This window comes from Peromyscus leucopus, chromosome 12 (genome assembly GCF_004664715.2).
Source record: "Peromyscus leucopus breed LL Stock chromosome 12, UCI_PerLeu_2.1, whole genome shotgun sequence".
Lineage (NCBI taxonomy): Eukaryota > Metazoa > Chordata > Mammalia > Rodentia > Cricetidae > Peromyscus > Peromyscus leucopus.
In genome coordinates this window covers 51443540-51515175 of record NC_051073.1, presented here as the reverse complement: position 1 = coordinate 51515175, position 71636 = coordinate 51443540, and the positions used below count along the sequence as shown (strand labels likewise).

General features: G+C 42.1%; 3 protein-coding genes across 4 annotated transcripts; 2 read left to right on the top strand and 1 right to left on the bottom strand.

Moving 5' to 3' along the window:
• Window positions 1–22137: 22137 nt before the first annotated feature.
• LOC114694996 (serine/arginine repetitive matrix protein 2-like) lies at window positions 22138–22571 on the top strand. Its single transcript, XM_037210020.1, has one exon. It carries the CDS (start codon window positions 22174–22176, stop codon window positions 22546–22548), a length of 375 nt encoding a protein of 124 aa, XP_037065915.1. The 5' UTR covers window positions 22138–22173; the 3' UTR covers window positions 22549–22571.
• Window positions 22572–27972: 5401 nt separating this feature from the next.
• Window positions 27973–42615, top strand: Nepro (nucleolus and neural progenitor protein). 2 transcript variants are annotated; one of them, XM_028872076.2, is made up of 9 exons: window positions 27973–28136; window positions 31113–31267; window positions 33337–33416; window positions 33712–33843; window positions 34084–34161; window positions 35635–35999; window positions 36355–36416; window positions 39629–39879; window positions 41452–42615. In XM_028872076.2, exons 1-9 carry the CDS (start codon window positions 28031–28033, stop codon window positions 41906–41908), a joined length of 1686 nt encoding a protein of 561 aa, XP_028727909.1. In that variant the 5' UTR covers window positions 27973–28030; the 3' UTR covers window positions 41909–42615. The 2 variants fall into 2 exon arrangements, with proteins under 2 accessions (XP_028727909.1, XP_037065638.1); XM_037209743.1 differs by lacking the exon at window positions 33337–33416 and having other exon boundaries at window positions 28046–28136.
• A 2168-nt stretch (window positions 42616–44783) lies between these two features.
• Gtpbp8 (GTP binding protein 8 (putative)) lies at window positions 44784–55270 on the bottom strand. The gene is made up of 6 exons (XM_028872075.2): window positions 54897–55270; window positions 54320–54418; window positions 52630–52760; window positions 51431–51530; window positions 48773–48891; window positions 44784–45292 (listed from the first exon to the last, which is right to left on the bottom strand). Exons 1-6 carry the CDS (start codon window positions 55266–55268, stop codon window positions 45223–45225), a joined length of 891 nt encoding a protein of 296 aa, XP_028727908.2. The 5' UTR covers window positions 55269–55270; the 3' UTR covers window positions 44784–45222.
• Between the last annotated feature and the right edge of the window lie 16366 nt (window positions 55271–71636).

Genomic DNA, 71636 nt, shown 5'->3' with positions numbered 1-71636 from the left:
ATTCAAAGGAAATAGAAACTCAGTTCAAAAGAGCCCCCACTGGCCAAATTTAGGGCCAAGAACAATCATCAAAAGAATGAAAATACTTGGTGAAAGTTCAGGAGACTGCCTGTGATGTCTATGATAGTCACATAATAAAATCACCGAGGAAGCATTTCTTAGGATGTGTCCCTACAGCTAAGCAGTGTGTGACTGTTCTGAAATATTTATTTTTGTTAATTAAAACAATTTCGACATTTATTTTGTGTCTGTGTGAGGAAGGTGTTGAACATGTGCCAGGGCACTCCTACAGAGTTCAGAGGACAACTTGTGATAACTGGTTCTCTCCTTCTGCCATCTGGGTCCTGGAGATCCTCTCTAGCTTGTCAGGCTTAGTGGTCAGCACCTTTACCACAGAGCCATCTCTTAGGCACTCAAGTATTTCCTATTAACATAAACGCATTATTTACTAATCAAAGGGATGATACTAGTGAAGCCAGTTTTTTGAAACAGTGGCACACAGTGTTTGATGCTAAGGAAATGGAAAACCAGCAGCAGCAATCTGGAGGTTTGACCGAGCTTGTTCATGCGCACCAATAATTACTACAAAAGACTAGTGAGGTAGTTCAGCTGGGAAACTACTCGTGGTCCAGCATGACACCCTGAGTCCATCCCCAGGAACCATATGGTAGAAGGAAAACATGCACCCTGTGAGTTGTCCTCGGTTTTCCACAGTGTACCATTTCACACACACACACACACACACACACACACACACACACACACACACACACACACTGTAGCTAGAGTTTTCCTGCCTGGCCCACAGTCAGGACAAATCTTTATCATCTGCCAGTCCCACAGCCACTCAGACCCAACCAAGTAAACATACTTATTTTGCTTACAAACTGTATGGCTGCAGCAGGCTTCTTGCTGTTTTCATAGCTTAAATTAATCCATTTCCACAAATCTATACCTTGCCACTTAGCTCGTGGCTTACCAGCATCTTCACATGCTGCTTGTCCTCGCGGGCAGCTGGCAGTGACTCCTTCTGCCTTCCTGTTCTTTTATTTCTCCTCTCTGTTAGTCCCGCCTATACTTCCTGCCTAGCCATGGCCAATCAGGTTTTATTTATTGACCAATCAGAGCAACTTGACATATAGACCATCCCCCAGCACAGCCAAGTGCAGACCATCTCAGACACCTGCACTCAGGCCCGTGGTCCTAATCATCCTCTATGCGGACCTGCTGGGTAAAGCCACGAGGAACCCAAGAATGGGCTCCCACAGGACATACAGAACATCCCACAGCAACACACACTGATGGTGGAAGTTTTATTTTACTTTTATATAGACAGGTCACAGTGTTCTCAAGGGCTATTGCTGATTTCTCACCTCTCAGCCTTTTTCATTAGCATGCTTCCTTCCCATCCACTCCTAATATTGAACCAATACACCATCTAGAAGGGTGCAGACTGTCTGTTTCTATCATCAGCTGTAATTTCTTCAAACTTCTTTCTCCAGAGCCCACGGAGCTGTAGATTTCAAAGTCCCTTCACTTTTGACAGTGTGGCTTTTCTTGTCACAGGTGATTATACAGTCCGGGTTGGTTGTTGAATCCATTTTTTCCAGGAGTTAACCTCACTCCTACTTACTTCCTCTAGTAACCAAAGTCTTTGCAGTCCACAGCTGCCCTCTTCCTTTTGATGGCTGAATGGCGCCCACTGTTGTTGTGAGTACAAGCAGACAGCGGAGTCCCATGAGGGAAGGCAGGTGTGGTCTGAGTGACAGATAGGTCATGGTTTCAGCAATAAAGAGTACATATACATTTCATCCACTTCTCTTTTATTCATCTTACATGAAAATATACCTACACACATATATATGTGAGTATATATATATACATATATATGTATATATATAACAAATGTTTGTATACAAGTATTCATATACCTGGCAACATATACACGTATATGTACATATACAAGTATATACACTCATACACATATACAAATGTATCCATCTTTCTCCAAAAGTTAATACTTGGTAAGTGGAGAATCTGGCCTAAGGAAACACATTTTCTCATCTTCTGTTGGTCTAAAATGACAGTATCCATAGGGAGAACCAACACTACTTCAAGTCAGGTGTACCACTCAGCCTCCCAGGAAGTATTAACTGAGCACTCACTACCAAACGCTGTTCGTGTACTTGGGTCATATTTGGGAACAGCAGAGGTCAAGTTTTCCACCCTTGTGGTGCTTTATGCTGTATGTGGTCATCCCATGTTGCCGAGCTTAAAAATGGAAGCTGTTCTTACAGTTTCTAGAGAACAAAACTTTCCCTAACTGCAGGAGACCTGAGAAGGTCTTTAAAGGTACAGCCCGGTTTTCCTTGGTCACATGTCCTTGTCAACGGTATCTCCTTAAGCCTGTGGTGGGCACAGGTGATCTTTAAAAACCATCTAACACATCTCACTTCTGGCTATAAGGTGTATCTGAGGCCAATGTGTATTAGTATTGTTTTGTGTTGCTCATAAGTATATGTTTTTAGGGCTGGCGCTCAGTATTTGATAATCCTAAAGAAGATGGATTCTCCCCATCAGTTAATTTCCTGTCACTCTTCATCTAACGGTGGGAACTTGTAAAGCTTCACCATTCATGTTAACATGTCAGTTGGTGTTGTCATTGTTCAGGTCTTGGTTAGGCAGCTGTATTGTTCACATTTCATGGGTGTGGCTTCCCTGTCCTATCTAGAAGAAACAATCTCACAGCAGACAGCTCTTACAATATTTCCACCATTCTTCCATAATGTTCCCTGAGGCTTAGGTATAGGGTTTGTGTTGTATATGTATCAGTTGGAGTTGGGCAGCCCATAGTCAGTGGTTCTCTGTGTTTGACCAGGTATGTTCTTCTGTAATGGTCTCCATCTGCTACAAAAAGGAACTTGTTTGAGGAAGGCCGAGAGGTACACTGATCTATGGGTAAAATGAGTATTCTCTAGCCTGCAAACCTTCATGACTGTAACTTCCGTATATTTAGTTTCAAAAGAGGTGAGCATAAACTTTTATAAATGTTTGGTTACCCGTTTTAGCCTCTGGAGATGGAGCTAAGGGGACTTGTAAAGAGACTTGATGGGGTATCAGTTTAGTAGACATGGAGTAGCTATGCTTCTCCTGTCTGGGTCAGCTTTGAGCCTGACCTCCCCATGGCTGCCCTGGTAATGACTCCCTGCCTGACTCTGGATGAGCCAGCCTTGCCCAGGGTAAGAAATGCATGTTGGGAGGTTTATAGAGGAAAGAGGCAATCGATAATACACTCAGCTAAAGGTCTTATTCACCACAAAGAAGACATTGTGGTTTTTCTGGAATCATATTCAGGTCAGTCTGTACTTCTTTTATTAAAATCTAGGGCCATTTGCCTTGACAATGTGATTTGGCTTAGCTTGCCACAACTGATATTTTGATATTAGAGATAAGTAAGCTCCTACAGTTAAGGGGAAAATTCCCTCCAACTGTCAAGGCTCTTGAGAAGATGGAGTGGGAAGTAAAGAAAAGCCCAGGGGTACTGGCTTCCACGGATGCCCAGCTGTTAGTGAACTGTGTGATGAAAGGTCCCACCTTCCTTCCCTGTGACTCACTTTCCTCGTTTGTAGGATGAATGGGGTAGAGTGGATGGCCTTTTAAAGTTTTTCCAACTCAGTAGACTAGGATGCCATACAATACTACCTATTTTGCAAGGACCTAGTGTCAGATGAAAATTCAAGACCCTTTGTTAAATTATTAAGAATTCCAGGGGCTGGAGAGAAGGCTCAGCAGTTATGAGCACTGACTGATTTTTCTGGAGGATCCAGGTCTGAAACTTCCCATGGCAAAACACTAATGCATATTAAAAAAAAAAAAAAAAGAATTCTAAGACACAGCTGGGTGTTGCAGTGCACGCCTTTAATTCCAGCACTTGGGAGGCAGAGGCAGGTGGATCTTTGAGTTTGAGGCCAGCCTGGGCTACAGAGTGAGTTCCAGGACAGCCTGGTTTATACAGAGAAATCCCACCTTGAAAAAACAAAACCAAACAAAAAGAATTCCAAGACAGAAATAGAATATTAACCAAGCGCCAAGCCTTCCTGCCCTTTCTAAATGTGGCCCATTTGTCTTATCAGGTAGCGTACCTATGAAGCTGGACTTGGTCTTGTGTCCCCCCCTACTGCCCTTCTCTGATCACACTTGGTGGAGCATCTGCACGACAGAGGCATAAACGTGGGCTTTGAGGTTAGAAACAGAAGGACTCCATCTTTAGTTTTAGCCTGGCTGGGCTGGGGATGGATCTCAATTGGTAGAGTACTTGGCCATCTTGAAGAAAGCCCTTGGTTGGGTCCCCAGCATGGCATAAATCAGGCCTGGTAGTGCATGCCCGTGACCCCAGCACTGGAGCATGAGAGGCAGGAGGGAAAGGAGTTCAAGGTCATCCATGGCTATGTATTAAGTTTGAGGTGAACTTAAACTATACGAGACCCTGGCTATAAAACAAAAAATCTTGACCCTTGTCCCTGTTTCCTCAGGTGTTGAGCAGGGCTAATCATACCCACCCACAGGGAGTAGAGAAAGAAGGGTAGCGGGTAGCTGGTTGTGGTGGCACACGATTTTAATCGCAGCACTTGGGAGGCAGAGGCAGGAGGTTCTCTGTGAGTTCAAGGCCAGCCTGGTCAACAGAGAGAGAGTTCCAGGACAGCTAAGGCTACGAGAAACCCAGTCACAAAAAAAAAAAAAAAAAAAAAAAAAGGAAGAAAAGAAAAGAAAAGAAAGAAAGAAAAAAGAAAAAGAAAGAAGGGTAACACAAAGCAGGGGTCTAGCAGACTGGATCCATGGTGCTGCTGGATATTATTTGTTTATAGTAAGTTCACTGAGTTCCACCTGAAACAGGATTTTACAGAGTTGTGGCTTTTCAAGGCAAGATTATACTAGAGAGACAGATTCAGAACAGACATTCTTTAAAAAAAAAAAAAATCACGAGGGTTCTTTTACCGTAAGTGCGTCTGCAGGGCTCTGCCTTCTGGACCACACACTCTCTGGGTTAGGAAGTCAGTGTAGTCCCAGTTTAAAATCGTCTTTGGGCCTGTTACTTTTTTCACTCACCCCTGGCCTCCCACTCTTCCTGCTCTTCAGAACCGCAGACAACTCTGGAGGAAGACTTTTGTGTCACACACTCGATGCCGGGCTGTGCTTGCTCTCATCTGCACGTCGAGTGTGCCTGCATGTACAGCTTTTCTCATTTTAGTGTTGCCAGAGAAGAGGCCCGGCCTCTCTTCGGGATGCTCTGCTCTAGGGAATGGCACCCTAAGCAGAAAGCAGCTTCTACCAGCAGGAAAACAACATTCACCCGTGTGTTTATTCTTTCGTTCATTCACTCACTATTTGAGCAGCTACACACGTGTTAGCTGTGGAGCCAGATACTGAGAATTTGGAGAATTCTCAAGGACCAACGGGAGAGTAAGTAGACAGAAAGCAAAGTAAACTTTTAAAAAAGATTATAAAGGTGTGAGTGCAGGTGGTGATGGGGAATGACTCTCATAGTTCGCTTTCTGTCTGGAGAGTAAGAGGGAGGAATATTTGAGTCCGGTGCTAAAGGTGTTTTTGTAATCGGAAGTTTCCTGACCCAAATAAACACACAGAGGCTTATATGATTTATAAAAGTTTGGCCAGTGGCTCAGGCTTATTACTAACTAGCTCTTACAACTTAAGTTCACCCATCTTCCTTATTTACATTCTGCCACATGGCATTACCTTTATTAACATGGCACGTTCATCTCCTGCTCCTCTGTCTGGCTGGTGACTCCTGACTCCACCTTTCTCCTTCCCGTCATCATCATCATCATTAGTGTGGTCGCCCTGCCTATACTTCCTGCCTATCAATTGGCCAATCAGCATTTTATTAAACCAATTTGAGTGACAAAATCTTTCCGGTGTACAAGAGGATTATTCCACAGCAGTTTTTTTTTTTTTTTTTTGTTTGTTTGTTTGTTTGTTTGTTCTTTGTTGTTTTCAGGAAAAAAATTGAGTCACCTGAAGGGAATCCTAAAGTCTCATTTTTGTTTGGGGTCCTTTAAATCATCTCTGAATAATTCCCTGAGACATTTGCTTCAGGATTAGCCTGGTGGAGCGTCAGCTTTACCAACCCTGTGGCTTCAGCACACACACGGAAACAGACCTTGACCTGTAGTTCAAGGGTATGATCACATATGAGGTGGGGTACTCCATCTTTGTATTAGTTCCATCATTCCTCACTCGCAACCCCTTCTTCCCTTCTCTCACAGAGGAAGATGCCCTTACTCCTTCTAAAAGCAGCCCTTCCTCAGGGAGCCTGGTCCCACCTCACCTCCTAGAAGCGTTGCTTATTACATTTTTCTGTCTCACAGCTTCAAACTCTTCGGCTTTCCATCTCCTTTCCTTCTGTCAACAAACATCTTCCAGTCTTGCGCAAACTCAAAACAAACGTAAGCTTCCCACCCCTGCTCTCCCCTGAAGCTACAGGGGTGCCTACAGCCTTCTCACTCACACACTCAGGAAATGGGCTCTGCTGTACTTTCCTTGATCCTTCTTCACTCTGTGTCGTCTAACACTTTGGCCTCCAGCCCCTCCCCCTCATGGAATCTCAACTCCCCAAAAGAACCTACAGACCAACAGGTCTACTGACTCGTCTCCAGCTTTCATTCCCATTCATGTCATTTAAATCTTTAAAACGCACAGTTCTTGAACTGCGCTTATCCCATGCCTTCCACAGCTCTGTAGTCCCAGCCGCGCCCCGCCCCCCTTCTGCTCCTACTCTTTCAGGTCAGCCCTCCCCCAAGGGTGTCCTGTATGGTCTCTTGACCTAAGCTCTGGACTCTCAAGCCAGGCCTCTCTCCTCCAGCCTCTCTGAGCACTCCATTCTAAAACAAGTCCTCCCCATCCCACCATCTAGTTCCCAAATCATGTGTGTCATGACTCACTATTAATTATGAAAGCTTGGCCAATAGGCTTGTTTCTAACTAGCTTTTTTTTTTTTTTTTTTTTTTTTTTTTTTTTTTTTTTTTTTTTTTTTTGAGACAGGCTTTCTCTATGTAGTTTTGGTGCCTGTCCTGGATCTTGCTCTGTAGCCCAGGCTGGTCTTGAACTCATAGAGATCCACCTGGCTCTGCCTTCTGAGTGCTGGGATTAAAGGTGTGCGCCGCCGCCCCAGATCTAACCAACTAGCTCTTATAACTTAAATTAAGCCATATCTTTTAATCTACGTTCTTTTTAAGTGGCTTGATTACCTATGCTTTGTAATGCCCATGCTGCTTGCTTTGTCCTCTGGTGTCTCCTCTTCCTCCCAGTGTCCTCTCTGCTCCCCAAATCCTGCCTAGCTATTGGCTGTTCTGCTCTTTATTAAACCAGTTCTAGTGATACATCTTCACAGTGTACAGAAAGACTATTCCACAACACCTCTCCAGCAGGGCCTGTGATCTTCCACGGAGGTAGCTCTGGGCAGCTCAAATTCAGAACTCAGTATGTTCTGCTGTAGACTTTTGTTTGTTTTTTGTTTTTAGAGACAGGGTTTCTCTGTGTAGCTTTGTGCTTTCCCTGGAACTCGCTTTGTAGACTAGGCTGGCCTCAAACTCACAGAGATCCGCCTGCCTCTAGATTTGCTGGAGAAAAAGAGTGCAGACTAAACTAGCTAAAATCGGTTTACTTGATGAGTTCTAAAATTCACATATTTCTTAGAAAGCACAGTCAGTGCAGAACGTAAGGCTTTGGCTTATGCTTCAACAAAAACATTTACTTCAGAGCTGAGTACTGTGTATGTTTGTTAGGACATACACACAGACACAAATACACACACAAATATAGACAGACACATACACATACACATACAGAAACACAAACATATAGACACACACACACACACACACACACACACACACACACACACACAACATGCTGGGGACTGTTGGAATGCATAAGCTCTGTGGGAGTAAGTGTGAATCCATTCTCAATCACAAAGTCACGCGCGAGCGCTACTAACGCAAGTGAAGACACACACCGTGCCTGCAGCAGCTTGAGGAGGGCAGAGGGACCGAGTTGGCATGAATGCAAGGAAAGATACAGGTCAGCACTTGGTTTAGGGTGTACAGTGTAAAGCATGAGTGTGTCAGCGGAAGGCGGAAAGCACTGTGCTTCCGATGAGGGAAATGTGAGTATGTGTGTCAGGAGGGGAGGGCACCAGCAGGTGTGCTCAGGGCAGAAGCTGCTGCGTAGACCCCGTGGCAGTTATCCATGGAGGTGGCTTTGCACGGCTGTGGCTTCATGGTGAGGTCAACTTCGTCCCTCGTGGCAGTGTCTCCGGGTGTTTTTAAACGATCACAGCCGGGGTAAAAGCCAGAAGGGCTGTTATATGTCCTTCCATGAACAGGACAACCCCTCAAAACAAAGAATTATCCCATTAAAATACAAGTGGCACCAGGGTTTAGAAACTCTTCACAGAAATAGAGAAACAAGAAGAAGAAAAAAAGAAAAAGAAGGCTGGAAAGATAGGTATTAATTCAAAAACAAACAAAACCCCCCAAAATTAAAAAAACATATAAGGGAACTTTCTGAAAAGGTTAAAAGAATAATTAATTTAATTGCTTTCATTATTTTATTAAAAGTAATAATTCTAGCAAGTGACAAAAGAGCATCTCAGCATTTCTTTGTAAGGTTCTTGCAGTTTAAGCACTGGTTAAGAGCGCTTGCAGCTCCTGTAGAAGACCTAGATTCAGTTTCCAGCACCCATGCCATAACAGCTCACAACCTGCTGTAACTGTAGCTTTAGAAGATATGACGCCCTCTTCTGGCCTCAATGAGGACCTGTATAAACATGCTACACACATACACAAATAAATCTTTTAAAATATCTTTTTATTTATTTTACATACCAACCACAGATTCTCCTCTCATCCCCCCTCCCGTTTCCCCCCCCATCCCCTCCTCCAACAGGGTAAGTTCTCCCATGGGGGGACAGCTAAGCCTGGTACATTCAGTTTTGTTAGCACCAAGCCCCTCCCCGATGCATCAAGGGTGAGCAAGGTGTCCCGCCATAGGTAATGGGATCCAGAAAGCCGGCTCATGCACCAGGGATAGATCCTGATCACACTGCCAGGGGACCCCTCAAACAGACCCAGTTACACAACTGTCTCCTTGCAGATGGCCTAATCTGGTCCCATGCAGGTTCCACAGTTGTCTGTCTGAAGTTCGTGAGTTCCTTTGAGCTTGGTTCAGTTGTCTGTGTGGATTTCCCTATCATGATCTTGAACCCCCCTTGCTCATATAATCCCTTTTCCCTCTCTTCGACTAGACTCCTGGAGCTCGGCCTGGTGCTTGGCTGTGGATCTCTGCATCTGCTTCCATCAGTTACTGGATGAAGGCTCTATGATGATAGTTAGGGTAGTCACCAATCTGATTACCCTGGTAAGCCAGATCAGGCACCTTCACCACTATTGCTAGTAGTCTAAGCTGGGGTCATCCTTGTGGATTCCTGGGGAATTTCTCTAGCTCCAAGTTTCTCCCTTATCCCATAATGTCTCCTTCTATCAAGATATCTAATGCCTGTTAGTTCCCTTATTTCTCTGTTAAGTTTCTGTCTGGCAGACCTATCCATCGGTGAGAGTGAGAAGTTGAAGTCTCCCCCTATTAGTATGTGGGGTTTGATGTGTGATATAAACTTTAGTAATGTTTCTTTTACATATGTGTGTGCCCTTGTATTGGGGACATAAATGTTCAGAATTGAGACTTCATCTTGAAGGATTTTTCCTGTGATGAATATGTAATGTCCTTCTTGATCTCTTTTCATTAATTTTAGTTTGCAATCTATTTAGTTAGATAATAGGATAGCTACACCAGCTTGCTTCTTAAGTCCATCTGACTGGAAAGACTTTTCCTAGCCCTTTACTCTAAGGTAATGTCTGCCTTTGAAGTTGAATGTGTTTCTTGTATGCAGCAGAAGGATGGATCCTGTTTTCATATCCATTCTGTTAGCCTGTGTCTTTTTATAGGCAAATTGAGTCCATTGATATTAAGGGATTCCTGTTATTTTTTGGTGGCAGTGTTGTGTCTTTCCCTTCTTTGGGATTTGTTGATGTGAGATTATCTATTGCCTGTGTTTTCATGGGTGCATCTAACTTCCTTGGGTTGGATTTTTCCTTTGAGTGCTTTCTGTAGGGCTGGATTTGTGGATAGGTATTGTTTAAATCTGGTTTTATCAGGGAATATTTTGTTTACTCCACCTATGGTGATTGAGAGTTTTGCTGGGTATAATAGTCTGGGTTGGCATCCATGGTCTCTTAGTGTCTACATAACGTCTGGACCCAAAAAAGAAGTCCCTTCACTGCATAACAATCAAACCACTAAACCTATAGAATAAAGAAAATGCATTAAGAGCTGCAAAGGAAAAGACCAAATAACATATAAAGGCAGACCCATCAGAATAACACCTAACTTCTCAATGGAGACTCTGAAAGCCAGAAGATCCTGGACAGATGTTACGCAAACAATAAAATAAATCTTAACCAAAAAAAAAATTTAAGTGTTGAGGTCATTGGAACAAAAATTCTCCAATAGAGCCGGGCAGTGGCGGCGCTCGCCTTTAATCCCAGCACTCAGGAGGCAGAGGCAGGTGGATCCCTGTGAGTTCGAGGCCAGCCTGGTCTACAGAGTGAGTTCCAGGACTCTGTAGAGAGACTCTGTCTTGAAAAATGAAAAAAAAAAAATCTCCAATAGAAAGGTGACATCCTCTCCTGGTCCTAGCTAGCTCTCTTTGCCTTAGAACTCCTCCGCCCTTACCTCCTCCCGAGGCACAGGGTGTCTGTCCAGAGCTTCTGGCAAAGCTGACTGGGGGAAACAGGGCTGAGCTCAACATGGAGCGAGTGTAACCAGGATCACATGTGTTAAGCTGCAGCCTTCTAGGCCTAGGAAGCACTGGTTCTGGATATGTGTGAGCAGAAGGCTGGGGATCAGGATTCCTGAGTCACACTGATGTAGGAAAAAGTGAATCCTCACCATCTTGTCCATTATAAACCATAGCTGCCTTCCCTCACGGTGCTAAAGCCACTCTGATAAAGATGGTAAATTTAAATTAGTTGGAAGTAACCTAGGAAACACAAGGCCTCTAAGCCCATTTTTAACCTTCTAAACAAAGATATCTACTCAACAAGTATTCCCTAAAGTGTAGGAGAGGGTTAGCAGATTTATACTTTGTTCAGATTTACAAACAACAACAAGAATAACAACAAACTACTAAAGCCTGTCACTTGTGGCCTCAAAAATGTGAACTCGGACTGGGCAGTGGTGGACCATGCCTTTAATCCCAGCACTAGGGAGGCAGAGCTAGGTGGATCTCTGTGAGTTTGAGGCCAGCCTGGTCTACAGAGTGAGATCCAGGACAGGCACCAAAACTACACAGAGAAACCCTGTCTCGAAAAATCAAAAACAAACAAACAAACAAATGAACTTGGGGTGACACCTAACCCAGAAATGGTCCAAAATCAATTTACCAATGTTGTCCAGAGGAGCCAGAGGGGATGGGAAAGAGAATAAATTCTTGGCCAGGGTCCCCAGGAGCTGGGTCTGGTAGTTCATGTCTCACAGACAAGATTAGAAGGTCCCCGTGTCCCCGGGAAAAGAATGAGGAGCTCACAGGTTTTGAAGAGGTTCCCAGCCCCTCCCCAGCCCAGTGGGTCTGGATCCACAGCTCCTCTGCTCCAGTAGCACCAACAGCATTATATCCTGGCCCTTTGGGGTTCATCCTCAATAGTTCTGCTGCCACCTTTGCTTCTAGGAAGCCACCACGCGCAAAGTCCAGGAAATACCTTATAAGCGGTCCAGACAGGGCACCCCCAAGCAGAAAGCCAACATGGCAGGTGAGCTGGCTACACTCTGGATTTGAGTAACTACAACTCCATCCAACCCTAAAAACCAGTCTCTGACCCAGTGTTCCTAGAGTGGGCATCCCTTTCGTGAATTTCCTAGCCAAAGGCAGGTAGCGATGTCTGCACAAGCAGAGAAAGAGGAGTCACCTTTGAGTACAACTGATGCATCCAACGCCTTGGAAGAAAGGTATCAGGGCATGCGACACAGATGCTGCCCCTTCAGCCAGGAGCCCTGGGCTCAGCCTGTTCTGGAGAGACTGAGTGCCACTGGCCATTCGAAACATCAGGACCTGCTGTTGGCATCAGCTGAGCGTTTAAAGCAAACGTATCAAGCTGGGTGTGATGGCAAATGCCTGTCATCCCAGCAGCCCTTGGCCTGATACAGAGTCTTTGTGAACTGGGGCCTAGAGAAACCCTGCCTCAACACACCAAAACAAATCAACAAAATAAAAACATTAGTTGTTTTCAACACACACTCTTGGAAAGGAAAACCAAATCAAAACTTTGAACTTGGGGAGCATTAGAGTTCTTTGTGGCATAATTAAAGGGACACAATGTAACTGACTCTTACTTACACTACAATGCCACGGAGACTATGAAATTGAAATGATGCAGCCTCAGAACCACAGAGGAAGAGAGACTGCCATTAAAAAGTCAGAAAATCCTCCCCGCTTCTGCTTAGAAAGTGTATCTCCCAGACCGAGGGTGCCAGTTAAAATACAGGATGCAGTTCAGTTTTGAATTTCAGAAACATAATATTTTAGCAGTGTAAGTTTATCTCAGGCTACCTCCAATTATTTGAAATTCAAATCTAACTGAATACCCTGTAGTTTCGGGGTTTTTGCTGTTGCTGTTGAATCTGGCAACCTTACCCCAGACAGAATTAGATGGATGTTTTGCTGATTTCCAGTCAGTACTGGTGCCCATATGCTCTGCTAGCATTAACCTCTTGCCCCTCCTGATATCATGGCTGTGGAGTTGCATACAACGTGACTCCTGTATTCAAGCTGACTGCTTCAGCTAGTGTTGATCTGAAGAATCCATTGCCTAGTGCAATTCCGGGAGAGGAGAGAGAGAAAATCAGGAAGTGGGCATGCTAAGAGTCTCTGATAAGGTACATTTTTAAAAAAGGGTTTGCTTATATTTTATGTGTGTATGTATGTGCCTCACAAGTATACAGTACCTGTGGCGGCCAGAAGAGGGCATCCAATCCTTTGAAACTAGTGTGATCCACTGACATGGGTACTGGGAACTGAACCCAAGTTCTCTTGCAAGAGCAAAACCTGCTCTTTTTTTTTTTTTTGGTTTTTGAGACAGGGTTTCTCTTTGTAGCCCTGGCTGTCCTATGTAGACCAGGCTGGCCTAAACTTACAGAAATCCATCTGCCTCTGCCTGCCTAGTGCTAGGTAGGATTGAAGGTGTGCACCACCAGCGCCTGGCACATGCTCTTAACCACCGAGCCATTTTTCCAGTTCCTGTGGTACACTTCTTAACTACTTTCTTCACTTGGCAGAAATTAACTGACCAGTGACATGTTCTAGCTATTGGGGAATAGAACAAGAAATGAAGCATTCTTTTCTCATAGTTCCTGCATGACTAAAGCAGATTTTCAATCTAGGTATAACAACTCTGTGTTGGCTTTATCATGATAGCACTTTGCTATTATTTGAATATGTATGCCTACTGTGCTGATCCCATTTTTTCATTACTCCCAAGGCAAAATTTTCACTAAGGTAATTTTTCCATAGTATATTTTATGAGAATTATTAGCCATTAATATTGACATAATAGAGAAAGCTTTTAGGAACATGACTTTGCTGAAATCTGTTTCCTCAATGCATGCGTGTGTGTGTGTGTGTGTGTGTGTGTGTGTGTGTGTGTGTGTGTGTACAGATAGTGGTCTCCTGGAAATGAGACTACGGGGTCATGCCTCTCTTGGTCATTTTGAGTCCCCACAGCAAGTACTTTAAAGATTCTAGTCACAGCTTCTTGGGCAGAAAAGATGGCTCCCTGGTTCAGCAAATGTGGCTTGGCTCTGTCCCTGGCTTAGTTCTGGGGTGTTATGTTCCATTGGAGGCCCTGGTGAGAGGAAGTTCTGAGTACCTTTCAGAAACCCGCCAAATCAGGCACAGACTCGCTGGCAGCCTTAGCGGAGGGATTTTACTGATCCATGCCCAGCTCTCGGGAGGTAACTGGCAACGGAGAAGCAAGCAAAACAAGCCACTCGATGCTTTTGCACCTTGGAAATTTGACTAGGAAATTCTGCCTCAAGGCTGTGAAAGAGTGGAAATAATGATTCCATTTTTTCCAGGTCCAATTTCTGGGCATTTAGACTTTAATGTTGAGAGAATACATCCAATTATCTGATCAATAACCCCACCCACAGGGTTTCTCTATGTAACAGTCCTGGCTGTCCTGGAACTCACTCTGTAGACCAGGTTGGCCCCACACTCAAGAGATCCACCCGCCTCTGTCTCCTGAGTTCTGGGATAAAAGCTGTGCGACGCCGCCACCACCGGCCGGCCAGGTCAGGAGATTCTGCTCCTTGAGAATACATTAAGATGAAAGCACTCTAAAACTAGACCATAGGTCTCAAGACCTCTTCCTCTTCTAGGCCAAGCCTTGAAATCTATTTTGCCTGTGGGACACTCTTTTGACTACCAGCATCCTCTCTGGTAGAGGTAAATGGACTTGTCTTCATCCTGTCTTAGGTCTCAGAGTGAGGATTAGTCAATTCTTCTTTATGGCTTCTGAGGCCACAGTGACCCAGTTAGACGGTAATCCAGGCACAGCCTTATGCTGCCCTCTAGAGGAAAAGGTAGTCACTTTGCAAGCCAGAACTGAGGACTTACTAAGTAAATATAAGGTGTTACATAAAGACCCACAGGGAATAATGGCCTTTAAAGCTATTCTGTTACGCTAAAACTCGAATCTAAATATTATGAAAGAAACCTATAATAAACTAATGGAGTTTGAACAGTTGGTTATGCTATGAGAGTCTAATGTCTCCGCATTGCTGGGATCTCATTTCTCTTTTTTTTCTTTCACTCTCTGCTTCTCTGCCTCCCTTTCTTCTTTTTTAAAAATTGATTGTGTGTGTGTGTGTGTGTGTGTGTGTGTGTGTGTGTGTGTGTGTGTGTGTGTGTGTACCATGCCTTGTGCCTGGACAAGCCTGGGGCACCTGACCTTCTGGAGCTAAATTTGCAGGTGGTTGTGAGCCACAGGAGTGGGTGCTGGGAACCAAATCTTGGTCCTCACCAAGAGTGGTACACACTCTTAGCTGCTGAGTTACCTTTCTAGCCCCTGCATCCTTAACTTCAGCTATTATTTGATGTATCTTGGGATAATTATCAAGATTCTTGTAGGATTGTCTTTCAATCGTTTCAAAAAGAGAAATCCATTCTACTCAGGAAATGGCCCAGGCCTCCCAGCCATTGGGTTGACCTTTAACCCAGACACTTGGGCATGTTAGGCAAGCACCTAGCATCAGGCTACCTACATCCTTAGCTCTGTATTTCGGGTCAAATTGTAAACCAAGATCCACCTCAGTGATTCAATGAAACAAATGTTCATATCATACATTTAGGAGTCCCTCCATTCAGGCAAGATGCTGTCCCCTTGGCACTTCTGAATGTAAATTAACATTTGAAAAAAAAATGTGATCTTTTTAAAAGAAGTCTGAAAATGATAAGATTCTCAAAAAACTACATCCAGACAGAAGCAAGCACTTTCAATTAATGTCTACTTGAGGATACATTTTATGATTTATACAATAATTTTTATGATGATGGAATTTTTGGAGGCTACAGTATGAGGCATTGACACACTGGATCGGTTTGCTGGCCCTTCAATGTTTTCTGATCACTTCTAGAACTATCTTTTTTATTACAAAACTTCTAAGGTGAGGCTAGTTGTTGGAAGGCTTTTTATCCTGAGTCAATCTAGATTCAATGAGTGCTTGCAAAGGAGCCAGACACTGTGAGGCAGGAGAGAACCTCACCTGCATGTAGGTACTTAGCTTGGAGCAGAGGAGTCTTAAGGGACAAGGCAGACAGGACCGGATAGAGTGAGGTGGGGGCAGAGGGAGGTGGGAGTTCAGAGACAGTTTTCACTCTGGGGCAGAACAAGGAACATCTGAATTAGAGTTTACAGACCGAAAAGAATCAAGACAGAAAGTCTGTGCATGGCAGCAATTTGGAAACTTCATTCTAGGGCGGACGTTCCCTCAGGAAAATAAATTATAGTCAGGCCTAATGCCATATGAATAATCGTCTCCTGTTGAGATATATTTTGAAATGTGAGAACTAAGGACAGTTCAGATACCATTGGTTTCCTCCCCACCCCAAATTAAAATTAATTTTACAGGGGCAGGAGTGACAGACAGTTCAGTGGTTAGGAGCACTTAACTTCCTTTGCAGAAGACGTGGGTTTGGTTCCCAGCACCCACATGGGGACTCACAACCGCCCTTGACCCCAGTTTCAGGGTATCAGGTGGCTCTCGTCTGACCTTATGTTGGCATCAGGCATGTTCATGGTGCATATACATACATACATATATATATATATATATATATATATATATATATATATATATATACACACACACACATACATGTAGGGAAAACATTCATTATACATAAAATAAATCTTGAAAAAAGTTTTACTAATTGATTAATATTCAGCAATGTTGAAAATATAGGTAGATACACTACTACAGGCTATCAACTAACTAAAGAATTTTATATAATTATATAATTAATATATTACATAGACCTAAAGGGTTTATTGAATGAATATCAAACTCAGAAATTAACTCTGGAAAATTAAATCCATTATCAGCAGCTACACACACACACACACACACACACACACACGACTGCAGGTGCCTTTAGAGGTCCTGGATCCGGAGTTACATGCAGTTGTGAGTCACCTGCCGTGGGTGCTGGAAACTGAACGTGGGTTCTCTGAAAGAGCAGCACATACTCTTATCTACTGAGCCATCTCTCTAGCTTCCACAAAGTGCAACTTTTAAGGTCTTTATTCTCTCCTAATATTAGCCTTTTCCCAAAAACAATGATCTCATATCTTCCCTCTCCCTTCCAAGAAAGACTTTAGAAACTATAATATTAAGAACATACAGACAAAAGATCTAGGAATAGTGACTCAGACTTGGTAAGATGTAAGTTTTTTTTTTTAAAAAAACAGGTGTCCATGCCCTTATTCCAGCACTCAGGAGGCAAAGGCAGGCAGATCTCCAAGTTCAAGGCCAATCTGGTCTACTAGGTGAGATCCAGAACAGCCAAGGCTACAGGGAAACCCTGATCTCTAAGTTGAAGGCCAGCCTGGTCTACTAGGTGAGATCCAGGACAGCCAAGGCTACAGAGGTATCTCCAAGCTGTGCAGCACTCTGCATGGTGGGTTTAGTTTTTGTTAGTACAGGAAAAAAAAAAAAAAGGTTTCTGGGCTACATGCTGCTTGACGGAGGTATAGACCCACTGCTTCTCAGAGTCGGCGGTGAGCATGGTTCCCAGAGCAGGTGGTAAACATACCTCTGCCATGTTGGGAAGCTGACAGGGGCAGAGTCAGCAGCCAGAGCTTTCATCCTAGCCACACAGTTTAACAGTTTAAAATCTCTTCTGGTCAGAAAAGGATTGCAGACACACAATACGACAGATTCAGACAGAAAAAACTTCTAAACGGTACAATATATGTTTAAAAATATATGTAGGCTTGGGAGAGTAAAGAGAAGGTATAGGCAGTCATAAAAAGGAAATATAGTTTTAAAATAATAAAATAAAGTCCGTAGAAAGGGAAATAAAATAATATAAAGAAAATGAGACACGTGAGGATGGAAAATGCACAGAAAATCTGGATTATATGTATTATTGTGTTATCTTTAAAATTTTTGACTGCTATGAGACATTTGTTTGTAAACCCTGCTAAGTTAAACCAATATATATTTTAAAGGTATCTTGACTACCAAATTAGGGTCTAAGGATATGTTGCTTTGGAAAAGAGGTTCTGCTTTTGTTTCCACAGAAGATGAGAACCTGTGGAATGCTTCCAGACTAATATGGTTTTGTCAACCAAGACCCCCTGAAAGGTCTCTGATGACAGTCATGGCCCAGATGATCCAATATCCAAAACAGCTTCAAGGCAACTAGCTGAGATGATACTGCCTCACAGACTACTACAGCCAAGATTTAACTATAATTCTTAATTTTCTCAGGATCCCCGTAAGATTGCCAGTGCCCCTAGTCAGCAGAAAGTAGTATGGGAAGCTACACTCAATTTCCCAAAATATTGTTTATGAATGTTTATTTTTATTTAAAGCAGATTGATTATAAATGCAATAGCTTTCTAAAGAAGAAAAGGGGATATAGATATAATAGGATGAAAGGGTAGGTTATTGAATCTACTTTTAAAAAGCAACAACTTTTTTCAAAGTTTTACATAGCTATGGATTTTAGTTCATTTGCACAAATTTAAAGTTAATTTTGTTATACTGTATATATATTTCTACTCTTGTTTAAGGTATTATGTTTATGCAACTCATTTAAAATTGTAATGTATAATTAAGAAATATAGATTAACAATTAATTATCTATGATAATGAAACATAGTCATGTTAGTTAAGTTTTCTACGTATGCATAGATATACTTCAATTGGATAAGTAATCTCAAACACTTCAAAGACCTACAGAATATGGCATTTAAAATATTTTAAGAACTTAGATTTTTCTGGACAATGAGACATGTCTGCTCCTGGCAGTATCAATTTACTTCAAAAAGGAAGATGGGTATCGAAGACATTCCATATGGAGTTTATCTTCTTGGCAGAACTGGCCATTTGGGCAAGAAACTGCTTTTGCCTGGACTGCTTAACAGTATGTTATATAAACTGGACATACAGTACCCATAGGAAAATGCCCACTAAACTTTGTCTAAACAGGGCGAGATGGTCCCTCAGGTTCCTGCTTCACAGAAGAAACTGCCAGACATTCTGCAGGACACAGAGGAAAGCAACTGATGAACTTTGTTTACCAATAGGCAAGACAATCCTTCAAATTTCCTGCTTCACTATAAAGTCTGCCAGAGACTCTAGACCTGTAGGCTGATGTTACAGAGGAACTTTGGGTGACTTGTCCAGATAGCCAGCTATCTCTGTTATTTCTAGAATTTTGGAAGTTGCTTACAATGCACTTCCTGTTTACTTAGGTAATATATACTTCTGGGGTCTTTGATAGAGTTGAAGACTAGATAGTTATAATCATAGTCTTCCTTAGTTATGATAAAAGGTAAATTAGATATAAAACTTTAGACTCACAAATATAGGAAGATAGAATATTTTCTTTAATTTGGCCAAATACAAATAGACTAGATATTATAACTATAATTCTTGCTTGATAACTGTTTTGTTATATATATAATTTTACTATGTTAAAGTTAAAACCTTCCTTTTTGATTAGACAGAAAAGGGAAAGTGCTGTGGGATGTCTTCCTGTACACTGTGAATATATGTTGCTCTCATTGGCTAATAAATAAGTTACTTTGGCCTATGGCAAGGCAGCTTAGAGGCAGGCAGGAAATCCAAGCAGAGATACAGAGAGGGAGAAGAAAGGACGGGTCAGGAGCAACAAGATGCCAGCAGACCAGTAACGCCATGGCCATGTGGCAACACACAGATTAATAGGAATGGGTTAAGTTATAAGAGCTAGCTAGCAAGAAGCCTGAGCCATGGGCCATACAGTTTATAATTAATATAAGCCTCTGTGTGTTTATTTGGGACCAAGCAGCTGCAGGACCATGTGGGACACAGGAAAACTTCTGTCTATATATGTTTCTGTGTGGGTAATTGCACAGGGGTGCAGTTCTGAAGTTACAGGAAGCTGTGACCCTGATATGGGTGCAGAGAATTGAACTCAGGTCCTCTGTAAGCACAGTATGCATTCTTAGTTGCTAAGTTGTCTCTACAGCTCCCTATAGTTGCTTGTTAAGAAGTCTGTCTTGAAATGGCATCTTTGTGGTTTGGCACATTTAATCCAAGACAGGCCGGAGAAGGCAGCACAGCTTTGCGCCCAGGAATGAGAGAACAGGGGTCAGGTTTATAAGGGATACCTTGAGAAGAAAAGTAGGAAGGTATTGTCAAAGAGGGAGATGTTAGATTAAAGACTTCAGAGTCATTTGTGCTATGACCTTTCGGTTTTTGAGATGGAAGTAGGTTAGGATAGATGATTTGAACTGGAGAAGAACTCCTATGGTAGAGAAAGCAAATGAAATAATCACCTCTTCATTATCATCTTCTATATTACCCCAACATTTCATCAATATCTCCCTTAGGATCCTGGGAAAACCATGTGATCAGGGCCTATGGGGACTCATGCCTCAGACCTAGACCCTAGACTTCTCTTCCATCTTTTTCCTCTGAGACAAAGTTGTTACCTACAAGGCTCACACTTGAGAACCACACAATCAAGTTAAACATAAATACAATAAAAAATAAAATTCACGAAAATATCTCACAATGTTTTAAGCAAGTTTACAGTTTTGTGTTGGGCCATACTCAGTTATCCTGAAGTGCATGTGGCATACGGGCCCCACCCAGGTTTATGTCTAACATGAAAAGTCTTCTACCAGGCTATATAGTAACTTGTTAACAATGGCCTCCAATGAATGGATCACATCACCCTGCGCACATGCTGCTTAGCAATCAATGTGTCTACTTCTTTCTCCAACAAGAGAGGGAATCTATTTCCTCATTCCTGGACATTGTCCATATGACAGTAGGGTATGATGGAAGCTCCATCCATGGCTGAGCCCCAAGGGGACACTTTGATCAATCAGCTAATCAAAACAATGCAGTAACTTTGTTTCTTATGGTCAATCACGGCCAATTTACCTTTGTCTATGTGGGATCCTATTATTCCCACCGAAACCTGGGGACTCAGTTCAGTGGCAGTATAGCTTACTATCAGTTGACCTACAGAAGATGGCCATCACAGAAGACACTGTGAGCCTCTCATTAACTCATTTCTAGGTGCCTCAGCACGGGGGGGTTATGGCTGAACTCTCCTAGAGGCTACACCATTGGGGATGAGGTGGGTAGGCAGACCACAAATTACATATCTGCTCCAATATTTCAATTCCTCTAAGCCTTTGGATCTTACCCTCTGCATTATCCCCGGACAATTCTGGCAGTTAGCCTGACTGAATATTGGTTCCAGCTGGTTCACTTCAATCAGCAGAGAACATAGACAACGTCTAGCTTTAAGATTCTCCCATATCAGTCCATTTTGCAGAGTCCATTGTTTTATATCTATCATCTCTGGTCTGATGACCTTAAACTTAATGTTACTTGAGTGTCCATCACTAAAAATGAGCAAGATTCTGTAATTACTGTGGAGTATAAACTTCTTCCTTCTCTGCCAGACTTTGTACTTGTTCCCTCAGAACAAACCAGACCTGCATCTAGATAAAGTTCCAGGGATGATGAGAAGCAGCTGGGGTCTTTGAGTCAGTCCCTTCAGACACAGGCAGCTAGGAGTCCCGAGATCTCAGCTTTTCCTGAGTCCCAGTGGAAGCTCCCCATACCACAGTTCAAAGTCTTTCTTGTAACTAATCACATTTACATGTGAGGCTTATTAGCACACAGATGCTATTTAGGTTGTAATTCTGCAAGCCACAAAATTGTGTACTGAGTCCAGGTCTGCTCAAAATTCTGACAAGCTGTGGTGGTATTGTGCTCCCCAAAATATTGTGTACTCTAATAAATTTATCTGGGGTCAGAGAACAGACAGCCACTAAATACAAAGGCTAGAAAATGGTGGCACTCACACCTTTAATCCTAGCATTCCAGAGATAGAAATCCCTCTGGATCTCTGTGAGTTCAAGGCCACATTGGAAATAGCCAAGCATGGTGACACACGCCTTTAATCCCACAAAGCCAGCCTTTAATCCCAGGGAGTGGTGGTAGCAAAAAGATATATAAGGCGTGAGGACCAGAAACTAGAAGCATTTGGCTGGTTCAGTTCAGCTGAGATTCATTCTGGATGAGGACTCAGAGGCCTCCAGTCTGAGGAGACAAGACCAGCTGAGGATCCGGCGAGGTGAGATAGCTGTGGCTTGTTCTGTCTCCCTGATCTACCAGCATTGACCCCAATAACTCGTCTCAGGTTTGATTTTATTAATAAGAACTTTTAAGATTCCTGCTACATCTGGCGCCCAAAAGCCAGGCAGCAGCCGGCGGCGGCGGGAGCGGTGGTGCCCCCTTGGGCACAGGGCCATGTACAACGGGATCGGGCTGCCGACGCCCCGGGGCAGCGGCACCAACGGCTACGTCCAGCGCAACCTGTCCCTGGTGCGGGGCCGCAGTGGTGAGCGGCCTGACTACAAGGGAGAGGAGGAACTGCGGCGCCTGGAGGCTGCCCTGGTGAAGCGTCCTAATCCTGACATCCTGGACCATGAGCGCAAGCGGCGCGTGGAGCTGCGATGCCTCGAGCTGGAGGAGATGATGGAAGAGCAGGGGTACGAAGAACAGCAGATTCAGGAGAAAGTGGCGACCTTTCGACTCATGTTGCTGGAGAAGGATGTGAACCCTGGGGGCAAGGAAGAAACCCCAGGGCAGAGGCCAATGGTAGCTGAGACCCATTCGGGATGAGGACTCAGAGGCCTCCAGTCTGAGGAGACAAGACCAGCTGAGAGGTGAGATAGCTGTGGCTTGTTCTGTCTCTCTGATCTACCAGCATGGACCCCAATAACTCGCCTCAGGTTTGATTTTATTAATAAGAACTTTTAAGGTTCCTTCTACATCTGGCGCCCAACGTGTTAGTTAGGCAGTGATAGCACACGCCTTTAATCCTAGCATTCCAGAGGCAGAAATCCATCTGGGATCTTTGTCAGTTCAAGGCCACATTGGAAACGGCCAGGCATGGTGACTCACGCCTTTAATCCCAGGAAGCAAACCTTTAATCCTAGGGAGTGATGGTAGAAAGGAGAAAGGTATATAAGGCTTGAGGAGCAGAAAAAAGAGGCATTTGGCTGGTTAAGCATGTGGCTGATTAAGCATTCAGGCTTTTAAGCAGCAGTTCAGCTGAGAGCTATTGGGATGAGGACACAGAAGTTTCCAGTCTGAGGAAACAGGACCAGCTGAGGAATTGGCAAGGTGAGATAGCTGTGGCTTGTTCTGTCTCTCTGATCTATCAGCATTGACCCCTATAACTGGCCTCGGGTTTGATTTTATTAATAAGTACTTTTAAGATTCCTGCTACAACAAGCGAATGAATCACTCGCTGTTACCACAGAAGCTCTGGCTCTTCACTGGAGCTGAGAGTAAGTGACCCAGTCCTGCCATTTCCTTAGGCTCTCTGGTTCATTCAGAAGCATCACTGCCACTTGTTTCTGGTCCCCAGTGGGCTTCAGAAAGTTCTTCATTCCAGCCAATCTCGTGTGATTAAACATGGCTACACAGCATAGCACACTTATCATATTCAATTGCTTTAATGAAAAAGATTGTTATTGTGTTCAAAACGAATGATATAATCCTATCAACCACTGAATCCCACACTGAGGGGTTATTACCTGGGACCACTCTGGTTCCAAATAGCTTGAACCTGTGGTGGTATTGTGTTCCCCAAAATATTGTGTACTCTAATAAATTTATCTGGGGTCAGAGAACAGACAGCCACTAGATACAAAGGCTAGAAAATGGTGGCACTCACACCTTTAATCCTAGCATTCCAGAGATAGAAATCCCTCTGGATCTCTGTGAGTTCAAGGCCACATTGGAAATAGCCAAGCATGGTGACACACACCTTTAATCCCAGAAAGCCAGCCTTTAATCCCAGGGAGTGGTGGTAGAAAGCAGAAAGATATATAAGGCGTGAGAACCAGAAACTAGAAGATTTTGGCTGGTTAAGCATTCAGGCTATGGAGCAACACAGTTCAGCTGAGATTCATTCTGGATGAGGACTCAGAGGCCTCCAGTCTGAGGAAACAGGACCAGCTGAGGAACTGGCAAGGTGAGATAGCTGTGGCTTGTTCTGTCTCTCTGATCTACCAGCATTGACCCCAATTACTGGCCTCAGGTTTGATTTTATTAATAAGAACTTTTAAGATTCATGCTACATGAACCCTTTAGTAAAAAGGGATGAATGTCACACTTTACCTTCAAGAATTGAACATCTGTAGGTTAACTGGACATTTGAGAGCTGGAATGCTAAACTACAACAGTGCATTAGCACAAATAGCTTTCTGGTAACCATTCTAGAAGCCAGCGAAACAAGAAATACCAGGGACTTGGGCTATCAGAAGGTAGGTTTTTAGAGGAAGATACCCGCAGAATTGGGACACAGGTCACTGAGAAGGCACTGCTGGCACTACTGGGGGTGTTTCTGGGATCTGTTAAAAGTCAGTGACCAACTGCCACTACCTGGGCTGAAGAGGGAGGGCACCGTCTCTCCTCTTGTGGCCGCCCTCCCTCTAGTGGCCCACAGTGGTTTAACAACGACCTGGCCAAAGCATGAATCACAATCCCAAGTGTGGGATCAGAGCTGAAAGGCCAATGAATGGGTCATAAAGTATGTGCCTCTGAATTATACTGGCTCACGTGAGCATCTCCTCTCTCTCCTGCCCCCTTTCACCCACACACTCTGTCTCTGGTGTATTTTAGCATGAAAACATCATTTTTCTCAACACAACAATTTCTATGTTAAAATAAAAAATACAAAGTCATAGAGGAAAAAAGTCTGCCCTACTGATAAAAACTGATCACTGTTAATACCTTTTTAGAATTTTTTTCAGAGCATTCCATCATGTATAAGTGTATAATTTCAACAGATCAGCTTTCTAAACTGATTTTAAAGATGCCTGAGGAGACTGGAGAGATGGCTCAATGGGTAGGAAGACTGGCTGCTCTGCAGAGGGCCGGGGTTCAGTTTCCAGCACCCACATGGTGGCTCACCACCATCTGTAACTCCAGGGCCAGAGGATCTGACAGCCTCTTCTGACCTTCGTGGGCATCAGGCATCATCTATATCTATATATCTATACACACACACACACACACACACACACACACACACACACACACACACATATGCAACCAGGCAAAACACTCATAGACAGTAGATAGAATAAAAAAAAAGAAACACACACACACACACATTAATGTAGCATAAAAATTGCTCGCATCAGTCTATTTACACCAGAGGATTTCAAACCCTTCCTAAGTATGGGCTTGTGAACCACCCATGGGAACGAGAGTAGAAGGCCTTATTAATGGGAGGGCCTACCATCACCCTTAGCCACTACAATTCTGTTTTACATATTTGCTTTACACATTTGACACCAATGTTAAGATTTTTGGAGGGCATAGGGAAGAAAATTTTATTGTCAGAACTATTAGAAAACAACAGATTTCTTGTGAGGATATAGTGTTATCACTAGTTCCTATTTTCTGTTTTAAATTTGGGACAGGGTCTTGCTATGTAGGTCAGTTTGTAACTTAAGGAGACCCACCTGTCCCAGTCTCCTGAATGCTAGGATTACACGTGCTCAAACAAGCATATTTCAGTATGCACTTCTTGAATTACTGAGGTATGTAAGGTTTCACATGTTTGATGGTCACCTGTGTCTGTTAGTTAGTCTTTCTCTGGAGTCTAAAAATTTTCCATGCATGACTTGAAAACCTGCACTGGGATTCTTCCAAATGCCCAGTTCCTAGAAGCTCTGCTTTCAATACGCATTGCTCATAAAACACCATCTCTGTCTCCACTCCTCATTATGACCTCAGAAATTCCTTCACGAGAACAGACCTCTCATTCTTAGGCTCCCTCATGTCTTCCTACCCCTGCCTCATAAACATGTCCATATATATAGCTACCTTAACTTTTCTTTCGGGCTCAGATAATACGGCTTTTTAACCTTCAAGTGGACTCTTGCACTCAGGGCCTTGACTCCATCTCTCCTTGTCTCCTCTGAACAGGGGAAGATACTACAAGATGCTATGGTACTGACTTTGAACATGGAAAAGGTGGGCATGAGCCAGAGAACGAGGCAACCACTAAAAGTTGGAAAAAACAAGGAAACACATTCTTTAGGGGCTTCAGAAGGAAATGGCCCTTTAAACAGCCAATTTTACTTCAGTAAGGCTGAACAGAAGCTGGGGAGATGTCTCAGTGGGTAAAGTGCTTGATGTGCAAACATAAGAACCTCAGTTCAGAGGTTCCTCATTACCCTAGGAAAAGCTGGGCATGGTGGTTCATACCTATAGCTGGTGTTGGTGGGGATGGAGGGATGCTTCTGGGGACTGGCAGCCAAATACTGAGTTCCAGAATCAGTGGGAGAACCTGACTCAAAAACAAAGGTGGACGGCTATAAAGGAAGACCTAACCCAGTCGTTCTTAGCCTTCCTAATGCTTCAACCCTTTAATACAGTTCCTCATGTTGTGATGACCCCAACCACAAAATTATTTTCATTGCTACTTCATAACTGTAATTTTGCTGTTAGCTCCACATAGGCACGTGCACACGTGCATGCACCATACAACCCCCCCCCCCAAAGAGTATTTCCTATCTTCCATAAATCCAATAGCTTTGTGTTGCTTCAATCTGTTAAATCTGTGGCAAAGAAGCCGGGCGGTGGTGGCGCATGCCTTTAATCCCAGCACTCGGGAGGCAGAGCCAGGCAGATCTCTGTGAGTTCGAGGCCAGCCTGGACTACCAAGTGAGTTCCAGGAAAAGGCGCAAAGCTACACAGAGAAACCCTGTCTTGAAAAACCAAAACCTGGGCCGGGCGGTGGTGGCGCACGCCTTTAATCCCAGCACTCGGGAGGCAGAGGCAGGCGGATCTCTGTGAGTTCGAGGCCAGCCTGGGCTACCAAGTGAGCTCCAGGAAAGGCGCAAAACTACACAGAGAAACCCTGTCTCGAAAAACCAAAAAAAAAAAAAAAACCAAAACCAAAAAAAAAAAAAAAAAAGAAAAGAAAAAAAAAATCTGTGGCAAAGAGTCAAAATAGGCCATCAAAAGGGCACAATGGCAGTGCATTAGATGGGCATCTAAATAGTTATAGAGTGAGGATAGGTGTTTAGGAAGAATTATCAAAGATAATGGTCCCAGGGTGACTGAGGAAGTGAGGTTGTTTCAGGGAGATGGTCCAGATGGAAGAGCAAGTATCTGCCAGGTACACAGAGGACAGAAGTGTTTCAGCGAGGCAAGATTACTTGCATTAAATACAAGTCTAGTAAGTAAATATTTGTATAGTAGGTACACTTCTAATGTATTCTATAACCCACGAAGGTCTTTATTTTACTCATAATCATACTGAAGTCTGGAGAAGCAGCTTTTTGGGATCACAGAACTAGCAAAGACAGAATGAAGTCACCTAACAGTCTCTAATGCTCACCAACTGCTCCTCTCTACATTGTGAAAAGAACCCTAAGTACATAACATGATATCAACAGCCGAGAATAAACAATCATCAGGATATCACCAAGATGAGGACCAGCAGAGCTTGGAATACTTTGTCCGAGACAACGACGGTGGTAATCCAGACAACCTCTGGGTCTCTCTGTTATTATCAAAGTGGGGTTGATAGCCAAGGTATGTCAGTCTTCCTTGACTACTCAAAATAAATCGTTACGAACTCCACATTTAATACAATCCGAGTTCTTCTTTTCAAAATACCTGAGGCGGAGTTGAAGGCTGGACCTCACTCGGACTCATCTGTAAAAAAAACCTAGCTTCCAAATTGTTCCAAACTTCTGTGTGCCTCAGAATACTCTGGAAGGAATTTAAGACGGTGGTGGCGCACGCCTTTAATCCCAGCACTCGGGAGGCAGAGGCAGGCGGATCTCTGTGAATTCGAGGCCAGCCTGGTCTCCAAAGCGAGTTCCAGGAAGGCGCAAAGCTACCCAGAGAAACCCTGTCTCGAAAAACCAAAAAACAAACAAACAAAAAAGACTACTTGTCTCCTTTCCCGGAGGGCCGACCCGGCGTAACTCCGCCCCCTGGGCGGGCCACACACCTCGGGCCCGCCCCCCACTTCCTCCCTCCCTCCCTCTCCCGCCTAGGCCGCTCCACCGGCCTCTCGCTCCATCGACCTCCCGTCTCGGCGGTCCCAGGCCCTCCGGCGGCGCGCAGGATGGCCGCTGCGGTGCGGCGGGGCGCGGAGCCGTGGAACCGCGTGAGGATCCCGCAGGCGGGCAGCAGCAGCACACTGACGGTGCAGGACCGCAGCGCCACCCTAGGTGAGCAAGGCGCGCGTGGAGGCCCGGCACGTCTCCCGGAGCCAGCGGGCCGGCTCACGTGGGGTGGGTGGGGGTGGGACTTCCTGAGCGCGGGGCACGCCGGGAAGGGCCGCCCCGGGCGGAAGGTCCCGGCTGCAAGAGTGCGTCCGGGACCGTGAAGCCGCTGGGCTCCTGCGGGTGTTAGCCGGAACGTGAAAGCAAGGCTAGCTCCGGCCCGGCGCGTGCAAAACGCTGCCAGGGACCCTGTGCTGTCCCCCCAAGCACCCTGCACTCGGACTTCGGGCTTTTCCCAAAAATAGAGTTCATTTTTTTCCCTTGCCGGGCGAGGGAGTCCTCGGGTCCCTCGGTTCTTCTCGATAAAAACAATTTCAGTTCCGAGACAGTTTTAGCAGTTTATTTAGAAAACAAGAACTCCCAAGGAGTTGGGGTGTGTGTGGCAGCTCAGTGGGGTCTGAGTTGTGAGTTATAATTAATATATATGATGTGGAAGGGTGCGTATTCGCGGAATCAGGTGATTGTATCTACCCTGTCCCAAATCATGGGCTGGATCTTTTCTAGGACTTTCTTCACAGGACTTTTTTTTTTTTTTTTTTTTTTAGAAAATTCTGTTGGGTGGGCGGGATGAAAAGGTAGTTTCATGCTTATCGATCCCCGGCATTCACGTGGGAGAAGGCGAGACTCACACTCAATAAAGACATGTAATAAAATATCAAAACATAATGCAAATACTGTAATGGGGTGAGGGGGTCTTTTGAAGTGTGTGAAGTGATAACCCCAGTGTGAGAACAGCCTACCCGCAGCCTGAAGAATGTTTAACCACAAATGGACGTTCAGACCAGGAGACCTAGCTACCAAATTAACGCTGTAATTTTCTAGGTTACCGCATATCTAACTTTTTTTTTTTAAGCTGCCAACGGTCCTGTGACTGTCAGCTAAGAAATTTTGTTATTTCTAAAACTGGGGTTTTAGCCCACTCTAAAATGGAAATTGAAAATAGTACCAGTGTCTTGAGGCTGTACTGGGGAATGAAAGAGTTGATACCATGAAGCATTTGTAGCTCTGTCTGGTATGGCAGTCGAATGATTGCAGCTGTCGTTAATATTAAATAGACACATTTGCTCAAAATTGTTAAATACAACCTATCACGTCATCTCACCTCTCTTCCCATCTATCTTTCCTATGCTGTTTAAAACTCTAATTCCTCTCTAGTCACATTAAAAACAAAAACAAACAAACAAAAAACAATGGTATGGAAAATTCACCAACTCGTAGCTAATTTAAATTCTCCAGATAGGGCCGGGTGGTGGTGATGCACGCCTTTAATCCCAGCACTTGGGAGGCAGAGGCAGGCGGATCTCTGTGAGTTCGAGGCCTGCCTGAGCTACAGAGTGAGTTCCAGGAAAGGAGTAAAGCTACACAGAGAAACCCTGTCTCAAAACACAAAAACAAAAACCCAAAAACAAAAACAAAAATCCAGATAGTTGGGAGGGACAGAGAACATTTTTCCACTTAGAGTGTGTGTGTTTCCTTTTTGAGCCACCAGGTGGCTCATTACACCTGCTTCACAGCTGGTCATGGGAAACATCGGTATTACCCCTTCAGTTACATAATTCAACTTCCAGTGGCCCTGGTGGTTTCTCTTTTCTGAATGTAGATTCCCACTGATATTCATGAGGGATTGGTTCCAGGAATCCTTCTATTTAAAATTGGGCACATGCTGAAGTCTCTGACATGATTGATCGTATTTGCAGTATGATCTACTCACATCTTTCTGTATGCATTCACTCTATCTATAGATTGTTTATGATATTGTATACAGTGTGACTGCTACTGAAATACGTTACAGATGGAATGTGGGGGACTATATTCAGTGTGAGGCTGGTTGAATGCACAGAGGGCACTTATGGGTAGATGGCTGAATGTATTATATATTCTCATCAGAAAGTGGTATCTAAATACAGTTCCTTTGACTTTGAAGGCTGTGACTTCATCCATTCTGTCTTGCTTACCTGCAAAGTGAGAGTTTTAGAGACATGTAGCATGTGCCCGGCTTTTGTGTATTCGGAGTGTAAGTGATGTAAGTAAGTGATCACCACCAAATAATGACTGTAGAGTAGTCATAGTACTCAACAGTCATGGCAAAAAGTGATGTAAGGGCATGTACACACATTCATGTTTAACAGATGTTCTCGTTGTTCACCTGACACCATTTTCCAATTTCTTACATACCTGGAATCCTTTATTACATTTTTTATAGTTGAGGCTAATTTGTGTTTTGATTTCTTTAAGGCAGATACAGCAGAATGTTTCTTTCAGCATTTGATGCAGTAGATGTAGAAATGCATACCGATGCTGTGGGATGTTCTGTATGTCCTGTGGGAGCCCTTCTTGGTTTCTTTGTGGCGTTACCCAGCAGGTCCGCATAGAGGATGATTAGGACCATGGGCCTGAGTGCAGGTGTTTGAGATGGTCTGCACTTGGCTGTGCTGGGGGATGGTCTGTATGTCAAGTTGTTTTGATTGATCAATAAATAAAACCTGATCGGCTGTGGCTAGGCAGGAAAGATAGGCGGGACTAACAGAGAGGAGAAATAAAAGGACAGAAAGGCAGAAGGAGACGCTGTAGCCGCCGCCATGACGACCAGAGACACTGCAGCCGCTGCCATGACCAGCAGCATGTGAAGACGCCGATAAGCCACCAGCCACGGGGCGAGGTATAGAATAGTAATAAGCTCATAAGAAGTAAAGATACTAGTTGTGTATAAGAAGTAGAATGGGTTACTTAAAGATATAAGAAAAGTTAGCAAGAAGCCTGCCACGGCCATACAGTTTGTAAGCAATATAAAGTCTCTGTGTTTACTTGGTTGGGTTTGAGCGGCTGTGGGACTGGCGGGTGACAGAGATTTGTCCTGACTGTGGGCAAGGCAGGAAAACTCTAGCTACATACCGAGTCTTGTTTGAACTGTTTCTGCTTTAGACATTTGCATTGCAGCTGTCGTGAAAAGGTGCCGTCTCGTCACACGGTCACTCAGGAGCCGGACCTTAGATGCGGAAGTTGACGTGTTATGCTCCGTCCTCTACAGCAATCACAACAGATTGGGCCACCACAAGCCCCATTTGGCTCTCCGACAGGTGAGGGGAAGCTCTGTGCTCCACACGTAGCCTGATGAACATGAGGATCACACTGCCACTTATATTTTGTTACTTATGGAAAGTTCATAAATTATTTTGATTCATAATTTTATAAGACAATTACATGTTGTATATTTTGGCCTTTTATTTTCCCAAGATATTTTCAAAAGGTAATTTATGATCAGGAAGCATATTTCAAAGCTGGTGTGTGACTTTAATCCCAGCACTTGGGAAACAGAGACAGGTGGATCTCTGTTAGTTTGAGGCCTTCCTGGTCTATGTAGTGAGTTCCAGGAGAACCAGGGCTATGTAGAAACACCCTGTCTAAAAACAAAACAAAACAAAAATCCAAACCAAAAACCCAAAAAGAAGTATATTTTGATTCTTTCAGATTTTTCAGTGTGCACAGTCTTTAATAGTGCCTTTGCCTAGTTCAAGAGTAAACTAATTTGAGCCCTAAAATCTTAAAAAAGAAAAGTTGAGGTTTAGTGTTGTGGTTTACGTCTTCTGGGGTCATAATCTAGTCAGCAGTCTGCTGGGGTGAGTGGGTTTATGGTAAGTTGTGGTGTAAAGTGGTTTCATGCAAGTTTTGGAGATAAAGTATTGTGACATTCAACTCCAGGACTCCATGGCCGAGAGCTGCTGGAGCTGGGTTCTGTGTGTGCCATTTACATACTCTCTTCGCTAATTCTGCAAGTCCCCTCTCAAAGCTCAGAGTGCTGCCCATGTGTGTCACAGCCATCTTTCCAGTATTTATTTTTTCACAAAGTTCTCTGTTGACACTGTGCTTGGTGTTGGATCTGCAGCAATAGCAAAGACAGTCTCTCACTGTGCAGACTCATTCTTGCTGGTTAGCTATACTCCCATTGCTTAAGGCCCGAGGGATGAGGATGCTCTCAAAGAGGATCATGGTCTTTTCCTACATTGTCTTTTTGGGGCAGCTTTTACCCAGGTCTTCTAACCCAAGAGCAAACTTGTTTATTAACTTCTCTGCTGAAGTTCTTAACTGTTTTTTCCTTTCCCTTCCTCCCTTACCCCAAACCATATTTCACTCACTGTACTTTCCAAGCGCATTACCATCTTGGACTGTCAATACTTATCTTCAAAGATGGTATCCAGACTTAGAAAGATAGGAGCCAGCCCCAGAGAATTTAAGGATTTGAACTATGCTAAAGTAGATTTGGTTTTTAGTAGTATATAAGTAGCTCTGGTAAGATATGCCACTTACCAATACCAGTTCCCATCAGGAACTTTACATCCTTCCAAGTGTGGATGCAGTCCAGGGAGGGCCCTTGGTGGGCGTTCCTGACGGAGAGTTTATACGGCATTTTGTATGCTACATGGCTTGTATTTCCCTGAGAGCCTACTAAACCCTGTTCTAAGAACTGGATTACATGGGTGAACAAACTGGACAAGGTACATTGTCCATGGGGAGCTTAAGTATAGTTTGGAGAACAGGGCAGTCAGGCAGCCAATCGGTCAATGACTGGCTATGCCAGCCGGTAAGAAGTGCTATAGGGAAAAGCAGAGAGGGGAGATTGCGATTTTCAATAAAGCATGCCTGTTTTCGCATTAAGTTAGTACTTTCTATGTTATCTGTCCTTATTACTCGAAATTGGGATATAGTGTATACCATGTTATATCCCAACATTCCTTGCATGTGGTTAAGGAGTTCAATATAGATTTGTTCTATGACTAAGTCATTTTCCTCATTTCTGGTGTTTACAGACTGTTGAAACTGAGTAAAGAATTTGCTGTCTTTTTTTACTAGATTCACTACTGTAAATATGTTCCCTCAACAAATTATAATATTGAGACTTATATTTATAAGCATACTTGAATACTTGGCACATAGGAATTTCTTGAATTGAGAAATTTGTTGGGTTAGTTAAATTCATATTCGTGAGCAGAAGCCATTGCTTTGGGATTTGGGTTTCCTTGTCCTTAAATGAGAAGGTCTTCTGTGGTATGTTTCCACCTGGGAGGTTTGCTTTCTTTGAGTTCTTGGTCATATCTACGACACTGTTGTATTACACACAGTCTAATTTAAGCCGATCTTCCTCCTTCAGGTAGAACAGTGCTTAAAGCGTTTGAAAAACATGAATTTGGAGGGCTCAATTGAAGACTTGTCACAGTTGTTGTCTGCCAAGTAGGTGGCCCATTGCTTTGTCAGGATGCCTTTGGTAGTCTCTGCTCGGTGTTGAGATATCATCAGCTATGCCAAGATACATACATTGTGTTTTGCTAAGGGGCACCTGTTGACTGATGGGAGAGACTGGTGGGACTCTGAAATGTGGCTCACAGTAGGTGAGAGGGAAAGAACAGTGGGTTGCTAGTGGGCGTAACCACCTCAGGCTGAGCCTAAAGCAAGTCCTCACTTGCATACTACTCTGGAAATGTTGCGTTTAAAAATGAAAGTCATGTCTTTTTCTGTTTATGTCAAGTGAAACTCAGCCGGGAGTTACCGAAAGCCACGCCGTCCCTAGCCAGCCGGTGGTGGAGGTGGTGCTGATGAAGGTTTTGGGAGGCTGCAAGTTGTTACTGCGCCTGTTGGACTGCTGCTGCAAGGCATTCCGGTATCCTTGACTACGGGAACACCTTCTTTGGAATGGGGGCTGTCTGGGTATATTTAGCTTCTGTTCGAAAGCTGTGCTGTAAGGTGGTGTAACCTGTGGGAATTCTGAAAGCTTTGCCTTTTGGCTAGGGGCTTTAATACCTTCAAAGTCTTCTGTACTTCTAACTTATTTCTTTCATAATTTTAACTTAAGTCTCAAGTTCCTTTGGTTTTGTTTTGCCAACTTAAACTGATTCTCCAGGTTGACCGTGAAGCATTTGGTACTGCAGGAATTCATTATTTTGAACCTGGTGATGATTGGGCTGGTGAGCAGGTTATGGTATGTTTACGTTTCTACTTTTGTGTTTTATCTCTTGTTAGTGTTCCCACAGTTTCCTTTCACACTGTTGGCCATAGGAGCTGAAGGTGTGGGTTTCCCTGTGTTCCCAGGACAGTTTATCTGCAGATTGTAAGCTGAATGCTGGTGGTTATACCAGAGGAGTGGGCTTTGCTCTGTAACCACACCATCAGTGAATTCCTAGGACCTAGCAACTATAGTAATAGTAGTAATAATACTAATAATGGTAATAGTAATAATAATAATGGTGGCTATAGTAATATTGTGGTAGGCTTTTGAAAAAGCTGCTGTTCCTGTGGTAGTCATATCTTGATCCTTTCTGAACTGGTTTCTAATTTTAGTAGCAATTAGAAATACAATTTGATCTGCCTTGTATGCTCTGGACTTTTCTTTTGCCTAACACATAGCTGCTTTTGAAACCTATTTGGTTGATGTAAGTAACACTAGCAATACTAAATAGTAATACCCACTAAAAAAGGCATTTTCCTTTTTTAAGATTTATTTTATGTATGTGTTGTGCTCTATCTGCATGTGTGCCTTTATGCCACAAGAGGGCATCAGATTCCCACTATAGATATTTGTGAGCCACCATGTGGTTGCTGGGAATTGAACTCAGGATCTCTGGAAGAGCAGCCAGTGCTCTTAACTGCTGTCCTGTCTCTCCAACCCCCTCCCCCAAAGGCATTTTCTTGTGTGTTTGTGCAGCATAAAAAGGTTTGCTGGATAACGGCACAGAGTTGGATCATTAGCTCCTACTTAAATGTAGCAAAACTGTCAAAACAACACAAATCCAGAAGATTCTTTTTATCTTCAAACATAAACCTTGCTTTGATATCTTAACCCAGATATCTCATTTGTATTTTCAGTCATCTTTTTATTCTGCTTATTCTTAATCAGAAATAATAGCATTTGAATTACTAATATTACTTTGTTAATAAAATAATTAAGAGAGGCTCTTACTATGTAGCCCAGGCTGACTGAATTCATGTTTTCTTACCTTAGCCTCCAAGTATTGTAGGTGTATACCACCAAGCTAGGCTTGCTAATCATATTGTTTTAAAATGTTTAACTTTGCTTTTTTCTGAAATGAAAAGAGATTTACATTTTACTGATTAAAACAGTGGTTTATACTTGGAAATCCAAAAACACAAAAATGTGAAGAACTTGAAATGCACCTGAAATCTCATCTCAATAAAATACCTGTAGGGTTTTTATGTACACATCCTTGACACACGTCTCTAGGAAGTTCTCTTTGTGTAGCATCAAATACTTGGAGTTTTGTGTTCCGGGTGGATTAACCTGGCAGTTTTCAAATATACACCAGAGGCATTTTGTTTGGTTTTGTTTAATGTATAGTGGCAGAGCTTGTAGCTGTGTATTTTCTGTTTGGAATCTTGTGTTTCTTGCATATCTGCAGACGATCTAGCTAATTCCTGAGCTTCTGTTTCTTTCCAGGGTTCTCCACAAGGGACTTTTAAGGAGGCTGATTGCCTTATATGAGCCACTGTTTGGTTTGCATCAGGAGGTCTCCAGGATTCAGCCCATGCCTTACTTCAAAGACTTTGCCTTTCCCTCTGATATTACTGACTTTCTGGGGCCACCTTACACTGAACTCTTTAAGGGGAAAACGCCGGCACCTGTTGCCACTAAAGGAGTAACTAAGTTGCTAAATAAACTGTTTTTAATGAAAGAACACCTACCAAAGATCAATGAAGACACTTTAGATAGAATTTCCAAAACATCTGAACAAGCGAAGAGCAATCTACAGGGAAGTGTGGACCTAGGACAGCCAGTGAAAACGAGTAAGAAGACCAAGGACGGTGAGTTGCTTGGATAAGCACAAACTCTCCCTCATTTCTTTTAAAATTTTACTTACTTATTTTTATTCTTTTCTTTTTTAAACACATACTTTTAAAATAAGCCTTTGAAAGCACGATACAGTCATGCATTTCGTAGAAAAAAGTTCAGAATCTCACTGAAGTCACTGATTATATTTAGGGAGGTATGAATGTCACCCGTTTTCAAGGCTTCGCTTCTAGTTCCTTCCTGGGTCTTTGCTTTATTCTCTTGGTTTCTTTGCAGTAACTTGGCAGGAAATGTCAGAAAGTTAAGAATTTGTTGGCGGTTTGAAAGTCTTATGACTGAGTTTTTCTTTTCCTTTTTTTAATTCCACAGAAAAGCCATCGGGATTTGACGTGCGGGCTTTGTGCAGACGGCTGCGAAACAAGGCTCCTCAGGTCTGTCTGGCTTAACTAACCCAGCTCTTCATTTCTATAGGTTTAGAGGAAGCTCCTCACTACGGACGGAGCAGGACTTCCTCTAATAAGCTTGGTCGCATTCTTAGTTCTCAGTGTGTTCTTTTGAATGAACAGGACAGGATTTTTTAAAATATCCTGGTTATTCCAGTTCATAGAATGTGTTCAGAAGGGCTTCAGTAGGCATTTTAAATTTCAATAGGAATTTTAAAGTAACCATATGGCCCATCTGAAGTACGGATGGTGAGCAGTTTAAGAGCACGGACTTTGTAGCTGTGTGATCTCTAAGTTCTCTGACCTCGCTATACCTCCCTTCTCTCCACACTCCTAACTTTGGGCTAGCTTCAATACATGTGAAGTGTTAGATGGACTCTTGAGTGTGGTAAGCATTTAACTGATGGCAGATGTTGTTAGTAACAGTCATTTTGTCTTCCTCCTCTGTCCTGAGGTGCCAGCCATTCTTTTGGGGTTCAAGCTTTAACTTGGTACCTTTTAATAATGTCGGAAAATTGTTCTGGATTTCCTGACTGATAAGTACGTCACCGGTAACTGCTTGACTTTTATTGCCCTTTGTCTGGTTTCCTTTTGGGGTTATTTCTCCCATTTTATTTAAGAACTCTTACTCATTTTGAAGAACCTGTAGTGCGAATCCTAATTGGTCTTAGTAATAAAAACCCAGAGCCAGATTTCAGGGTAAATGCTGAAAGATCAGAGAGACAAAGGAACAACTCCTCAGCCTGAAAGGGGCTGAGCTCCTGTCTCCTCCTGCCTTATATTCCTTTTTCCACCCAGCATATCACTTCCTGCTTCCTCCTCCCTAGTGCTGGGATCAAAGGCATGAGATCCCAAGTGCTGGGATTAAAGGTATGTGCCATCACTGCCTGGCCTCTATGGTTAACTAGTGGCTAGCTCCACACTCTGATCTCCGGGCAAGCTTTATTTGTTAGAACACAAACAAAATGTCACACAAAAACCCGTGGTTTTTTTTTTTAAAGATTTATTTATTTATTTTATGGATATGAGTGCTCTGTCTGCATGTACAACTTTATTACAGAAGAGGGCATCATATCCCACTATAGATGGTGGTGAGCCACCATGTGGTGGCTGGGAATTGAACTCAGGACCTCTGGAAGAGCAGCCAGTGCTCTTAACCGCTGAGCCATCTCTCCAGCCCTGAACCCATAGATCTTTTTTGAACTTTTTAACACAGATGGCAGCTTGCATTTTGATCTTGCCTAATTGATGAGTTCAGAAGGAGGAAACATAACAGCAGGTCCTTTGAGCACCTGACACTATCTTAAATGCTTTATGTGTATTAACTTCCATCATCCTTAGAAAAGCCCTTTGAGGTAGGTGCTTGCATCACTGCTTTCCTATTTCTTTTTTTTAATTGTATTTATTATGTATATAGTGTTCTGCCTACATGTCAGAAGAAGGCACAAGATCAAACTATAGATGGTTGTGAGCCACCATATGGTTGATGGGAATTGAACTCCGGACCTCTGAAAGAGCAGCCAGTGCTCTTAACCTCTGAGCCATCTCTCCAGCCTCCTGCTCTTAACCTCTGAGCCGTCTCTCCAGCACCTGGCTTTTATATTTCAACAGAGGAAAATGAGGCATAGAAAGTCTCGGAGTTCTTTAGGCCATATAGTTAAGTGACAGGGATCAGGTTTGAATACAGGCCACATGATTTCCTTATTACAGCCATCCTGGGGAGAATCTTTGAATTCTGGTCTCAAGAACTGTGGTGTCTGTGGGCCTTTCCACCTCTGCAGCCTGAGAACCAGTTTACAGGGGAGCTGGGCTTGATATGGTTGATTAACATCCTCCTTATTCAAGAGTAATTGCTCCCATATTGTAATTGGCATTCATAGGCTCAGCTTGTTTTTAGAGCAAGTTATTGATCACAAAACAATACTAGAGGGTCTTTAATTTTGTAATTATTTCTTTAGGTTCCTGTTGAAGGTGGGAATTTATTTACTTATTTATTTGACAGAACCTCACTGTGCAGCCCTGATTGGCCTGGAGCTCACTATGTAGCCCAGCAGGCTGACCTCAGAGACCCTTCTGTCTCTGCTTGTTGAGTACTGGGATTCAAAGTGTGCCACCACAAATTGGGAAAGAAAGCAAGCTTTGAATGGAAGATAGGTAGACTTGGTAGGTGGTATAGTTTTCATAAAATAGAAAAAGCTAGTAAAATCCAAACTTGACTTGCTGTAGAAGAGGCTGAATAAAGATCTTTGGTCAGAGTGGTGCAAGCCTGGGAGGGTTGCACGCTCCATCGTTTTATCTTGTTCACCAACTGACAGGCCACCATGCCGGGCGCTTTCCAGGGCTCCCCATCTTTATGTTTTCTGTAACATTTATGACCCATTTTGAGGATTGTTCCTGGGGGGATAGAAATTAGTGGTAAACAACCGTAGTTTGGGGCAGTCCTGCTGGCACAGGTTTGTTATCCTGCTACTCGGGAGGCTGAGGCAGGAGGATGGCAAGTTCAAAGCCTCTCTGAACTAGAGTGAGTTTAAATCAGCCTGGGGAACTTGTTGAAGCCTGTCTCAGAATACAGGCCACTTGCCAAGTATGCACACGGTCCTAAGTTACGTCTTCAATAAAAGAAATAAAGTCAAAAAATGAAACAACCCCCCAAATAGACAAGGTAGTCCAGCGATGTCTGTGAAAGACTTGTGATTTTTTTCCCTTCATCGTTAGGCTTTGACTGGTATCAGTTTTATTGTGTATGTTACATATGTGTGTGAGAGTATCTTGGGTTTTCTCTCTTTCTTTTCTTTTTGGTTTTTCAAGACAGGGTTTCTCTTGTATAGCCCTGGCTGTCCTGGAACTCCTTGAACTCAAAGAGATCTGCCTACCTCTGCCTCTGCTAGGATTAAAGGTGTGCTACCATACTGCCTGGCTTTATTTTGGGTTTTCTGTGTACATTTAATGAGAAGGCAGATAGGACTTAACCTTGGTAAAAAGTAGTGTTAAGAGAATGGATAAAAAGGACAGGTCAATATATTAAGAGTTTCTTTACAAAAAAAGAAAGAAAGAGAGAAAGAAAGAAAGAAAGAAAGAAAGAGAAAAGACGTAATTATTTGAAATTTAAAAAAAAATGAATTAGCTTTCTAAAACTCTTGTTCTTTATTTACAAGTCAGTATCATTTTCAGTTTATCTTTCTCACTGTTTTATATTTCAGGAGACCAGCCTTGAGTTGAAATGCTCTCAGTCCAGCAAACTTTCCTCTCGAAAGCTGACGAGAACTTCCCGGGCTGCTCACAATATTGTGCAGAGAATCCGGGTGACCAAGACTTTCACCCAGCTTTCTGAAGAAATCCAAATGGCAGTCCTGTGGTGCCGGAGCAAAAAGCTCAAGGCTCAGGCCACCTATCTGGGCAGCAAACTTCTTAAGAGTAACAGGCTTAGACATGTGGAAGCTCAGGGTTATAGGTAATTATGTTAGAAAAGTTCTTTCTCTTTTCAGTAAGAAAGTGCCCAGATGTGCATTACCTCCTTTGTTTAAATTGGGATGGCTAGCTGCCCTCAGGGTGCTAACATAAGACCTACTCAGTACAGTTTCATGTGCTGCTCATGGTGTCTGGGCAGTTAGCAGGAAGAAAGTGAATGAACGGTTTGCTGGACTTACTGATTTATGCCTCATCATTCCAGCTGGTTCATTCAGAACGCATTAAGATTGCCTGTGGCCTTCAAAGCATGCAGCAGTCTTAGTCCTCGGGAGCTCATGTTCTAGAGGGAGGCACCCTTCTGTGAACAGCATCAGCTCAGCTGGGTGAGGATGTCAGAGAAGTGACTGCTTCTGTCTATGAGGCCCACACAGGCTGCAGGGGTCAGGGTCAGGTTTGATGCTTACAGCAGCTGGATGTTCACATATTGGTGTGTTCAGTTTATCATGGTTCTTACCTCAAAGAACAGTTTAGAAGAGTGAAGAAACAAATCATAACAGTGAATGGTTAGCAAGAGGGGTAGCAAACTCAGGTTTATTGGTTAAACTGTTAGCCTCTACTTCTCATGATATAGTGACCATGTTGCCCTGTTGCTGTTCATTAGTACATTTTTTTTTTCTGTAGTACGTTTTGTAAAACATTTAGTGTCCACAGTACTCTGGAAGGTGGCATTCTCATTCCCATTTCATACATAAAGAGATGGTTTTGCTCAGGTACTGGAACTGGACATCTAGAACTCAGCTCGGTTCTTGATTCTTTTTTTTTTTTTTTTTTTTTCAATTCAGAGATGCACCCACTTTTTACACAGTGAAAAGCCACCGCTTATGGTCATGAATTGCTTATTAGACAGGGTTTCCTCAAATGATGATGATGATGATGATTTTTTTTAAGAATGAAGGGAATTGGGTAAGGCACATAGAGCCATGTTAGTCTTTACCAACAGCGAGTAGTTTACCAAGGCCAGAATAAGCCATAAGTGGTGAAGCAACTGCCTGGACTCACCAGCTGAGTTCTGCTGCAGACTTGAAGGGGGTACAGTACAACTCACACTTGGGGTATCTCACAGCTGTCAGTTTGTCTCCGCCAGAAGCCCCCTCTTCACTTTGATTCCTTTGCTCTGTTCATTTCCTGCCACAGCATGAACTTAGCTAGGAATGGATTCTGACTGCAGCACTTTCCATTTGTGATATTTTGCGATTTCCACCTGTTTACCCTGGGAACAGATTATCAGCGTGAGGGAAAGGCCCTGGCTCTCCGTCTCACCATTTGTGACCTTGCTGGGCAGTTATGGGAGTTACTTTGAGGGCAAAATGGAGGCACATTTGCCTGCATCCTGAATCAGGGATTCGGGCTCTGAAAAACACACTCTTAGGTTGGATCTCCCATTTCCTTACTTGGTATGTTTGAGGTTATACATACACACAGGCACAGGACTTACAACAAACTGTACTTTTTATAACTGTACCGTACTTCTGTTGGAAACCAGTGGAGAAGTTAAAAGTGCTTGAGAACTTTGTGGCATCAGAGTAAGTTGAGCTTTTTCTCTTCTGTCCTTTAGCTTACCAAAGAAGCTACAGTGCATGAAAACATCTCTTTGCAACTGCCTTCTTCGAGGCTCCATTGTCAGCACTTCAAAGTGTCCTTCCAGACAAAGATCAAAGCATAAAGTTTTATCGAGACAAAGGAAACCGCAGAGAAAGTTGCAGTCAACTCTTTTAAAGGAAACCCAGCAGGTCCCTGAAGGGACTCTGAAGAGCGCCAGGGGCACCAGTGCTAAGTGGAGCCGCGCAGATGGGGCACTTCCGAGGACAGATGTCTGTCCCAACAGAAAGCAGGTCTTGAGAAGACTTTCAAAGCCTGTCCTAAAAACAAAGGAGACAGGGATCCACAGGAATCTCACAGCAGGCGGTGGAAATGAAACTGGTTTGCGGACAAAGAGACAAACACACAGTGTTCCAGAAGCTGCTAAAGAGGCAGATGACATTGATGATATTTTTGCTTTGATGGGAGTGTAGATGTGCGTATGTGAAACTGTGAGCAGATAACAAGCTGGTTCGGGGTTCTTCTGCTTTAAGTGGCACTGCTGAGAGCTGGCAACACTGCTTGGGCCAGGAGCTGCTGCTTCTGTGCAACTTTCCACAGGAGTGCACGCCAGTTCAATAAACGTTTACAGCAGCAGCTGTCAGTTCCTCAGTTAGTGTTTACTTGGCTTTGACCGGAGGGTGTGAAATAGGAAAAGTGTCACTGTCTGCCCCTAAGTAACACCTACCTTCTTGACTGAAGCAAGTAGGTTTCAGGTTTCTGAAAATTAGATGTTTAGGATTTACTAGGGAGTTAAGATCCCGAGTTCACAAAATCTTATGTATCTGAGGGTAAACGGAGCAAGTTTGGAGAGTAGCAAGGAAGCACCATAAAGGTTTGTGTGTGTGCATGCACGTGCGCATGTGTGTTGACATCAGAGGGTAACTTGTGAGAGTTGGGTCTCTCCTTCCATCTGTAGGTCCCAGGGTGGAGTTGAGATTGTCAGGCTTAGCAGCATGTGTGTTTACTCGCTGGGCCATCTCACCTGCCCAGGTTCTTCTCTTGAGTACAGTGTGTATGCCGGTACTAAGATGAATTATCAAAAGATTTGCCATTACTTGAATAATGGTTAAAACTATTGAATCTTCATTTTATCACTGTAACTCTTAAGAGGGTATATTACAAGAGGGTATATTACAAGAGGGTATATTACAAGGCTTTTGGAGTTTTCTTCTTTCTTGTTTTTATGGAATGCAGCTAAGAAGTGGGTGAGTGTATGCAAGGAATTTCATAAATTTGCAACCTGGGATCAATGCCATCACCTGACTTTTGACATACCTGTACAACTGCGCCCGGAAATGGTGGTTATGGAGAATCCACTTGGCCCTCAGGCCAGAAAGAGGGAGCTTCTTAGGAAAAAAGGAGTCCTCCCCTTGTCCTCTGTAGTGACCAGCTGTCCAATGACAGCACAAGCCTATAAAGCCTGCAGGCCTGGGCACAGCTGGACACTTGCCTCAAAGGCCTGAGGGTGGGAATGGTGGGCTGTGTATCTGGACTTTCCATACTCACTTCAACTAGAGTACAACTGCTTTCTGCTCTCAAACACTTTGACCACAAACATGAGGCTCAAAAAAGTTACAAGTGTGGAATAGTTTTGATTTTGGACTCTTGGATATGGGACACTCAAATAGTCGTAAATTCTGTAATCTGAAACACTTGCAGTTCTTAGCATTTCATACGGGCTGAAAGGAACATTAGGCGTTCCAGTCATTTTTTAAGTGCAGTGTATGAGAACTCTTGTCTTTTCAAATCCTCTGACACTACTGTGTCAACCAGTGTTGAGTAGGGCTGGACCTTGCCTTCTGCTCTGGGGACCTGTCCCGGCTTTTTAAGATGCGTGATCTGTGTATGTAGCGTATGTGTGTATATATGTGTGAGTGTGAACCTCTGGGCTTATACAAGCTACAGGAATTGCTTGGCACTTAGGTATGTGCACCTGGGAAGAGTATACCTGCTTCATCCTCTGGTCTCAAAGAAAACCCAAAGTTTTTGTGTTTGGGTGGGAATGGAACCTAGTGCGTCATCTATGCTAGGCCATGGCTTCACCACTCAACTACATTCTCTTGCACTACAGGTCCATGTCTTGAGGCTGCTCACAAAGTCCCTCAACACAAGCACCAGTGTCCTGGTGGCCAGGCATGCTGGGCAAGCTTTCCTTCTACTTCACCACCTCACAAGAATGCTACCATGGGAAGCTTTGATAGCTCTGCTTCTGGCAGAAGGATGCCTTTGAATTAATTCTTCTGACACCTATGTTTTGCTTTGTGAAATTTTTTTATTTAATATTTTTATTTTAAAATTAACTTAATTTCACATATCAGCCACAGATTCCCCCATCCTCCCTCCTCCCACTCCCCAGCCCTTCCCCCCAATCCACCCCCCATTCCCACCTCCTCTAAGGCAAGGTCTCCCCTGGGGAGTCAGCCCAGCCTGGTAGACTCAGCCAAGGCAGGTCCAGTCCCCTCCCTACACCAAGGCTGAGCAAAGTGTCCCAGCATAGGTCCCAGGCTTCAAAGAGCCAGCTCATGCACCAAGGACAGGTCCCGGCTCTACTGCCTGGGGGCCTCCCAAACAACTCAAGCTAATCAACTGTCTTACTTATCCAGAGGGCCTGCTCCAGTTCCATGGCGGCCTCAGCCATTTTAAAAAAATTTTTTTTTTGGCTTTAAATACTGCCAATTAGGATAAAATAGACTAACTTTATCAATTATAAAGCAACTGAAAACATTTACCATTGAGTTTTTAAAAAGGCACAAAGTTGCACAGCCTTACTGCAGCTCTAACATCTTGACAGCAGTCTCCCTTTGAAAACACTAAGATTCTGCATGAAGAGTTGATCTCTATAAGAAGTCTGCTCCTGTGAGCTGCAGGGCAAAGCCAGTCTTCCCGTTCTAACTGCAGTACAGTGATTCAAGCTGTCCTCCGACTGTGAATCCATCTCCTCACTTAAAGCTAGGTCCTCTTACCTCTGCTACTTGTTTCAGGGTGGAAGGCTTTTTGTAAAAAAGCCTATAAGTTGTGTTGGTCCTTTGGCTGGTTTGGGCTTGCAAATGTACAGCTGTTATCCACATAACTCGTTAGCTTTCAAAGCTAAGGTGCTGATAGCCACCAACGAGGTAGCAAACACCAGGTGATTTTCCCAAGGACCAAGTAATAACACACACTAGAAGGAGAACCTGTATCCTGGATTCTGATCATCAATCCTGTGCTCACCCAAAGGGCAGTGAACAATTCTACAAGACTGGTGTTTCCATAACCTGGCAAATTTTGAGAATTTTTTTCATATTCAAATAAAGACTAGAGGAAGAATTATAAGCATACATGAGGTCCTTTACTTTTCTACTTACCTATGCATGCTTTACAGAAAGGCACCCCCACCTTACCTAGTTCACATTTACAACATTAAAGACTGTAGACACTTTTTATAAGACAAAAAATTAATAATATAACAAACCTCTCCACATAGTAGTAACAGAGTCTCACTTCATGTATTTCTATATGCTCTTGGACTTGTCAGTTTGTTAAAATAGAAAAAGCAGCTAGCATCTGTCCTAATGAACATTATGATTTAATTATAACCCTCACCCCCAACAAATTCATTTTTGCTTCAGGATGATGCAGGTTTTAAAGCTTGCTGATTCTCCTGCAAGTTGAGATGCACAATATTTAAAACAATATTGGAATTCTTCGAGATGTTTAACTCCAGTTGACATGAAGAACGCTGAACCTTCATCTACCCTGGGAGCGTTTACTTAAGACTTCCTGTCACATCTGCTATAAAGCATTTCAACAGATGGACTCCAGAATAGGTCACTGCACTGGGAAAAGAGAAGAAAACTGAACTTACAACAGAACTGAATTCATGTTATGCAAAGTTGTTTTTTCTCTAAACCAACTCTTACGGTGCCATGTTAGTGCAACGCCTTTTCGTCTGTCCTATCTCCCTTCTGTTTCAGGCAGTATTCTGCACTATCTAAAACAGACCCACTCATCTATGCTGATGACCCACAGCGTCCGATCCAGTATCTCCCTTCTCTCTAGTCAGTTTCAGGCAGTATTCTGCACTATCTAAACAGACCCACTCATCTGTGCTGATGACCCACAGCATCCGATCCAGTTCTTTCAGGATTCTCAACATTTTACCACACCTTCCATCTTGCTTTCTCTTCTCCAGAGTAAGTCCTGATATAGTTTGGTCTTTTTGTGATAAAAATTCAAACATCTTGAAGTATTCTGAGGTTAAAAATAATCATCACCACACAGTGTGACTGTCATGTGTCTGTCTCCATCCACACAGAAGTGGACAACTGTGGTCTCTCAGGCCTGAACATCCTCTGGTTTTATAAAAGGTGGAATCTCCTGTGGTGCTGCCAGTTCTGTTAATGTGGACAGCAGTTTGGATTTTCTGGCTAAAACTACCAGGCCAAAACCAGTCTTCTGAAGGCTTTTACAAGTGAACTAAGCATGTACAATTTAAAGGAGAGATGGAAGTAAGTTGGATGGTTCACACACTAACTGGCACTCTGCATTAATGTGCAATGTTTCTGTTAACTCACAATTCTGTCCCCAGAGTCAGTTCTCATCTGCTTGGAATTTTACTACACAAAAGTACACAGGCAATTAGACTATGCCTACTCACCTATTTTTCCTATATCATTTATAAAATATACCATTTGTAATATTAATCTATATGGACATTTTACATTTATACTTTTCTATCGTATTGGGGCAGAGTCCATGCATAAAGATTATCACTTAATTTTTGTCTTTGGTTCAAAGCCAAATCTTTCCAGACTAAGTGTCTTTACCTTTCTCTTAAGACAGCAGTTCTCAACCTGTGGGTCTTGACCCCTTTGACAAACCTCTATCTCCAAAAATATTTACATTATAATTTACAACAGAAGCAAAATTACAGTTATGAAGTAGCAATGAAAATAATTTTATGGTTGGGGGTCACCACAACATGAACTGTATTAAAGGGCCGCAGCATTAGGAAGGTTGAGAGCCACTGTCTTAAGAGAATACAGGAAGAAAATAAAATAAAACCTGACTTATTTACAGTACTCAATTGTGAATAGGCCAAATTCCCTCTGAAGGAATGTCTGGAGCTTTAACAAGCAAGTGAGCAGGTGTATACAAGTCTACCAAGGTTTGAGAGCCATGAGCACATTCCTATGAATGACTGCTGGGTTAAAGGGATGGCGAATTTCTTTCAGGACAATAGGCTTCCATGTCTCAATTCTGAGTGCTGTGTGGCTTTCTGCAGGGCTTTGGTTACATGTGGTAACTATGTGTGTCAGGGTCATGCAGCAGAGAAAGCTGTCACGTCTAAAAAAGCAAATGCCTTTATAAAACACCAGGAATCCAATAATGTGGCTCTTAAGCCTAACCCTGCCACTGATGACTGGCAAGAAATGAAATTATGTATTTAAAGTATATATATCAATCACAACACATGATCCTTCTAGTGACATTTACCAGTGAGAAAATGGACTCAGAAAAAAACAAGTTGCTTTAAAACCGGTAGCCTCTAACAGAAACCCACATGTTATCTGACCCTAAGGCCCATGCCCTTCCACTTCAGTAGATCCTCTGTAACGCCATTTCTCACTTTAACCTTCTATGTGAAACCAGCATGTTTACTCTGGAGATCAATGCAGCGTGCTGTATGTGCAGCACCTCCCCCCAACTCATCTGTTTTTATATAGCTTTAGTTAATGTCAAGCCACAATCTGTCAGGACACGTTTTTGGGATATAGTATATGTATACAAAGTGTGGGGCTATTGCCTCATCAGTCCCTTTTTTGGAACTCCATAATTCCATTGATGTAGCTCCCAAAATTATTAATTTCCCCTGTAACATCATGCTGTTAATTCAAACTCAGCTTATAGTAACTAAAATTGACATTTTTTTTCCAGTATAGGTATATATTAGCCATGATTTGCTAGTTTAACTTTGTGTGTTTTTTAAACCCCTTTTATTTCTTCCTAAACAGTTCAAGTCAGTGGCTGTTTTCTAGGACAACGCCGAGGGCTCTGGAGGAATTAGGACATTAGTCCCACCTCCAGGATTTCCACTGCACTTGTAGGATGAAGGCAAAGGAACAGGACAGATCTGAACGTAGGTGAACGAGAAGAGCATATTGGAGGAGGTGGATCCTGAAAGGCACATTCACAATCTCAATTTCCATCTGCTCTAGACTAATGTGACTAATGTAGTTAAGGGGGCAGTCTACCCCCACCAAACGGTTACAAGGATTTTTATCTTCTCACAAATTACCACGGTGCCTCCCACAAACAAGTCAGGGCAAGGAAACCAGAGATTGATGCTCCATCTACCTCAGTACACGTTACTTACTATTCCCAAGATACACAATAGAAGTAAAAACCCAAGTTTTTCATGAAACCCTATCAGAGTGTCCCAAAACTGACCAGCTCAGAAAATACCTAGTCTGTCTGTTTACTTTAATTCAAACTTGAAATAATTTTTCTTCTTTATATAGGTCTATTTTATATTAAATTTTTAAATTATTTTTTTGAGGGAGAGGGTCCTACTATGTAGTCCAGGCCGGTCTTGAACTCAGCTCTACACAGCCTGTCAATTTTTAGGCAAACTGATCTGTCAGGGCCTGAATGAGCTTTTTACTACAAGATAAGTAGTGCTCACTGAAATTAAGGAGCCGGGCTGGTGAGACAGCTCATCAGTTAGACGGGCTTGACTGAAAGCCTGAGGACCAGCGTTCAAGTGGCAGATCCCCCAGGTGGCAGACGGGAAAGAAGTGACTCCAAAGGGTGCCCTCTGCCCTCCACAGGCCCACCACTGCATGAATGTGCGCCCACACACAATAGCTAAATCAACAAGTAAAAGCTGCTTTGTCAAGTTTTCATTTCAGTCATGGCCTAGGGCTGAGCCAGGCTGAAGTAGAAAGAGAAGGAAGCACCTACAAGGAAGAGCCAGCATGAAAAAAAGAGACTGAATAAAGTACTAACAGACTGTACTGAGAACGCACAGCTAAATTCAGTTTCCTAAGTGGCACCTCCATCAAGGAACACTGATTTCATAGTGAAGGCTTTTTTCCTTTCTCTCTCTCCTTCCTTTCTCTCTCCCTTCCTCCCTTCCTCCCTTCCTTCCTTCCTTCTTCCTTCCTGTCTTTTTAAGATAGGGTTTTTCTGTGTAACAGTTCTGGCTGCCCTGGAACTTGCTTTGTAGACCAGGCTGGTCTTGAACTCAACAGAGATCTGCCTAGTACAGTCTTTTAGCATGCAATGTTATTAGAGCAATTTAATTTGATTCTTACCTTATAGGAAATAACTGAGGAAAACAGCCTTGTGTTTGTGTGTTGACGAACTTCTGGATCTGAAGCACTTGTTTTAAAAGATAGCCCTTGGAAGATCTGTCAATTTTTGTTAATATCATCTACAGGAAAATAATTTAAGTATTAGAAATAAAATTTATCAATATAGTTTTACACATTTTAACTATAATTTTTCAGTTCAGTTGAGTTGGTTCATGTAAATTTCTTAATCTCTATCTACAATCTCATCTACAGAATAAAAACAAACCATACATAATTTGCCCTGATGATGAGATGAGCTAAAATATGTTACATATGAAGTGTGCACTGTGTGTCCACTACTTAACAATGCTTTTAGTGCATGACCATAATGCCTTGGACTTTAAAGATCAGTGAGAACCACTGAGCCACATTTATAACTGACGTCAGCTGTTTTATGCGATTAAAATGTATTTTATAGTCTAAGAATATTTAAGTGACTATAACTTGGTTGAACCACATAAAGCTGCCAATACGTAACAATTTTGGAAACAAAGTTCAATTCTACATGTAGCACTCTAAAGGGAAATTAGAAATTGGGTGATCGGTTGGCCATATCTGCTATGGTTGTATTCTCGGTAAATCTAGACTGTTACTCACCCAACTACAAAGTAGTGGAGGAAGGTCAGATCACGGGTGATTACAAATCAAGGAAGAAGTGAAATTTCAATCTATCAGGTTCTCTCAGGGAACATTAAACCCTCAAACACCCAATACACTCTTACTTGAAGCTGCTGGTGGTGGGGCTCATCCATGCTAGGCAAATGGTATTTCACTGAACTATAACTCCCCTAGGCTAAAATTTAAAGTCATCTTTTTGTTTGCCCTTTTCCCTCCTTCTTGGGTACTTGGATTATTGCTGATATCTTAATTCCTTTTCTAAAGAAGAAAGTATTCCCTTCAGCTAGAACTGACGGAAATATATGATTCACAAAGTGGTACCTGGGATACTCAATCAGGACTACTAGTACTTCACAGCCAGTTTGATAATACTGAGTCATTTTATACTAATTCCTTGATGCATTATGACAGTGTCCCTAATACTTCCTAGGACTTCTGCAAATCCCAAGAACGTCACAATTCCAAGAATACAACAAAAGCGGCTGCCGAGTTGCATGGCTTTATTCCCATGCAACTTCACTGCTTCACTTTAGTGGTTTCTGACATTCTTTGAAAAGTAAATTACAGTCACTGAGTTCTTCACTTCCCTTAAAAAGAAACTTTAAAAGTCTATCTGGAAGTATTACAAAGTAAAATTAATGTGGACACTGACCTACTGACCTGCATTTTGGTGTAGGTCAATTTTATGCTAGTAGAGAAAAAATAAATCTAATGAGATATTCCTAAAATAAATTTTTAGTTATCTTTTTTATTTCATGTGCCTGCATGTATGTCTGTGTGAGGGTGTCAGATCCTCTGGAACTGGAGTTACAGATAGTTGTGAGCTGACAAGTGGGTGCTGGAAATGAAACCGAGGTCCCCTGGAAGAACAGCAGGGCTCCCAACAGCTGGCCATCTCTCCAGCTCAGAAAATAATTTTTTAAAGAATATAAAAATTCTACTTGTGTGTAGAATTTTTATATTCTTAAAAAAATGTTGGAATCATCTCAGTTTCTGGTGCAGTTTTAGTTACATCTTCGTAAGTACTAGACCATGAGCTGCTGTTCAAGAGTTAGTAACGTGTTTGGGACAAATGTTTGTATTCCCATAAAAAAACACCTTGGGAAGGAAGGCATTTCAGAACACTAGATAAACAGTTTAAGAAACTGACTGTAAAGGTAAAGCTTGTATAGCTCCAATATGTTAAGAGCACACACTGTTCTTTAAGAGGGCCTGAGTTCAGTTTCCAGCACTCCCAGTGGGTGGCTCACAACCGCCTCTAACTCCAGCTTCAGAGAAATCTGCTGCCCTCTTCTGGCCTTCATAGGCATCTGCATACAGGTGACACAGGCATGTGTATGTGTACACACATGTGTTTTCTCTCTCTCTCTCTCTCTCTCTCTCTCTCTCTCTCTCTCTCTCTCTCTCACACACACACACACACACACACACACACACACACACACACCCCTTCCTCCCTCTCCATAAATTTAAAAAATTAAAGCTGAAAGAAGGAAAAAAAATAAGAAAGTGTCACAGAACTCAAGGGCACTTTTGATTTTTTTTTTTTGGTGTATATGTGATGTATACATGTGTTGTGTGTGTGTGTGTGTGTGTGTGTGTGTGTGTGTGTGTGTGTACACATGTGCACATGGGTCTGCCTGCAGAGGCCAGAGGAGGGCATGTGTCTATTCCATCGCTCTTGCCATTTTCCTCTGAGCCAGGGCCTCTCCCTGAATGTGGAGCCGGGCTGGTAGCCAGCAATCATGCGATCCCCTGGTCTTCAATCTGTACAGCACTAGGGTTATGGGCATGCGTGTTACCACAGAGCTTCCCATGTGGGTGCTAAGGACTAGAACTCAGGTCCCCATGCTTGTGTAGCAAGCATTCTTCTCTATGGACCCTCTCCCCAGGGACTCCTCTATCTTCCTGGAAACACCTGCTCACTACTAACAAGTACATGTGCATATGCATCCCAACTGTGATTTCTAATTGCCACTGTAAGGCTAAGGAAACACTTACCACGTAAGGCAATGCAAATTCTTCACACATTTCTATGGCAATATTGTCTAACTTTGTAATTCCAACAACACTATCCACTAACAAAAATGTTCTCTTCAAGCTGTAAGAATAGAAAGAAAATAATGGCAATATAAGATAAACTCATTCATCTATCTCTCTCCTAGGAACTTCATTCTGTGGTCCAATAGGACTCAATGCAGTTTATTGTACTTTCAATAACTAAATTTGCTAAATACCAATTTATTTCAATAAGAACATATTAAGCTGACTGAGTCTTGACAGAAAGATAAATGAGACCCCTCCTGTAAGAACTTAAAAGTCTAGTGGAAAAAGAGACAAAAATCAAATTTATTATAATTTTAATATTACTTTAATTTTGCACCTTTTATATGTAAAGCTACAAATGTATACATATACATACATATATGTATATGTATACACACACATTTAATTTGTGATGCTGAGATCAAATCTGGAGCCTTTAGCAAGTTAGGCAAGTACTCTATTACTGAGATACATCCCTAGTCTATTTTTTTAATGAATATTTTTTCCTTTTCTTTCTTTTTGGTTTCTTTCAAGGCAGGCTTTTACTATGTGGCCCTGGCTATCCTGGAAGTCTCTTTGTAGACCAGGCTAGCCTCAAACTCAGAGATCTGCCTGCCTCTGCTAGGATTAAAGGAATGCACCACCACTGCCTGCTATAAATATTTTTTATATACTTCAGAAGCCTAACATTATTTTCCTCTAGATTGTGTGATTCTTCAAACACATTATTGCTTGATTATTTATGGAGATAAAAAAATAAAGACAACATTTTTAGAGTTTGTGATGAGTGAACTACTTGAAGACAGAGTTTACTGAATTTTACTTAAATCAATTAGCTAACAATTTTAATTTTCAAAATTAGCCAGCTGAGAGTTTGGTTTTGTAAAAAAATGAATGAACTAACTGTTGAATACTCTTTATAGTTTCACCTTGAGAAAATAAATGAAGTTAAGATTTTCTTGAACTATAGGCAAAAGCTAAACAGGCGGTGTATACCCTGGTCCTCAATTATTGCAGAATAATACGAGGATAAAATGCACCTACAAATAAGTCAATTGATAAATCTGAAGTGTCTGCCATGTGTAGAATACCCTTGATTTAAAAAAGGCTTTGGGACTAAATGTGTAACTACTGTAAGAAAGAAATTTTCTTACTTCGTCCGTTCTTTTAGATAGGTCTCTACCATGTCAACAAAGTCTTCCGGGGCTCTATAGCCATAACCTGGCATGTCCACCAATGTAAAATATTTTCCAACTTTGAAAAAATTCATTTTCTTTGTGTGGCCCTGATAAAGTAAATGGGAAAAAAAAAAAAAAAAGCTGGCTTAAAATATGTCCTTTATTTCATGACCAGAAATGTTTGTATTCAATCAACAAATATTTATTAAAAGTTGAAGTATAATTATGAATGCAAAGGGAAAAAAGTGAAGATTAGTGGCCACCAATAATTAAAGTCTCTTCAATTTGTTTTTTAATAAAATACGTTTAGCTTAAAAGTTTTACATTTCATATTAAAAAGACATCGACAAACTATTTCAGAATCTTTCCTATCTTGCCGTCTGAACATCACCCAGACTGAAGCTGTATGTCTGCCATTAGCCAGTTCTCTGATGAACAAATACACAGAATAATGAGCTGGGTGCTGATCAAATGTTTATCTCATCACACAGGTTCTTAAAACACCATATCCAAGGTTGGACAGTTCTTATCTGCAAACGAGAGTTTCACTAAACCAAGATGCTTTCTAACTGGGTTTTAGTGTCCTCATAGACATTTTTTTTTAAAAGAATGTGCAACACCACAATTATTAAATAAAGTGCAATTAAAATTGATGCAAAGATAAAATACAGCTACTATGCTTTTGTGTTCATAAAACACTTAGGAATCAGGAAAGGAAGACAAACAATTTAAAGCCAATTGTTTGGATCTTAGAAAAGACCCTATCAAAGGAGAGGGTCTTTATAAATGATGATTAAGTTCCTGGTTACTTATTTGTCCATCTGTTAGAAAGTGTGTTTAGAACTCTATAGTCTAGAACGAAAAGAACCAACCTCATTCACTGTCCTCTTATACAAGACTGGAATCCATCCTATCTAGAAGTCCTGGTTTAGCTGGCTTATTTGGTGAGGAAGAAGAGGAGTGAAGTTGAAGTGTAAGGAATGGAATCATTAGTGATGAAGTCAGAGAATCTACTACATGGAGTGGGGAGCAAACACCTTGTGGTTTTATGCAAAGGCTTAAACTTAATGAAAGGGGTAGGGGACATGGAGCATTCCAACAGATGCTAAGGTAAGGGGAAGCAGGGGTGAGTTTTTCCGAAAAGGCTACTTTAGATTCCAGCTGAGTCTGCAGAATTGCAAAGGAAGTAGATGGGGGAAATGACAGAAGCCAGTAGAGCAGAGTGTCCGTGAAAACAAGAATAGAGTGGCTTTGGGTAAAAGAATAAGCAAGACTGGCATATATGCAAGAATGTATGAGAGTGTGTATGTAGAGAAGGTATAGGATTACAGAGGATAACGCAACTTTAAACCTGTTTTTCCTACAACCGATGTAGAACTAGATGCTTATTAACATATACAAAAAACAGAAAACAGCAATAAAATACTTAATTTGGCAATTAGAGAAGATTTAGATAAAGGATGCTTTCCTCAAGATATTGGCAAGACCTCTACAGTCAATTCAGCTATATGCCCCCCCCCCAGGAAATACATGGGCACTAATGATATGTCTTACCTTATTACTTGTTTAAAAGAAATCTCTTCTCTAGGAACTTAGCAATTATCATCTCTTGCACCTTCCAGTACTTAGGTCTCATTTTAGAAAATTTAAGAGATACCCAGCATACCGGTTTTTTTGAGACTCTGACTTCTACATCAGGGGCCAGCGAAAACAAGGCCTTTATCAAGGAGGATTTTCCAACATTGCTCCGACCTATGAAACACACCTAGTATGAGGGGCAAAAAGGAGAATGGAGAACTTAGAGAACTGAAGAGTGGTTTATTTACTAAATGTTCTATTTGCGGGGTTGGAGAGATGGTTCGGTAGTTAAGTGCACTTGCTGCCAGAGAGGACTCTGGTTCAATTCCCAGCCCAGATGGCTGCTTTCAAATGCCAGAAACTCCGGTTCCAGGGGGATCTATTGCCCTCTTCTGGCTTCTGAAGGCAACAGCAAGCATGTGGTGCACAGACATGCATGCAGGCAAATCATGAAATACAAAAGGCACTGGCTGCTGTTCCAGAGGACCGAGGTTCGATTCCCAGCACCCACGTTGCGGCTCCCTGCGGTCCTCCATGGGCACTTGCACACAGAGGCGGTGCACCCATCCACACCGAGCTTTCTGTTGGTTTGATTTTTTTTTTTTTTTTAAATCCCTCACGTTGGGTGACAAGCAATGGGCAGGGGCGAACTCAAGCTCTCTCACCTCGGGCTGCTGCAGGCTCGGGGCGTGGTCTAGGCGGACCGCCGAGCTCAGGTACTCGATGCGGTTCCGGGCTGTGGCCGCGAAGACGCTCTCCGCCCTCGCGATGTCCTCCAGGCTGGGGTTGAAGAGTCTCTGTTGGATCAGGCCTGGCCCGGTGTCCGAGACCAGGTGCTGCTCCAGCTCCCGCAGCGGGTACAGAACTCTCGTTAGCTGTTTCTGCGGCAGCCGTAGCACCTCGGCGAGGGCCGGGGACGAGCTGTAAAGCCGGGGCCAAGGCCCCAGGGCTGGCGCCATCTCAAGGAGCCTTCCCATCCCAGGCCGCAGCACAGCCGCCGCCATTGTCCTCTCCCAGAATCCTCGCGACGACTTCATTCATAGGGCCTGGACCGCGCCGGGGAGACTCTCACTGCCGCGGCGCCTGCTGGGAATTGTAGTTTTTCTAGGGCCTTCTCGCCTGCTCGAGGTTTTCCACCGCCAAAAGACTGCGAGGATGTCGGGGACCGGCAGTGGAAAACCTGCTGACTTTCTCTAACACCTTGGCCTTAACAACTGTGCATCAGATTGGTGTGTTCTGTGGGAAAGACTTCAGCGGTTTCCAGAGGCGAAAAACCTACCTCGTCCTGTGGTTTTTGAGTCTCAAGGGAAGGAGCCATAGAGCGAAGCTCTGGAGGATTCCAAGCCCGATTTGTCATCTGTTTCCGGTCGTCTTACCGATAATTGACATTTAATCATAAGTTCACATCACTGAGAAAAACACATTTGCAAAGTTAAATGATCTGGTGAGAAATGTGGTTGGAAAAGCACCTCGTTTTCAGGGAAGGGACTGTAACTCATTGAAACTGCAGCTGAGAGCTCACATCCAGATCCATAAACCAGAAAGCAGAGAGAACAGGGAAACAGACCTGGGAATAACAGGAGGCCCTTGAAGCCTCAAAATGCAACCCCACCTCCAACAAGGCCACACCTTCTAATCCTTTCCAAACATCTCCACAAACTGGGGACCAAGTATTCAAACATATGAATGAGCCCATTCTCATTCAAACCACCACAAACATTTAATCATTATTTCCCCCTCTATCACTCCATTACTTTCAATAAATGTTAGAGAGATGACTTAGAGTCGACATATGCTATGCTTTCTCTGGACATAGGTGATCAAACTCTTCCCAGTGTAGACAGAAGGTCTATGTGAGACATGCACATAGCAGTTAGATCTACTAGTGAGAGGGTGGAAAACCAGAATTGGATTTGAGGAAACTAACACCATTAAAGTTGCCATGGGAATCATAAAGAATACAGAGGATTGTGTAAGTTCAGGAAAATCAAGCCAAAATCAGGATAGGAGAAGATCCCATCTGGTAAATGGGATTGTGCAATCGCTTGCAGTAATAATCTGAACCTGGTTGTTGACAGTATCTTGGTTTCTGGTGTTTTGTCTATATGAAGCAGGTATTAGTCTATAGCCGTATATTAGGATTCGGGATCTAGCTTTCTACACCAGAGGTTTGTCTGGGCTAGGATTGAGAATAGAATTTAGCCCTAGATCAGAAAAACACATGGTCTGTGCACAACATACACTGTCCAAGATGGAGTTCCTAAGATTCTCTCCTCCCCTGTTCTGTGGGTTTTGCTCATTCCTATCATAGTACCCCTTCAACTGATCCAACCAGACTTCTTGAGGGAAAGTCTTGATTTCTTTCCTTATAACCCCACACTTAATCTACCAGCAATCTTGCTGATTTAATCTTTGACACATCCTGAATGTGAGTCTTTAGCCTATCCACACTGTTAGTATCGTGTTTCCAGTCCCCATTACTTCTTACCTAGATAATTGGCTATAGCTTCCAAAAAACTGGCTGTCTACCATTACTTTTTATTCTTTTAGGTGCATTCCCAACATAACAGCAAAGATAATTCTGTTAAAATGAAAGTGAAAATCTCCAGCATCTTCCTGTCTCAAAGACAAGCCAAAGTTCTCCCCGTAACTTAAGAAGCATAGGTAGCCCTGCCTCTCTGTATTGCCTGCCTGGAATGTTCCCTTCCAGATGTTATGACATGGTTTGCTTCTTTACCACTTGGAGTGTTTGAGGTGCTCCTTCTGAAGAAGTGACTTTGATTTTGAGAACTGAAGAGGTAGTTCACCACAGAGTTAACACTTAAAAAATTAATATGATATAGACAGATATTGTATACTTTACACACAGTTCTTAGAGTAATTTTATTTTATTTTTTTTTTGGGGGGGGTCGTTTTTGAGACAGAGTCTGTTCCATAAGTCAAACTGGCCTCAAATTCATGATCCTTCTGTCTTAGCCTTCTGACTGATGTACCACAACACCCAGATTGAGAGCTAAGATTTTTCACTAAAATTCATGTGACTGAAATGCTGTAGTTATATTCTGCCAGGCTTAGCTTTTAAGGACAGGAAGAAGGTTGGTAGATCAGTGACGAGATCTTGCCATTCTTACAGATCATCACACTTGTTTTTCCACTGTTGTCTGTCTCTGAAATGAACAGCTTTTTGGTTCCAACTGATCACAAGCTATGTCGATGCAGTAGGTATCAAGTCTAGGGATTTTATCTAATCCAATAAGAAGATAAGCAGTGTAGGCCTAGACCGGTAGACAGAATCATGGACGTTAGAGAGTCAGCAAATACAGAGCTCACACAGGTCAACTCTTATCCTTGTTTAGACACACCACACTTCAAATGTCTAAATAGACATAAGAGTAGAGATGCTGGGAAAGCTTGCTTTTGGATATAGGGAGAGGTAATGGATTAGTATTCAATGTTTTTTTTTTTTTTTTTTTTTTTTTAAACAAAGTTTCTTTCTTACCTTCACATTCCCCTTCTTAACAACAGTAATTACAATTCACCTGTTAAAATACCCTGCCTAGTGGTGGTACCTGTGATGCTAGCACTTGGGAGGTAGAGGAAGGAGGACCAGAAGTTAAAGGCCATTTTCATCTACATGCCAAATTTGAGGCCAGCCTGGACTACATAGAGCTTGTCTCAAAAATGTTATTGAATGCTTTCCATAAGAGGAGTTGATTTGAGTATCAGGGATCAATTATGGAAAAGGCCTGGTCATATTCAAATTCAGGGCTTGCAATGGGAAGGAAATAGTGAGGGGAAAGAAGATGTATTATATAGAGAGTGACACGGAGAAACTCCAACACATAAATTGTCTGAATTATAATAACTCCTGTTGGGATGAATTATTTAAGATTAAAATTCACTTTAAAAATATTTATTTTCATGTGTGTGTGTGTGTGTGTGTGTGTGTGTGTGTGTGTGTGTGTGTACATACCAGCAGAGGCCAGAAGAGAGTGTTGGGTCCTCTGGAACTGAAGTTGTAGGAGGTTGTGGATGTCTCAACATGGATGCTGGCAGCCAAATCCAGACCCTTTGAATGAGCAAGTTCTCTTAAACACTGAGATATCTCCTCAGGGTAACTTTAAAATTTCTTTAATTATATTTTAACTTCTCTGTGAAACTTTCCCTTTAAACAATTATATTAGCTGTAACTCAGCACATTGACAAAGGTTTGTGACCCCCACACATACAACATGATGCATGACTTTTCTACCTAATTTGTTTTGGGGGGTGCAGGTTATTACATGTGAGAGTCATTATATTATTATTTTGAGAAATAACAGATGTATTTCTCATGACCATTTGGTAGTTTATCAAATCATTAAATTTCATTTATATCTCATTAATGTTCCTTTAAAGAATGTCTCCAACAACGTCAATAATTGTGTTGTTGTTTTTCTTTTTTTCTCTATGAAGTCTTCTTGAACTTCTTTTCGGTTGTATCTGCCATGCTGACAAATTTCTCTAAAGAGATCTGGAGATTAAATATCAAATGGTAGTCATGTAGGAGGTGAGTTCTTAGAATAATTTGGGTTCTGAGAGGAAAATAAAAAATTGTTTCCATCAAGTTTTTTTTTCAATCAATAGAAATCAAGTTGCTTTAAACAATATTTTCCATTGTTAATTCTGTATTTCATCCTAATCATACTGATGTTACTGTTTTGAAACTCTTTGCCATATATAGTTTGGGCTTTTGTATCCGTTAAAAGCTTGTGTGTGTGTGTGCGCGCGCATGCTGTAGTGGTTGAAAAAAAGCATGGGTTTTTCTGTTCCAAGTGATGAATTCATTAATATCTTAATCTTTTCAACATATTAGGTAAAAAATTTTTGGTGGGCAATGCTTGATTGTAGTATTGCTTTCGATACTATATGCAATTGCTATATTTAAACCTGTAGAGGTTTGAAGGAGAAAGGACCCCACAGGCTCAGATATTTGAATACTTGGTCCCTAGTTGGTTGAAGTATTTGGGAACAATTAGGAGGTGTGACCTGACCTGCTGGAGGAGATGTGGCACTGGGGTCAGGCTTTGATGTTTCAAAAGCCCACTTAGTTGTCTCTGCCTCATGCTTGTAGGTCAAGACATAAACTCTCATCCACTGCTCCAGTGCCATGCCTGTCTGCCTGCTGTGATGCTCTCTGCCATAATGGTCATAGATTCCAACTTCTGAAACTGTAAGCTCCCAAAACATTCTTCCTTCTATAAGTTGCTTTGGCCATGGCGTCTTAGAACAGCAACAGAAAAGTAACTTAGACAATCTTTGAACTACATCTCATATACTCTTTGGCACCCTGAAGAAACAGAGCAACATCCCACAGGTAGATATACTCATATATGTTCCAGTTTTAAAGTCATTCACAGATAGGTTTTTGTCAGGTATATCCCAAGTCTAGCTTTCAAATTTGCTGATATAAGAGGAAGATTCACGAAATTTAGTATATGGTTGTCTCTGTGGCTAGAATTTGTCACAGCAAAGGATTCAAATTGGAGGAACAGACTCAAGTTGAAGCCTTGAAAAAATAGGTTCAAGTGTCTCAGAATTCTCTCTCATGGCACAGGCTGCATTTACATCTGCCAGCAACGAGTTATAATGTGGGAATGCTGTTCACATGGAGAACTCACTGGAACCCAGGAGTCTAAGGTTTATATCAAAGGCTGACCATGTAACTACTTTGTGGCTGTGTAACTGATTATACTTTCTGAAATTTCAGATCTTCAGAAGGTAATCATGCATTCAGTATTGTTATAGTTTTCATTTTGTTTTTGAGACAGGGTATTACTATGTGGTCTCAGCTGTCCTGGAACTCACTATGTAAAGCATGCTGGCCTCAAACTCACAGAGATCTGTTTGTCTCTGCCTCCCAAGTGCTAGGACTTAAGGCATGCACTACCACATCTGGCTTACTGTTGCTATAGTTTTTATCTTAATGCCCCCCCAAAGGTTCAGGTGATAAAGGCTTGGCCAGTTTCTTAAGAGGTACTATCAGGAGGTCTCGAAAACTTTAAGAGGTGGGACCTGGTGGGAAATCTATAGATCAATAATTCTCAACCTGTGGGTTATGACCTTTTTGGGAGTTGAAGGATCCTTTCACAGGGGTCACATAAGACCATTGGTCAAACACAGAGATTTACATTATGACTGATAACAGTAGCAAAATTACAGTTATGAAGTAGCAATGAGAATAATTTTATGGTCGGGGGTCACCACAACATGAGGAACTATATTGAAAAGTCGTAGCATTAGGAAGGTTGAGAACCACTGCTCTAGATCATTGGGTATATACTCTCAGGGGGATGTTGGAACTCCAACCTTATCCCCTCTCTCTTTCGTTTCCCATGAGGTAAGCAATTTTTCCTCTAGCAACCCCTCCTGCCAGAGATCTGCTACATCACCACAAGCCCAAACACAGTAGGACAGACTGAAGACTCCACAACTGTCAGTCAAAACACTGGGTCTAAGCTAATCATTTCTAGTATTTGCTATGGCTACAGCAAGCTTCCCAACACAACCCTAAGCAGCCTTGTCCAGACAGAGCAAGCAAGGAAGGCCATTCATAAGTGAGGGAAGCGTTCGCTTAGTCAAGCACTCAGAAGCAGCTTGGGGCCAGTCTTATAGGTGAACTGGACTCTGGCCACTGGCCAACTATGTTATTCACTCCTTTCCATGCACAGATTTAAAAGGAAAACATTGAAAAGTGAGAAGTTTCTCATTTGGATTTATTGCAAGATATATATATATATATATATATACATACATACATACATATATATATACACACGTATATATGCATATATACATATACACATATGTAATGTATACAAAGTATTTATATATTGTATGCTTATACTATAGGTTCTGCTTTAAATACAAATAATTTCTTGGAAATGTTTAAGAAAAATGGGACAGACTTGCCTTATCATTTTAATAAAACATGCAAAACCCAGAATTCTACGTGTCTAGGAAATTCTAATCACAGTGGCAGAGTGGCTGCCTAACAACTCCAGAGGTCCTGGGTTCTGTACCCAGGACACCTCCCACTATCCCCCACTCCCCCCCCACTACAGTTCCGGTATAGCAGATCTTTGGCTGACTAAATGGGGCTGAAGTATTGAGCTGGAATTGGGGCCTGCTATGGAGCATTTCCTTCCACTTCCTTACCCTCTTCCATGAGCTGGACCCCCAGTTACTAAAGGGAGAGGGGGAGGGGAAGGGGAGGGGAAGAGAGAGAGAGAGAGAGAGAGAGAGAGAGAGAGAGAGAGAGAGAGAGAGAGAAGGATTTCCTGGTAATAGGATGGCATATCCAGCCATGATGGTATGGTTTTCTTCATTCAGCCTATCAACTCTTGTACTAACCAGTTCCAGAAATACTCTCACGTGCACACCCATAAGTAATGCTTTTACTGTCAATGAGATGTCCCCAGCCCAGTCAAACTGACACCTAAAATCAGCCAACACATACACAACTGTCAGAGACAAGCTTAGGCAAAACCAGTAGTCAAGATAACTGAAGTATAAAGAACCCAATTTTTATAGCATAATCATGTGTGAAGGCTTATGAATCGTATGCTTGAGGACTCTTCCAAACACAGAGGAGCCATCAAGACAACACCCAGACATCTACTAGCAACATTTTGATATTTTTCCTAACACATAGCCTTATGGAAACACAAATTTACATAAAAAATGAAAGTAATACATGATAAGGGGGGTGGGTAGGACACATTTAAACATTTTGAATTACTTTATTTGTTTATCATGTGGGTTTGGTGTGTGCAAGTGCATGTACTCGAGCACCTTGACCCACCTGTGGAGGTCTGAGGACAACTTCTGCCATGAGGATGGAGAGGATCAAACTTAGGTGTCAGCCTTAGCAGAAAGCACCTTCAACCTCTGAGACATCTCACTGGCCCCAAAATAAACTTCATTGAACAAATTATGATTCTTATTTGTAACTTTGAAATACCTAGACATGTTATATGTGGGCTTCCATCTATGCTCTCACTAGAGTCTCAAGAGTATAAAGCCTGGGCCTGGTAAAGACAGAAAGATAATAAAAAGAATACAATCCAAGATATTCACATTAGTATGCAATTGTAGGAGCGATCTAGTGAAGCATTAATCTCCCGTTGTTGCTTTGGCAACATACCACAGACTTAGTATCTTGTAACTTCACAAGACATTTTGTCTCCTCGGCCATTATTTGCTTCTGTTTGTAGAAAAAAAATTCTAAATTATGCACCTCTTCAAATTCTAGAAGCAGGTTTTTGGAGTCATTATGTTCAAATAAACTTATTTAGTAGAGACAAAGAATAGAGTATACAGAACATAGTTGAATTATATAATGCTGTGGGATGGTCTGTATGTCAAATAAAATACTGATTGGCCAGTGGCCAGGCAGGAAGTAGGTGGGACAAGGAGAGAGGAGAATTCTGGGAAGCAGAAGGCTGAGGCAGAGACACTGCCAGCTGCCGCCATGACCAGCAGTATGTGAAGACGCTGGTAAGCCACCAGCCACGTGGCAAGGTATAGATTTATGGAAATGGATTAATTTAAGCTATAAGAACAGTTAGCAAGAAGCCTGCCACGGCCATACAGTTTGTATGCAATATAAGTCTCTGTGTTTACTTGGTTGGGTCTGAGCGGCTGTGGGACTGGCGGGTGACAAAGATTTGTCCTGACTGTGGGCAAGGCAGGAAAACTCTAGCAACAATATAATATTTGGTCTTGAATAGAGGAAATAATTGTTGTAAGAAGAAGAATGGTAAATACTGTAAATAAAGCAAAGCCAAGCAAACCAAAAACAAAAAGCCCATATTTAAAAAGTGTTTCAGTATGTCATTTTCTCATAGCCAGTTCCAGTCCGAGGAGTTACTCCCTGCTTCCAAATGGACCCAAGACAGACATTAGACCAAAGACCCACTGGCATATTCCGGAAAGCTTCCCTCGTTCCCCAGTAGCAATAATTTATATCTCTCTATTCTCCATCTTGCCGTGTGGAAAACTGAAATTTTAGCAACCATAAAACATTTTATTGCAGTATGCTTATTTAATACATGTTGCCGCGATCTGCATATGGTTTGTTGCACTGAATTCATGGGCTGCCTGGTTGGCCCCCAGTGTGGCATTCTTGAGAAGTGGTGGCACCTGTAAGGGGTAGGGTCTAGTGAGAGGTAGTTAGAGTGACTCTTGGAAAAAGTTAAGAGGTCAGAGAGGTAAGTTAGGTTCTGTGGTACTAGACTGGTTACTACAGAGTGAGCTGTTCTGAATTAAGTTCAGCTTTTCAACTATTCTCTTCCTTTTCTCCTTTCTGGCCACATGACCTCTCTGTCTTGCTTGGTACTGTCTCTGAGGCTCTCAAAACAAGCTGATGCCTGTGCCATGTTTTGGGGCCTTCAGAACTGTAAGCTAAACAAATATCCCTTCTTCCTAAAGTATTTGCCAAGACATTCTTACGCACAGGATGGATGCACCAGGAGACGTGAGTATTAAGAAAGTGACTTCCCATTGACAACCTAGCTCCATTCTAAAGAACCACAGTGGTTAGGTATAGAGTAAGAGCCTGGGAGGGGTCAGCTCTCTCTAGGAAATGGAAATAGGATAGTTATGGATGGATGTGGGAAGCTGGAACTGGAGGATCAAGTGGGAAGGAGGAGGGAAGAGGAAGGGAAGGGGGAATAGAGAGAGACTATTTCAGAGCTAGTATGGAAGCCTAGTACAATAGAAGCTTCCTAAAATATGTACATATATGAAGGTGATCTCAGTGAAATTGCCAAATAACAGGTGAGATAACTCCCATTGGCCATCTCTTGTCACAAATGAAGCTTTCAGTACTGGGATTGGGTCACATCTAATTGAGTTGTTGGCCAAAGAGTCCCCATGGGAACCCCCAAACAAATAGAGCTGTTGCCAGCCTATAGGTTACTGTCCCCAAACTGACAGCAAAGCCCCGTTGCTGAAGACAGCACCTACACAACTTACTGGACATGGAGAAGTCTAGCTGGTGCCTACACAGAGCCTTCACCCCTATGTGCTATCATCTTTGGTACAGGAAGGTACTCGGCACGCTACCAAAGGAGAATCATAAGCACCAAGCCAGCCACAAATCTTTTGATCTACAATGGTGTCCTGTTTACAAGATACTCTCATGCAATGGTGGCACAATGCTGTGGGAGTAACCAACCAATATCTGATTTGACTTAGGGCCCATTCCGTGACATGGAACCCATACCCTACATTGCTTGGGTAATCAAGGACCTAGGACAAGATAGCCCAGAGACCTAGGGTAAAGTCAAATACCACTTTTCTAAAAAAACAAAACAAAACAAAACAAACAAAATAAAAATAAAAAAATAAGAGCAATGACTCTTATACATTTTGTTGTGCTCATAGATCCGTTCCCAGCTATCCTGAAAGCTTCCTCCTGCAGCAGATGGGAACAAAAACAAAGACTCACAGCCAGAAAATATGTAAAGAGTAGGAGATCTTGGAACACTCAGTCCTGAATGGGATGTCTCCATCAAATCCCTCCCCTCAGGGCTCAGAGAACCCTGCAAAAGAGGTGGTGGAAAGAAAGTAAGAGCCAGACATAGTGGAAGACACCAAGGAAACAAGGACCTCGAAATCTAAATCGACATGATTGACACATGTATGAACTCACAAAGACTGAGGCAGCATGCACAGGGCTGGTACGAGGCCCTAGAGCTGAAAAGAGAAATAGACATGTGCTCCCATTCCTAATCCAGGAACTAACTCCAATTGGTAACCACTTGCAAATGAAAATTTAGTTTCTCCAAGTGAGACACTGGGAAAACAAACTACCCTTAAGGGTAGGGTAGGCTACATGCCCAACAGTAGATGGTCAACCGTCTCTTAATCTCATGACAAGACTTGTCTTTCATTTCTTTTGAAAAAAATTTATCTTGTTATTTTATATATATGTATATAGATATACATACATATATATATGTGTGTGTTATTTCCACTCATTTTACCCTACAGGTATTTTGTGTATATATTATGGTTCCCAGTTTAGTGTTTTTATGGGATTTCTGAGTGTGTGAATGAGTGGGTCTCTGTGTCTGTATCTGTTTCCTATGCCTTTTCTTTGGCTCTTTTCTTTCTGTTTGCTTAGTTTGTTAGTTTTTGTTTTGTCTTATACTATATTTTATTATCACCCTTTAAAAACCTGTTTGTTTTCTAATGAGAGCTAGAAAGGGGGTAGGTCTGGATGGGAGGGGGTGAGGAGGAACTGAAAGGAGTGGAGCGAGGGGAAACCATAATTGGAATATATTATGTGAGGGAAAAAATCTATTTTTTAATAAAAAAAAAGCAAAAAAGAAAGTGACTTCTCTGCCTAAACATGGCCTGAATAAGAAAGGGGGAAAACCCAGGAGACCTCAAACTGTGACAAAGAACTATAGGCCACTAAGGAATGCTGACAGTGAGAGAAATAGTCTTGTCCAGGGAAGAGCACCCCAACTGGTTATCCAGTACCAAATGATCAGCCCTGAAAACATATGTACAAGTACCATTATACAGACTGAGCAGGTTGTGCTTGGGGATTTAGGAGTATATATGTATATGTATATATATATACATATAAATGTACACATATACAAATATTTCATACATATAAAATATTTACTATGTGTATACACACAACAAAGAAAAAGTGGCTATGAATTTGAAAGAGAGCAAGGGTGTATATGGGAGTGGTTAGAGCAGTGTTTCTCAACCCATGGGCCATGACAGCTTTGGGAGTCAAATGACCCTTTCATAGGGGTCACCTAAGACCATTGGAAGACACAGATATTTACATTATGATTCATAAAAGTAGCAAAATTACAGTTATGAAGTAGCAATAAAAATAATTTTATGCTTGGGGGTCACTACAACATGAGGAACTGTATTAAAGGTCACAGAATCAGGAAGGTTGAGAATCACTGGGTTAGAGGGAAGACAAGAAGGGGAGAATGATGTAATTACTTTATAATCTGAAAAAATAAAAATAATACATAACAAAATAGTGACTTCCCGTTTGAAGATGGAGGCATGGCTGCTTGTGGTCCCTCTGCCATTGCTTCAGACATTCTTAATTCTTTTTTTAAAATTTTTTATTTTATTTTATTTTACTTTACAATACCATTCAGTTCTACATAACAGCCACAGATTCCCTTGTTCTCTCCCTTCCTGCCCCCTCCCCTTACCCCCAGCCCACCCCCCTTTCCACCACCTCCAGATCAAGGCCTCCCCCGAGGACTGAGATCGACCTGGTAGACTCAGTCCAGGCAGGTCCAGTCCCCTCCTCCCAGATTGAGCCAAGGGTCCCTCCCTAAGTCCCAGGTTTCAAACAGCTAACTCATGCAGCGAGCCCAGGACCTGGTACCACTGCCTAGATGCCTCCCAAACAGATCAAGCCAATCAACTGTCTCACCCATTCAGAGGGCCTGACCCAGTTGGGGGCCCCTCAACCTTTGGGTCATAGTTCATGTGTTTCCATTCGTTTGGCTATTTGTCCCTGTGCTTTACCTAACCTTGGTTTCGCATTGGCATAGGAGATCACTTCCTAAATATAACACCAGTAGCACAGACACTGAGAGAAACAATCAATCAATGGGACCTCTTGAAACTGAGAAGCTTTTGTAGAGCAAAGGATACGGTCAACAAGGCAAAGCGACATTCTTAATTCTTAATTCAGGCAGAATCAAGGTTTATAGGTCAACCATGGTTCTGTTTCATCCCATGTTCATTTTCACCAAAGTGGCTACGTCACAATCAGGAGCTCCGTTATAATTGTTTTGTTTATTCTTGGGGCAAAATTGTTAGAAGCAGGACATTATTTCTCATGGGTTTAGTTGCTGAATTATGTTCAGCCAAGTAAAACATAGAAACACTAAGTTTGAAAAAGATGTTATCTACTACTTCCTTTTCCTGGTAGGGAACATTCAAAATCTAAACATTTTCAACAGTCCCATAATCCTTACTTCTTCTTTTCCCAAGCTGAGATAATCATAACAGTATTTTAATAAAACTCCCCTAGATAAACTTCCAAGTCATATTAAATCAGCCCCAAACTATCATCAATACTGTATATTAAATTAAAGGTGGAATTGAAGCACACAATGAAGATCATGAGTAGAAAAATAGTCACAGAGATGTAACTTAGATGTTAATGTAACCAACTATTTTAAGGAAAAACCATCGAGATGTAGAACTCCGGGCTTGTAAAGTTCTGATATTTCATGCATGGAATGCTGAACCTCTATGGTTTATTAATATTAACAACTGCTACAAGTGACCAAACCAGATGAATATTCAAACAGACCACACTGAAGACGGTTGTGATGAAATAGGGCAGCTGAGAAATGCAAGGATTCTTGAGGATCTGCTATCTACCCTTTTTGTTTGCTTTGGGTAGCCGTGGTCTTCAAGTTAAATGACACAGATGTTGTTTTTCAAAAAAAAAAAAAAACTTGCTTTTGAATGTGTAACTTTATCTCCATTTTTCCAATGTAGCAGAAGGGCCATCTGTGTAATAGCCGATGAAGACCTTTAGACCAGCTCTTCCACTGAAGACAAGTAGAAAAGCGGGACGTAATAGCAGTAATAAAATCTGTTAGCAGGTAAGAGAGCTAGCCAGGTAATGCTGAATTGCCTGGGTAAGGTACATAAGAAGAAAGAAAGGAAAAGGAAGAAAGGAAGAAAGAAGAGAAAGTGAGAGAGAGACAGAGACAGAGACAGAGAAAAGAAAGATGGATAAGCTGGACATGGTAATGTTTTAACTTGGTGATGCTTGCTGAGCAATCTATAAAAGCTGATTAAAAAATTAAAAAATTAATTTTTTCCATCAGCCCCTTGACTGGGGAAGAGTAGGATGAAGTAGGCCTGAGTGGATGATAAAACCTCTTCACTTCTAGACTTTACTCTTGCTTTGAGTCACAGGATGTCACCCTCTACTCCTAGTCATCCTTAGGATGAAGATATTCTGTTCACAGATTCTGGGAAGAAGTACATGAAAATCATTCCCAGAGGAAGATAAAAATCACAAAGGGGCTCAAATTACCGCTAAATTTTCTACAATCTGAAAACCAAAACAGTGCCAGACACTTGAGACCAATCTTTACTGAAAGAATCATAAAGACAAGATTTTTTTTGGACAGGATTTCTCAGTAGCCCTGGCACTCGCTGTGTAGACCAGGCTGACCTTGAAATCACAGAGATCCTCCTGCCTCTGCCTCTGCCTCCTGAGTGCTAAGATTAAAGGCATTCACCATCATCAACCAGCATGACCCAATATTTAAAAAAAAGAATCAAATAGAAATTCTAGAACAGAAAAAAAAGTTAAGTGACAGAGATGATGTTTGCCATCTGCAATACAGCTCCCTCAAAAGGGAAACTCGTCGTGATTTTGTTAACTCTGTATTTAACATATTGGATTCTGACCACTGAAAACTCACTTACTAATTGAAAACATCATATGATTATACAATACAGCATGCTTAGCTGTATATAATTTGAAGACAACATTTTTAACCCCCTGGGAGGTAAAACCATAATAATTCAACAGAACATTTATCATTCCCTTTTAGAAATCTTGAGCCAATGAAATTCGAATGAAATTTCAGGAAAACATCAGCTTTTGTGACTGCTGTGGTTTTCATGTTTCATATTATTTTAGAAGAAGGCCAAGGAATTCATTTATTTAATAATTTGATACTATCTGAGGCATTTAAGATAATTTCACGTGGAATGTTCTTTTTCAACTTTTCAGCCTTAGTAATTCTTGAAGATCAGATGATCATTATCTGAATTTAGAATATTTTGCCACATTGTTAGTTTTTAGCCAAGATATGTGGCAGTGATTTTCATTTTCTTTTCTTCTTCTTCTTTTTTTTTTGGTGGTGGTGGTTGACTTCTGTATTTTTCTGGAATTCCCAATTACCACCCACAAATAAAAACTGCTTTAAGTAGGAAATATCTTAATGCAGAAAATACTTCAAGATTGCATTCTCAACAAACTCTACCATTTATTTGGCTTCTGGGGGCATAAATACAGTTGGTAGCACAGAAAAGCACTGTGTCTGAGCACAGAATTGGATCCGATTATTTTCCAGTATTTATTCTCGTAGCAGACACTTCAAGGTGCCACGTGACCCCTTTCAGTAAAGGATTTTGCTATTCCAGTTTTGATGGTGTTGTCCACAGTTCAGAACTTTTCTGGAATGTCGCACTCAGGTCTTCCTGTAGCCAGCTATTGTGACTGATGAGTATGAAGCTTTGAACCTGGTCATTTGGGGCCAATAGAGGACAACTCTAAAGGATGATTTACACTCTGGAACCCTGTATGGGATTACCTGAGTCTTGTATAGTGTTCTCCCCCTGTTCCACTACCTCCCTCTATCCCTTAATTTGTACAAATGATGGCCTAAAGTTTCTCTGCACACCAAACTCCATCTCTGAGTTTCTTTTCCACAGTACCCAAGGATGGCAATCTTCAAGTTTTCCTGAAATGAGGCATGGAGTCTCTTATCTATCAGTTTCTTGATACTCTTTGTATTAAAGCTCCTCAGCAATTCAGAAGATTTATTATTACTCTTTTAAATAACATGTGGTCTGGCTAGGACACCCACACTCTCCATTAGGTAATCAGTTGTAATTTTTTTTTTTTTTTTTTTTGAGACAAGGTTTCTCTATGTAATCCTGGGTATCCTGGCGCTTGCTATGTAGACCAGGCTGGCTTCAAACTTAGGGAGATTTATTTGCCTCTGCCTGCCTCTGCTTCCTGAATTCTGGAATTAAAGGCATGCATCACCATGCCCAACTATGTAATGTTTAATAAATTTATAGATGACATTAATTAAGTGTGCAAGTGCATAGCTTATGTTGTGTTCAAAATCTCAAAGTAAAGCTCTTAACCGAATTTATCAAATATAATTTTGAAAGCATTAATAATTGGTTTCACAAAATTGTCTGTAGTGGGCAGCAGAGAGCAGTATTATTAATAAAAACTAGATTAGAGCAGATGGTTTATTTATTAAATAATCACACACAAAACGACAACAAACCTCAATGTAATAATAAGTGTGTGAAATTGAAAGAGAAAATAAATGACAGATGAATACTTATTGGAAGATATATTGAAGACAAGACAGAGCATTAGAAAGGGTTTAGAAAATGAAAGTCTAACTAACTAAGTACCCAACTATGAAGGTAGGTTTCCTGGGTCTTATTCCTGCTTCCATCATGTGTCACATGTGTGTCTTTGGGAAATTTACCTAGTCCTTTTGGCTAAGAAGGGGAAATGTAAAACGGGAATAATAAAGATACTATTCTGCATAGGGTTGTAGAGAGAATTAAATAGAGTAATATTTGTGAAGTGTTTAGGACTCGGCTTTGGGTGTTAAGTGTCGGGCTTAGTAAGTATTATTTACCATGAATGTGACCAGTGAGATTTAGAATTGATTCTTGGCAACAAATAAAAGGCCACTAATGTTTCTTTATGCATACAAAGTATGCTAACACACTAACCACTAAACATGTGGATCACTTGTTTGACATTGTATGTACTTTGCTTTCAAACACCCATGTCTAATTTTTTGTACAATTGGTAAAATTATAACAAAATGGTTAGCTCTTACATGATACATATGGTGGTTTTTATGTTGATGACATAGTGTAAGTAGAAGTGAAAATTTTCAAGGTAAATATCAACATAATGATAGGATGTGAAAGTAGAAACATGCAGTTGACTGGCTGCATCCCCTTTTTCAGTGCTAGGGACTGAGCATGCTGGGCAAGCACTCAACCACTGAACTACACCCCAGCCCTTTGAGACTGAGAAATGCTCCTGAGCAGACGATGTTTACTTGAATAGCCTTTGTAGACAGATACGTAATTTTGGAGGAAGTCTAAGTTACCAGTTTGCAGTTGTCAAGGGGCTCTAACTTACTGAAGCTTGCTAAGCCTTTGGCTTTTGGCTACCACACGACTGGTCTATGCCATCCCACCCTGCTTTGGTTTGTTTTAAATCTCCATCACACTATTCTGGTTTTGGTTTTTGTTTTCTTTCTTCCTCAAATTCCATGATTCGTAATAGATAACAGTAAAAGACAGTTGGAGGGTCTATGTTTCTGCTTGAGCAATTTCTTTCTCTTGATCCTTTCTCATTCTTCTGCTCTGTCTCCTGAGGTCTGGTACCAAAAAGTACACGCAGGAAGAAACTAGGGCCTTGAGGTTTTCCAGAGAGAAGCCTGTACAAGATGCACACACACTTCTCTTATTATGGTGATTCTCACAGCACAGTGGATGATGATAAACTCTTGGAGTCTTAAATGCTTGTTCTTAAGAAGAGAAGGTGGGAGCTGAGA

Excerpts from the sequence above, each read along its gene's own strand:
- LOC114694996 (XM_037210020.1), top strand. The coding sequence starts at position 22,174 with ATGTACAACGGGATCGGGCTGCCGACGCCCCGGGGCAGCGGCACCAAC.
- Gtpbp8 (XM_028872075.2), bottom strand. The coding sequence starts at position 55,268 with ATGAAGTCGTCGCGAGGATTCTGGGAGAGGACAATGGCGGCGGCTGTG. Across the intron at positions 51,531-52,629 it reads TATCTAAAAGAACGGACGAA|CTTGAAGAGAACATTTTTGT; the intron begins GTAAGAAAATTT and ends CTATTCTTACAG. Across the intron at positions 48,892-51,430 it reads AATTTGCATTGCCTTACGTG|ATGATATTAACAAAAATTGA; the intron begins GTAAGTGTTTCC and ends ATTTTCCTGTAG.
- Nepro (XM_028872076.2), top strand. The coding sequence starts at position 28,031 with ATGGCCGCTGCGGTGCGGCGGGGCGCGGAGCCGTGGAACCGCGTGAGG. Across the intron at positions 33,844-34,083 it reads TGCTGCTGCAAGGCATTCCG|GTTGACCGTGAAGCATTTGG; the intron begins GTATCCTTGACT and ends CTGATTCTCCAG. Across the intron at positions 39,880-41,451 it reads GTGGAAGCTCAGGGTTATAG|CTTACCAAAGAAGCTACAGT; the intron begins GTAATTATGTTA and ends TCTGTCCTTTAG.